At 48.3% G+C, this 71777-nt stretch overlaps 1 long non-coding RNA gene across 1 annotated transcript; it reads right to left on the reverse strand.

The window, feature by feature from the left end:
- Positions 1-1473: 1473 nt before the first annotated feature.
- LOC116654425 lies at positions 1474-10943 on the reverse strand. The gene is made up of 3 exons (XR_004309668.1): positions 10685-10943; positions 9561-9708; positions 1474-3714 (listed from the first exon to the last, which is right to left on the reverse strand). It is a non-coding gene; the product is annotated as an uncharacterized LOC116654425 (long non-coding RNA).
- Positions 10944-71777: the final 60834 nt, after the last annotated feature.

Here is a 71777-nt window from a genome sequence, read left to right on the forward strand (position 1 = left end):
TCCCTTCACGTGCATTCAGGCTGAGTATTAGAAGAGCAAATGCCCTCCAGATACTGCTAAATGGCTGCTTAAAAATGAAACAGCAAACATAAAAGCACAGATGACTGCAGAGCAGAGTTAAAAATCAAAGCACTACTGGCAAGCCTTGCACACCGGACGGCTGCACAGTTGATCTGCAGCCATTATTTATGCTGCCGTTAAAAATTGTTATTGGGACTCTAAAAAAGCCTCCTCCAAACACGCAGTGAAATCAGAGGGATGCTGGCTGCTATGGCATGCAGCCACACATGGGGTGAGCCCTGGGACCTCTGCTCCGTAGCGGCATTTCATTACGGGCACTGAGACTATTAAACCAATTTCCGAGCGCTCGGGTGTGAGATGTTTGTGGGATTTCCCCAGCTGAACAAATCAGCTTAGAAGTCTGCAATTCATTAAGCAAGATATCAGGAGAAAGCCGCGTATGCTCTCCTTTTGCTGTGCCTGCGGTCCCTAACTTCCATCTCCCTCAGCACAGCGGGTTACTTCTGCCAGTGTGATGCTCACACGAGCTGAGTTCAAAGCTTATTTTCATCCCTTATTGAACGGGGTATTGTGCCCTTTTTGTGGGGCAGCACCCAGGCAGGCCTAGGGGCAATGGCAGCACACCACCTTCTTCCAGCAACACCGGCTGTGACTGAAGGGATCACAAGTTCAGTGGCTTTTGAAATCACCACGGTCAATTCAGAGGGCTGTGTGAGGACTGCAGCATCATTTTAGGATGTATTCTCCCTCCCTCCCTCCCTCCTCCTTCCCTCCCTCCCTCCCTCCCTCCCTCCAGCCTTCCTTCCTTCCCTCCTTCCTTCCTTCCTTCCTTCCTTCCTTCCTTCCTTCCTTCCTTCCTCCTTCCTTCCTTCCTTCCTTCCTTCCTTCCTTCCTTCCTTCCTTTCCTTCCTTCCTTCCTTCCTTCCTTTCCTTCCTTCCTTCCTTCCTTCCTTCCTTCCTTCCTTCCTTCCTTCCTTCTTCCTTCTTCCTTCCTTCCTTCCTTCCTTCCTTCCTTCCTTCCTTCCTTCCTTCCTTCCTTCCTTCTTCCTTCCCTCCTCCTTCCTTCCTTTCCTTCCTTCCTTCCTTCCTTCCTTCCTTCCTTCCTTCCTTCCTTCCTTCCTTCCTTATTTCCTTCCTTATTTTCCTTCCTTATTTTCTCCCTCCCTCCTTTCCTTTCCTCCTTCCTTTCCTCCTCCCTCCCTCCAGAGGCAGGGGATGAGCCAGGCCTGCGGGTGCTGTTCTTAGTACTTGGTACACGGTGAGGCCTTTCCTTGCAGGGCAGCCTTCACATTTGCAATTTGAATTTAATCCCCTGGGCTAAAGAGAGCTCTGCTTGCCTATTGTTCCTCCAGCTGGCAACAGCTTTATTTCTTTGATGCTTTCAATCCTCAGTCGTTTCCAAGGCATTGGCAGAGATGCTTTCAACACAGAGTCTACCCAGGACCACGACACACTTGTCACAGCATCCCACCCTCTGGGTACTCAGCTCCCCCTGGGCCACGGGGCTCCCTCCTGCTTGGCTGAGTGTGCCTCTGACAGTGACCTCTGGTCCCTGGGCTGCTCTTCATGGCTCCCCCAGCTGTAGGACCGTCCTCAGGGGCAGCCTTGACACAAATGGCTTGCTCCAGTAATTGCTAATTAGTCTTACTACTCTTTCTCTGCCAGAAGAAGTAAGTGGTATGATGCTTTCCTATAGTCTTTGCTGTTAGGGTTCACCTGGGTGCCTCTCTAACCCACACTTCTCACGTGCCTAATCGACAACACTGTGCTCATCATTTATTTCAGGAGATGTCTATGTAGTGCCAGCCAAGGAACTGCGTATTCTGCAAGGTCACTGAATGCATGCTTGACTCTGAAGTAGTTTGGACAATGATTTGAAGCGGATTAATGTCAGTAAGCTCTTATCTGTGATAATGCTTAGCTTTGTATTTTGTACATGTGCATCGCGTAGTTACATTGCATGCATCAGACATATTGTGCCGTGTTTGTGATTTGCTATCTTTTAATCTCGGGGAAAAAAAAAATAGGTGAACTAGGTACTTTTCCAGAAATTGAATTTGGGATTGTTCCCTGCTAATTCATGTTGTTAATTAGCTACAGCAGGTAGCCAATAAAGCAGCATAAATGATTGCAGGTTCCTTAGGAAATGTGCCAATACGAACGCAAATACTGATTCAGATGTGGAATTTTCACAGTGCCTCCCGGTGAAACTCATTCATTAAGAAGTAAAAGCTAGGAGACATAAACGTGAGATGCTTGCAGCCTGCTGATGGACGTTTTGCAATAGGGAGAATGCTGGATCACTAATCATTCCCCTGGCAAATCAGCGATGCACATGCCACCCAATGGGAAGGGTGGGCAGATTTCTGCCTGGCTGAGTGCGGCAGTGCTGCTTGCAGCCCCCAAGCCCCAGCAGTGATTTCCCGACCCGCGGGAAGTGCTGCTAGCTTGTACCTCTGGTCTGCCACTGAATGGATTGCCAGCATGAGGCACGGAGCCTCTGGGAGCTGTGCGGGAGGTGAATGTGAAAGCAAGCAAAGAAGAAAGTGAGGCTCCTGCAGACTTCAACAGGCACGCTTCCCTTCCCACAGAAGAAAAATCTGTTACTACGTAGAGGCAACGTTAGAAAAATCACACAGAACACAAAGGGAAATCTGCCTCTGGATTTTTAGGCAAGCTGAGGGGAATTTCTGCAGCCTTTTCCCCTCCTTTACTTTTCCTTTCCTAATCCTAGTGCCGCAGAGGACTGTGTCTGTGTGCATGAAATCAGTGCTGCTCTTTAAACACTTTTCTCCCCTTAACACTGCTCCAGTTCCCGGTTCAGTTTTGAATGGAGATCTTAAGTGAAAGCAGCAAAACACCAACTGGCTGGAAAATTGGCCATGAAGGAGTGCAGTGATTAGGAACCAGATGCTTCAGCTGAGAGGAAGCAGGATATGGGAGGCCTTCCAAAAGTGGGTTACCAAGGGGCCTTAGAGACGGACAAGCACCAAAGCATCAGTTATCCACTTGAGCACTTGCATGTGTTTGCTTAGTGCTTTGAATGGCTTGTAACCACAAGACTAGGATTTGGGTTCCTATGCAGCCTCTGAGATATCCACACATTGCTCAGCTGCTTTTCTCCAGGTCTTGGGAGTGTCAAGACTAGAAGAGCAAGTTGTCAGTGGGTGATCTTTCACACCAGACACATCCCCCAGTGTGCTCAGGGGATGCATGTGCCTGTACTGCATCCATGGGTAATCATGGGACTTCATGTACAAGCAGATCCACCTGGCTCCCTTCAAAAGACAAATAGCACATCAAAGCAGATTTTTATCATCACTGTTAACGCTCTCTGGCCCCCCTGTGAGAGGATTTTAATGCCGTCATTTCAGGGATGGAATAAATTTTTTTGGGACAGCAAAATTTTGCCCTGCCTTTTATTTATATTTAGAGCAGTGCTGATGACTGTAACTATGTCCCCTTGGTAGAAGCAGTGAAAGCAACTCTGCTCTTTGGGCTTCAGTCTGGTCAATAATATCGTAGAATCATAGAATCATAGAATAGCTTGGTTTGGAAGGGACCACAGGGATCATGAAGTTCCAACCCCCATGCCACAGGCAGGGTCAACAACCTCCAGATCTGTCACTAGATCAGGTTGCTCTTCATCCTGGTCTTGAACACCTCCAGGGACAGAGTAGTAGACACAAAAAACTAGAAGAAAAGAACATATCTGTTAGGAAGAAAAAGAAGGATGCTCTCTCAATTTGCTAAAGCTCAGGGAAAGGTAAGGGCAGAGGCCACTGCTAGTGTGGGACCAAGGAAGAGATAACCTACAGCTTGAAGCATCCAGAAGTCACAGTTTCCCAAAGTCAAAAGGGGCCCAGGGAAACGTGTCTTATTCTCTTTGGGATTAGTTGTGGGAGATGGTAAAGTTACAGTGCCTCTCCCCATATGGCTGGGATGATAAAGAGGAGACATGGAAGCATATAGTTGGAAGGGGACAATATTTGAGACAACTGGCTATTCAACTAAGTGCCCACAGCCTGGCCATAACTAGCACCAACCAAGGGGTATTTCCATCAGGAATACTATCTGGATTGTTAGCAGGGACACCTTTAAATCTAAAAAGGAGTGAGTGATTTTATTGCTTGTGGGAGCTGCCCTAGTGGAAACTAGTCCACAATGTAATTTTAAGGCTGGGGCAATTAAATGAATACCAAGTCGAAAAGAAAGATGGGAGAATGTGCCCTGTGTATAAGATACAAAAGAAAAAGGATACCCAAAAGGAGATGCTTATAGCTTTGTTTTAGGTTGGAGTACAAAAAAACCCAACCAAACAACAACAACAAAAAAAAAAACCAAAAAACAAGCCTCCCAAAAAACTACCAGTGAATTGACAGAAAACTTACCCTCATTTATGGGAAAATTGCAAGCAACTGAGACAAAAATCGACTATGGAAGTAAATAATTACAATGATGGACAAAGTGATTGCATCCTCTGCTCCCCTCCTTTAGAGGAGAAAGAGTCTAAACCTGCAAACTAATCAAAACAAGAAAATTACCACAACAGTCCAAAGGAAGGATGGAGGAAAGACTGGCCTCGGGCCATACCTGGCAGATTGGACTATTCCTGAAAGTTAGTGTTTGCAATATGTGTTGGCAATGGTAGATATGAGCACTGATTATCTGGCTGTACTGCCTGCTGCCCAGGCTGACCAGAAAGCCACTCTAAAGGGCCTTGCTTGTCAAGCCAATGGTTAGGTATTCCCTCTTCTGTCCCATCAGATAATGATTCCCATTTCATATGACACATGGTCCAGCAGCGGGCTACTGAAAACAAGGTTACAGGGATTTATCATACACCTTGTTATCCTTGGGGAGCCGGTTTAGCAGAGCATACAACACCTTACTAAAAGGACAACTGTAAAGACTTTCTCCTGCTCACACATTGCAGAGTTGGCCAAGTGCTGACACACCAAGACGTGGATTTGAATAATAAGGCGAGGGTCCAGTCATACACCTCTTAGCAATTGTTGTTAGGGTATAGCCACAGAGAAATGCCAACCGGAGTTTTGACTGAAACTGAACAGCAATGAATTTTGGCACAAGATGGACAGTCTGTTTAATGCCAGCCTCCATCAAGCAAACTAGACCTTGCTAAGAACCTAGCCTGAGCATCAGGGGCTACATTTTTTAATTCTGGAGCTGTTTGTTTATGAAATAGAAATAGAAATGAAAAAATAGAATAGAATAGAATAGAATAGAATAGAATAGAATAGAATAGAATAGAATAGAATAGAATAGAATAGAATAGAATAGAATAGAATAGANTAGAATAGAATAGAATAGAATAGAATAGAATAGAATAGAATAGAATAGAATAGAATAGAATAGAATAGAATAGAATAGAATAGGACTCAACTCAAGCCTGCACTGTGAAGGTGATAGAGAACTGGGCTTTACAGAGAATAAAAGGTGGTACCATATAGCACTGAACAGATGATATCATAATGGTAACAGTATTCTCTGAGATGTGGTCAGTTATGATAGCATTAAACCACTCTTGCGGTAGCTGTAGTCCCTTAAATTATTTTTGTAATCCATGTACTAAACATGGACAATTTAATGATATGCAACACATCTTCACAGATCCAAACTAACAGCAGGTACAACTGGGAATGTGAACAATCTAATGCTACTAAACCCATGGTGTTTGATCATACAGTCATTTTTATATGGGAAAATGCCGAGAAAGAAAGAGTACCTTATCTTCTGGAACTGTAATATTAGAATGTACAAACCTATATGTATCCCTTAGCTGCTCTTTACCTTAAGCCATGTGTTTCTTGGAGTTTACTTGGAGTAAACTGTTGGGGTTTAAAGATACTTCTGGAGATCCAGTCCAACCCTCCTGCTAAAGCAGGTTCCACTTTAGGTCCATTGACCCTTGCCCTGTCACTGGGTACTACTGAAGAGAGCCTGGCCCCATTCTCTGGTCTCCCACCCCTTAGGTATTTATAAATGTTGATAAGATCCCCTCTCAGTCTTTTCTTCAGGCTGAACAGTCCCAGGTCTCTCATCCTCTAACCATCCCTGGATGTGTTTAAGAGCCGTTCAGATGTGGTGCTCAGAGATACGATTTAGCAGAGGGTTGTTAGAGTTAGGGTACTATGGTTAGGCTGCGGTTGGACTTGATGATCTTTGAGGTCTTTTCCAACCTGAGTAGTTCTATGATTCTATGACAGGCTGTGTACTGTGAGAGTCGCTGCACATGGGTGAGTTCACTGGCTTGATGCACCAACTGGACTTGCTATGAATGAGGTGTGGCTCATTCAGAAATTCTGGCTTGGTGATGAAGTAAGCCCAGGGCAAGACTAAAGAATGCATGTGTTGCTAGCATTGAAAGAAAAAGGGGCAATTCTTATAAACTGGGACAAATCCACATGTATTGCCTGTATAATTCCCCGCTGAATGGAGGCTGGGGAGTACAGCCCTCCTTGTCCTGCAGGAATGTAAACAGAGTGACAGCGGTTACACACAGTACTCAGATATAGCCAGTATGGATTTAATCAACCTTCCTTTTTTTTCCTATTTGGTATATTATAGTATTCTTGGATTTGAAGTAGGTGGGTTTATACAAAATGTTATCCAATTATGATTTATAATTAAATTTAGAATTGTTATTTGAGAGGAGTCGTGAACATGGTGAAACTGAACTATGCATGCTCCATCAGAATAAACAACTGACACAAATGACTAAATATTTAGATAGCATTGCAAAGGCTGGGTGGTAGTATATCTTTGAGGGAACAAGTCCCAGTGCTAATCCTGTTAAACACTTGACCATACACCCCAGCATTGTCCTTCTGACAGTTACTGTGTGCTTACTACCCTGCACATCTGTATGACTTGTACTAATAAACAGATTGCTAATATGCATAATAAAATGACCCTTCCATAGACAGAAAGCATGGTTGAGCTTAAGAGCGAAGGATGAGGTGAACAGGGACTCTTGCAGAGTAAATGGTGTTGAAGGAGTCATAGAATCACAGAATCACAGAGTGGTTTGAGTTGGAAGGGACCTCACAGCCCACCCACCCAACCCCCGCCATGGGCAGGGCTGCCCCCCCCCCCCAGCTCAGGCTGCCCAGGGCCCCATCCAACCTGACCTTGAGCACCTGCAGGGATGGGGCACCACAGCTTCTATGGGCAGCTGTGCCAGCGCCTCACTACCCTCTGGGGAAAGGATTTCTTCCCAACATCTAAACTAAATCTTCCTGCCCTGTTGGACCCCAGATCTCATTGAGAATCCCATGTGTTGGAATGAGCAGCTGCTGCATGTTCCATGTGCACAATGTGTTGAGACGCCTTGTGCCAATCAGCGTTGCACTCTGGTGGATGTCATTAAAGAGAGCACATCCACCCATACAACAGGGAGGATTTTGTTTGGTGCACGAAGCAAAAGGCACATGTTACAGGGGGAGACTGAGCATTGTGATGGCATCTGGGCAGCGTGTCCTGGATGTTTACCTGGGGTCTGTACAATGCTGCATGAAAACAGGGTTCTATCATCTGAAGGGACATAAGGATTACTCATTATCTGTGTTCCTCTTCTTATTTTCTTAGTAATTAGGTGTCTCTATAATTATGCTACCTGCTGTTGTGCTTTCTCATTGAGATCTGGAGGTTTCCCCCGTGCAGCACCCTTTGATTCCCCTTGAGGTCCCTCAGGATGATCCACGATGGGCTCGCAGCCCGAAGGAGACACGGGACTGTTACGACTCCGGATGGCAGCTCAGCCGTGTACGCAGCTCACTGCTGCTCCACGCGAGCGTGATGGGAGCGGAAAGCCGCGATGGGGCGGGGAGAGCTGGACAGCTGAATGCAGGCGAGGGGCCACTAATTCAGCCCTCCTACCTACAAGGAGAAACAGCTGCTGCTGCTGCAAGCAGCGTGCGTGGAGCCGTGCTGCTCGCTTCCAGCCGGAGGCTCTGCGCTCCAGCAGCGCTGTGCCAGCACGGCTCACGCTGGCTGCCGAGCCGGGCTTGGTCTCCTGCCAGCAGCACGCTCCAGAGGGAGACCGCAGTGAAACACAGAATCGTTTGCAAATCCATAAAACCCGTTGTGCGCAGCGGGGTCTGCTGGCAGGTGCCGGAGCACGGTTGTAGCAGGTGCCGCTCCGGGGCCACGGCCCCCTGCACAAGGTGAGGTGAAAGGCTGTGGGAGCAAAGCGTAGGGCACATGATATCCAGTGGCTGGCTCTGCCCGGGATGGTGGTGCATTGCTGCAGGACTTCCTAAGCAATGAGCCTGGGAGGGACAGCATGGCAGCGCTGTGCTGCGAGCTAGGAAAAACCCCACTAACCATAAAATGGCATCAGGACCCCCAGGAGTCTTGTAGAACAGAATGGCGGAGTGTAATGAATAGTCAGACATATGGTAAAAATGAATTAATGTCGAGTTGCCATCCACTCTGCCATTTTTTTTGCTTTCTGTTTCCCCGCTGTGCTTGTCTCCTGGCATCACTGAATCTTGATTCAGGGAGAGGCAGCCAAGTAGCTTCCCTGTGAAGCCAACATCATATCCTAAGTTGGCCAACAACTTCGCTGTGCTGTCTGCTGGATCCATCTGGCCGGGAATCTCTCGCCTGTCCTGGTGGAGAATGACCAGCCTCTGCTGTACATCTCTGCCTTTGCTCTCCTCTGTTGGGGAGCTGCTGCAGCCTCTTTCCTCAGAGACCACTCTTTTGCACTGCACGCAGAATGGACGGGTTACTGTAAAAAAGCTCACTGCTGCTTTGCCCTGGGCTGGAGTTGGTGTCATAATGAAAAATTGCTTCTCCAAAAGAGCAGCGATGCAGTGGCACAGGCTGCCCAGGGAGGTGGTGCAGTCACTGTCCCTGGAGGTGTTCAAGAGTGGATGTGGCACAGAGGGATGTGGGCACTGGGAATGGTGTGATGGGCTGCTGGTTGGGCTCAGTGATCTTAGGAGGTCTTTACTAATCTTAGTGATTCTGTGTCTCCATCCCGACTTGGAAAGGTCTGAGGAGGAAAGCAGAAGGGTGTCTTGGCATTGTACTGGCTGAAATCAGGTCTCTTTTTTTTTTTCTTTTTTTTTCTTTTTTTCCCAATCAAAACTCCTCCCTGACACAGAAACAGATGTTTTGGTACAGTTCCTTATTCTTGGATTTCTTGGGAAAAAAAAGGAGCACTTGGGGGCTAAAGGACAGGAAACAGAGGTCAGGGAACTTGCTTGGCCGCTGACTTCTCATGTGATTTCAGGCAAGCTGGAGTAGAGAAAGAGGGGAGGGAGACAGAGCCATTAAGCAATCCTTACGAAGGTTTGGTTTGGAGTGATTTGAGACCCTTGGTGGAAAAAGCAGCAAACTCCACACCATGCTCACTGCTGAGCCACATGTGGCTGCTCCAGTCACCGCTGGCTGGAAGCCTGAGCAGGCTGCTCTGAGCCGCAGGACACGTCCCTCCCAGCCCATCCCTGTGGCTGCACGGCTAGGAGGGGCCCCTGCCCCCTGACAGCGTTTTATTACCCGGTACTCACCCGCGACCCTGCCATGTATTTGATGCGTGTGTTTTCAGTGCTTATTTTCTCTGTGAGCGCGTTCCTCCTTTACCCAGCGCCCGTGCGCTTTCCCATTCGCAGACATTCTGCTCCTGCTGCTGACAGCGGTGATTAGATGAGGTGGCAGCTGGGGAAACAATTGGGTACCAAATTAAAGTGGCTCTTCGAGTAATTGACTGATGGATCAGCGCTCCTGCTTTAAAAAAAAATTAATAAAACAAAAGGTTGCGCTGCATGAGTCACCGGGGTGCTGCGCTCCTGCCTGTGCTCTGCACTGCTTAGCAGGCAGCACGCGGCTGAGGTCAGGGGAAGGAGGTGTTGGGCTCCTTGCCATCCTCCTTGGGGAAAAGCCCTTTGCTGGGCCATGTGGGGGCAGAGGAGCGTTATGCAACCTGGCTGTGCTGCTCTCAGCTCCCTCCCGGCAGGCACTCGCTGCTTCTGGGCTTTTGCAGCCGGGTAGCTCCCAAGCTAATGCTTATGACTGGACAGGGAGTTCCCCCAGGTCTGGGCTGACCCCACATCCTTTCCTGCTTCCCAGCTGGTGCTGGGCAAGCACCTCCAGTTGATGGGGACAGCACGTATGGCTTTAACGGCTCTTGGAATGCTGCACAGATGAGTTTTTCCTCCGTTTTTGCTCCGTCATTAGCATTTTAACAGCTTTCTTGCAAAAGGGAAAGGAAGGGAAGGGAAGGGAAGGGAAGGGAAGGGAAGGGAAGGGAAGGGAAGGGAAGGGAAGGGAAGGGAAAGGAAAGGAAAGGAAAGGAAGGGAAGGCGAGACAAGGAGAGGGGAGGGAAGGAAACATTGAAATCTCACATTTTCTGAGGATCCCAGGAGCTGAGGCTGTAACAAAAGCACCCGTTATCCCATGACACACTAGGAATATAAACAATATCCAAAGCTCACGTAGTTCTGTGATTGCAGTCAAAACCAGCTCATTTTCTTTCCCATCCTTTTTTACAGAAAGGAGAAAGATTTATTTGTGTTGCAGGTGGTGTGGCATGGAGGAGGTCTGGGTCTCTCCTTGCCTACTCTAACATGGATTCATCCCAGCAGAATTACAGGCATCCATCCCAAAATAGAAGCTCATAGCACATATGCAGACCTTGTCTGGCTCCCTTCGGTGGCAGCTTCACTGCGTCAGTGTCCCGTCACAGCTCCTGAGTGGATGGGATGTGTGTGCACATGTGTGTATGTGTGTATGTGTGTGGGAATGCTGCCTCATGCTACCCGCTCCCTCCCCTTGGGACCTGTCTAGTTCCCATTCTTTTTCCTGTTGCCGCTGCTCTAATAAAAAAAGTGGCTCAGCCAATTCTCCTGAACCTGAACGCAGAAAGGAGGAGACAGAGAGTGAAAAATGTGGAATTGAAAAGGAGTTTTTTCTTTCTTTCCCAACAGACACCGTCACTGGGGAGTGGGGTGGAGGGGAAATAGTTATTCGTGATGGAATTGAGAGCAGGGAGCTGCTGCTCCCATCCGAGAGAGCTCGTTACTGCCATGAGTTTGCTTAAAATACAGCTCTAATTACCTGTTTAAACAATAGCTCTGTCCCTTCCTTGGTCTATGAAGACTGCACACATTTTAATTATCGGGAAGACCTTGGCCATTCACCTTTCAGAGGTATTTAATGCTTCCAGTCAAATGCCTGCCCTGATGCACTCTGTTACCATGCCACCTCTCGAACTCTCACCAGCGGAGAACTGCAGGGTATCGCTGGTGAAATGACATTCTCAGGCAGGATTTTTTTCCTGCATAATCATGGCATTTGGGTTAATTTTGCTTTGCTGGGCACATTAGTCTTTGGCTTCTAAACGAGAATGCTCAGGCCCTCCTCCTGCCTTGCCTTTTCCCCTCTGCACACGTGAAACGCAGGACTTAGCCTGCGTCTCGATGTGCAGATCATGCGGTAATCCTATGAATGAATGGCAGCGTTCCTTGAGCAGGAGGGGCTCTCCTCTCCCTGTGCCCAGATGTCTGTCTGTCCATCCCAGTATCACATCTAGCACCAAAAGCTCCAGCCACTGTAAAACCTCATCCACAGAGCTTGAAGCAGCTGGTCAGAGGAAACTGGGTGATCTTGGCCTGTGGAGTAGTACATCTCAGCAGCCTCGGTGTGCAGAGCTCCCAAGGCTTCTCACAAGGCTGGGAGGAGGCCAACTGCATGTTCCTCCTGGCAGCACCAAGCAGCCGCTTGGGTTTGTTTTTCCCTTCCCTTTAGGAGTTTCCAAAGCATAACAGAGCCTTGTGGGAGCGGAGGACACCGCTCTGATTTAGGGTAATTGCCTGCATGTTGTGATTCAGCAAATCAGCCAACCCTGGACGTGATTAACTGGGCATGATTAACTATAACGACTGAAGGGATTTTCCATGGGACTTGGGCGTATGCTTCCCCACTGCGTAAAGCCAGACCCCAGCGCTGTTGCAGAGCTTGGTGGCTGTGCGGACAGAAGGATTCAGCCCTTCTCTATCAGATCTCCCTTTGTTTTCGCTGACCAATGAAACCGCCAGGCTGGGACATATCACAATGTTTGCTCAGCTGGCTGTGAAAGGCGGGGGGTTTCTGTGGGGGAAATGGCTCATTTCTCCTCCAGCAGACCAATCACCTCAGCTAACCCAGTGGTGAAGGTAACCAGGGGTGTGCTGGGCCCTCTCTGCCGAGGATGAGCAAAGGAAAAGGGGGGGGGGGGGAAACGCATCTTTGGCTGCCCTAGTTCTTTTTTTGTGCCTTTCTCTTTTTTAATACCTCGTAGTCTTACCAAAGCTAAGCAAAGGATCCCTTTCATCCGCTGGTCTGTTTCCTACCTTTGATGGCCGACCTTTCGTTTCACTTTGAGGCATCCCCCTCTGAAAGCTCGTTGCTGCCTAGCCAGCACATTTGTTCCTCCCTGGCCGGATGCAGATGTGACCAATTTGCTTCCCCGACACAAAGCACGCTGAAGCAGGGACGAGGAGGCGAGGAAGGGCTGTGAAGTCGATTTGCACAGCAGAACCAGTGAGAAGAGCGCTGCACTATTTATTCGCTTGCTTCCACCCGGGTCTTCAGTGTCCCAGCAATGGTAAATCTTAACTTTCATGCTATGGTGCACCGGGATGCAATTTACTTCAAAGACAGCATAAATCCCTGGCTGCCGCTTATATCACAGGACTGCTCCATAAAAAGGGCTTATGTGCTTTGGTCCCGGGGACAGGTTTGCACTTTTCTGCCTAGATCTAAGCTGACTGGACTGTGGTTGCCCTAAAAAACTCAGGGCCACCAGAAAACAGGCTGTCCTTCCTCTCCGGGCTGTCAGACAACTCATCCCTGCCCTGCCAGCACCAGGTGCATTCTCTGTATCTTGCCATCCTCCCCTTACAATTACAGAATCATTAATGTTGGAAAAGACCTCTAAGATCAAGTCCAACCACCAGCCCACCCCCACCATGCCCACTGACCGTGTCCTTCAGTGCCACATCTGCATGGTTCTTGAACACCTCCAGGGATGGAAGTGCCTGGAGATACCTCCCTGGGCAGCCTTGTGCCACTGCCCCACTGCTCTTTCTGAGAAGAAATTCTCCCTAATATCCAACCTGAACCTCTCCTATAGAATCATAGAATCATTAAGGTTGGAAAAGATCGCTGAGATCATTGAGCTTCTCGGCAATCCCAGACAAGCGCAATACCCAGGAAGGCTGCCCCGGTGCGCTGGCTGAGCAAAGATTGAGCTGGAAAACATCCAGTGAGATGCTGAATAATTTAATTTCTTGGCTAAACGTGCGAACCAAGATGTTTTATGAATATTGCTTTTGGAGTGAAGGAGGAAAAAAGAAATCCCTCCTGCTCTCTGTAGTTCAACCATATTAATAATGTCTTATTTGCAAAGCTGTTTATGCATCCCTTCTCCTCTGCCGGGGTGCTGCTGTTATCTTCCCTCATCAGCCTGCTGCTATTAGCTGGCTTCATCATGCGGCAATGCTTCATCGTTAGCCAAAGTTGCTTTATCTTAGTGAGGGAGAAACAAGCCATTCCTCATGGAACCACCCATATTTCATGGCCAACTAAGCAATATTGCAAAAACATCGAGATTCCTCAATTTCCTTGACCATCTATAACAGACGCTGATTTGATGCTGGGAAAACTGATTAGCACAACCCTTCCTGGCCAGTATGTCACAGCGCTGACAGCACTGATGCCTTGAGCTTGTCCAGCAATAGGAACACTATTACCGAGTGCATTTTTCATGTGGGGAGAGAGAGCGTTCTGAGCCGCTTCTATGCACTGAAAACAATTTCCAAATGCTGGCATGGCAAAGTGCCGGGGCTATAATCTGCTCTTGTACAACATTACCTTCAAACCTGTTATAGCCGGGAGTGTAAAATCCCATCTGCCCTCCTGCTCTCTTCATGGAGGGCTCTCAGTGGTGGAGGCTGTCTGTGTCCCAGGGGCATGGGAGGACACTGTCCCATGCTCAGCCCTTCTGGCAGGGTGGCTGGGAAGGCTGAAAGGCTGCCATGTATAATTTCAAGGAGACGGATAGACTAAAAATCGAGATCAAAAGTTCAGGGTTAAATTCAGCTGTCAGGTCTAGATAAGCTTATCTCCAAAAAGTGGCTTAGGAGAGATCCGCTCCAGGCTGAAATGCTTAACTGGTGACCCGCGGGATACTGCGCTGCCTTAGCTCCCAGCAGGGCTTACTCTGCATCTGCATGTCCCCTCTACCCCTGAGATGTTGATGCTGTGAAGGAGAGATGGGGGTTGTGGGGCTGCCTTTGCTGACACACATGCTGTCAGTGAGCCTCCATGTCCCAGAGAGAGTGGTGAGTGCTGTGTTTTGGTGATTACTCAGAGGCAAAAAGGCAAAAATTAGAGATTCTTTTCCAAGACTTTTCTTTTTTTTCTCCTACTCTATTAAAAAAAATAATAAAAAGACACGTTTATAATCAGCTGTGGGAGTGGAACAGCCCTCTTCATTTATCTTAAAGAGTCCTCTAGGAGCATCTTGCTGATAGCCTGGAGAACCCAGAGGGCTGTTTCCTTATGGGTATACCTGCTTCACCCTCAGGATGATGGGGAGCCTGCAGGTGGCAGGGGGGAGGACAGGGAGTGTCTATACCCATCCCCATGTGTTGGCTGAAGATATTAACTATGTCATTGCCTCACAGGCAGGGGATGGGTGTTCCAATCTGCTGGCAGCTTCTGTGGTGCACTGACACAACAGGGCTCCAGGAAGGGCAGTAAGTGGGAAAAAAGGTCATCTGATCAATCATTTTGCAGCCCAATGGCACGGTGGCCTTTCTAGGGAAAAAGAAATCAATCTCTTCAACCTGTCCCTATTTGTAAAGGCTGTGCAGGAGTTTGTGTGATGCAGCACGGAGACGTGGCTCCTCATTAAGGAGCGAGGTGCCTGCCCGCCCACTGGCCTGTTGCTGTGGGAAATTAATGACGAAGCAATTAAACAAGCCTGGCCAGCTGCCAGCACCATGAAGCTATGGCAGAGAGCGGGAAGCTGAGGATACTGTGGGCTCAGAAATGCTCGAATACCCCCAGGGCTGGCAGCACCCGCTCCTGCTCCCAGCCATCCCCAGCCCCATTAGATCTGCCCCTAAACTGCTGGGGTGCCCAGAAGGCCGGCAACTCCCATTGCCCAGCTGTTTCTGACAGTGTGCAGCTCTTGAGCAGAGAGTTAGAAATATGCAGCACGTACAAGGCTGTGAGAATGTCATATTTCAGCCAAAACGCGGAACGTGTCGTAATAGAGATGACAAAGAGACGCATCCAAATGCAATTATGTGAGCCATGCCACAGTGCTGCTGCTACCTTAAAAAGATTCAGAAATGTTTGAGAGACTGAAGAGTAGATGTTTCTTCTCCATAAGAAAAGAAATAAACAGCACTGTTTCAAAGATCTGGGAATATTTGTTTAAACCTGAACATTCTCTACACTCCTCCTTTCATTCCTCATTTAAAGGTAGACGATGAAATTTTGGCCCCCCAAATATTTTATTTTAAAGAGAGTACCTATGAATAATTTTAAATAGAGTATCTAAGAATAATAGGAGCATTATCATAGCTTTGCAAACCCAACAGGCCTTCGCTGATAGCTACGCTTAAAGAAATCCAGATGTTGCAGCAGTGAGACCCTGAAGTGAAGCTGCCTGCAGCACTGTATCCAGACCCACCACGTGCGAGCACTAAATGGAGACAATAAAAAGGGAACATACGAAATGAACAATTGTTTTGCTCCTCGAGCCCTGTAGCTTTTCAAATCTGTCAAATATTGCTGCGTGAAAAACTCATGAAAGGTATTCCCCCAGGTAGATTTACCCCACTGAAAATTCAGGTTAAACCAAGAAAGCTTAGGGAAGAACTTCCTCAAAGTCCACTTTACATTGTTTTCTTTGTGTTTTGAGGGTCAGAAAACTATTTTTCTTTCTGGGTGGAAACAAAAAGTTTGATAGACTGTTACAGAACAAAATGCCATTCGATGTCGCAGAACTCATCCTAAAAATGGAATATTTGGGAGCTCTGCTGGAAGGTGGTTCTGCTGAGCTTCTGCACCCTGATCTCTTGGTCAGGTCTCTGAGGCCTCAGAGAGGTGCTTCAGAGGGGACCTGGGAGCAATAGGTGGTGCAAAAGCCATAAGGGGCAGGAAGACCCAGTGAGGTCTGGTGTGCTGCTGCTGGCCGAGGCACTGGAGCAGCAGAGATCTCTTCATACCCTCCTGCCAAAAATAAATGGGGAGAGGGAGCTGAACTCTAGCTGGACCTGGTTAATCCCTGTTCAGATTATCTCAGTTGGATTAGGGGCCATGTTCTCACGGGCTGATCCTACCCGAGGTCTGGCTGACTTCCTCACCCATTCGCTGGGCTCCTAAGGTCCTGGTTCTCAGGGCAACTGGCCCCATGGGCATAATGCTGTGCTGGTGGAGGGTTCTGCATAGAGACACCCCACTATTCTCTTCTTGACGTCTTGAGAATGTAGAATACACAGTGCAAAGGGATAGCCAGGACAAGGCAGGGCTGCATGAATTACCCTGATTTTTTCAGGGGGAGAGGAAATAAAACAACCCACAAAAAATCATAAGAGGATTCTGCTAGTAAAAAAACTATGTTAAAAACAAACAAAAAGTATGCAAAAATTGGCAGAGTTTTGAACAGCTGAATCTGAGAAGAGAAGCAGAGGTCTGCAAGTATGACACACTGCCATGGCTGGCATCCAACGGCTCTCCTGCCAGGGAGGACAAGCACTGAACACAGATTGCGCAGCCGAGCTCCTGCTGTAAGCCTCCGGGGTTGAAAGCAACATCAGCCCTGCCTGCAAAACCCCACGGCACAGTGCCTGCCCTCCTAAGCATCCCATAGCCCCATGCACTTGGCTGCCTGAGCCTCTTCTGGCTGCATTCCAAAATCTTTGGCATTGCCCAAAATCTCTGCCCAGCTCTGCTCTGGTTCCAAGGGAAAACTGGGGAGGCTCCGAGATGAAGGCAAGCAGAGAAACAAAACGCCTACCCTGAACCTATACGCAAAGCAGCAGCAGCACAAACAAACCCCTGCACGGCACAAAAGAGACAATAAATAAAGCCAATTAGCCCACAGGCTTAGTGCTGGCTTACGTGCAGCGAGTCTGGCAGAAGGGCAAACCCAAGAGCCACTGGCTGCAAAAGCACTGCTTCTTTCTAGGCTCGCAAGAATAAATGCAGCCACTCTATAGGGGCAGCAAGGTTGATATGATGCCAGCAGTGGGAGGGAAGGTCCTTGTAGGTTGAGAGGGACACCCTTGCACCTGGCCAAAGCCTCCCCACAATGTGCCACATCCCTTCTGCATCCCTATCCCTATCCCCATTCCCATACCCACCCCTATCCCCTTCCTTATCCTTATCCCTGTGCATGTCTCCACCTCCATCTCCACTCAGCAGCTGCCAAAGGGGACGTGGAGAGAGCGAGACGATAGCTCCGGTACTTAAGGCCAAGGTGATGAAGGGATTAATGCAGCCGTTTGAGACCTTGAACTCTTCTCCTAATCCGGATTTACAGGCATGAACTGGCTGCTGAGGCTATTTGCTGTCCCTCCTCTGCCTTCCAACCTGTGTGCCACCTGCAAGAGATGGCCCTCTTGGCACCCAGAGGGCCCTCTTTCCTTGTGGGTACCTCTGCACAGCCCATCCTTAATAAAGAACTGCCTTAAATCCCCACACTTCGGGACCCAGATACACAATATGCTTCTGTGCTAAACATGCCACAGCGTCTCTTAACTCCTGACAGCCATTATCCAGATGCTGAATGAGCCTTATTATAAGCCATTTTTGTAAATCATATTGAGAGCATGAAGTCAAGAAGGGGGGGGGGGGGGGGGGGGGGAAGAAAGGGAAAAAGACAGATCTCAGGTCACAAACTGCAGCAGCACCTGGTGGGTTGCTTAAAACACAAGGAAGCAGAGCTGGGGCTGAAGACTTGTCCTCACCTCTCCACCTCGCTATTGCAAAGTGTGAGCAGGGAGCTCTGGGCCTGATAAATAATGCATCCCCTGCGCTGTGTGCTGCTGGATGAGGGCCATCGGGGCGGTGTGAACACGGTGTCTTGGCCGTTGCTGATCCAAAGCCCTCCGGCAGTGATCCCAGAGCACAGGGCTGGCAGCAGGCATGGGAAGAGCATGGGGTGGGTGGGTGTGTTCTCCTCAGGCTATGCAATGGGAAACGAAGTTCCAAAGGGAAAGCCCGGGGATGGGAGGGTGTGGGTTTGGGTTGAGACGAGGCAAGAGCTGTGAGAAGAGGAGGTTTTATTTTATCGGATGCGAGGCCATTTTGGCCAGCACAAAGTGTCTATCAAAATGAAGAGAGAAAACAGCTCTACTTGCAAGCGCTGGGGCTGAATTGGCTTTGAGACTCGTGTAGGCCTGAGCCAATTAAAATGTCATAATAAAGCAGCCTCAAAACAAAACAAAACAAAAAGAATCCAAGAACCCAACGCAGTGCCTGCTAGTCATGAGAGAGAGATACAGGAAAAGGAATCAGTCCCCGGCTAAGCACATTTATCCGCTGGCTCTCAGAGAGGAAATCAGTACGTGGAAAGAGAGAGGGGAAGCAGGCAGCTGTGCTCAGTCTGGGTCTGCAGTGTGCTCTGCACGCTGCTGGGGAGGGGTTGGGGGTCCTGGTGGGTCCATGCTGTTTGCTGGGACAGAAAGGGAGGAGCAGAATGCTGAAGACATTTCGCTTCATCAGCTGCTAAAATTCGTGGCAAACCACAGAACTGCCTGGCAGCAGCGTCCTCACATGCACACGGACAGGGTGACATGGGGATGACAGGAGGTGGGTGCCCAGGAGCTGCGTCCCCCCTCGCCTGGGGGCCGGCGGCTGCTGCAGCCGGCGCTGTGCAGGAGATAATTAGCCCTGCTGCCAGGGAAGTTAATTAGCTCGGGGAAAACACGGTGCTAATTTGCCTATGCGGCTCTGGGGACCGAGGTTAACCCCTGAGCAGGCTGAGGAGTGCTCCAGGCACGGGGAGGGAGCACTGCTCTCGGCTCTCCCGGTAGGGAGGGCTCAATCCTGAGAGCACCGAGGCCGAAGATCAGAGCATCGGGACCTGGCTGGGGACAGGCTGCAGGAGCGGCGGGGACACAAAGAGCCGCTCCCGCCCCGTGCAGCGCTGGAGCCGATGTTCTCGGTGCTTTTACAACCTCTGAGTGGTTTTGGCGTGCGAGCCTGTGGTTGTCCTCCGTTTCCCGACCCCGCTGGAAGCTGAGCTCAGTCCTGCACCGCTCACAATGTGCGAGAGAGGAAGAAAGAGAGAGAAAATCTTCAATGCGTGCTCGCAAGCCTGTCTAAAAATAGAGGGCAAAGCGCTCCCTAGCAATTAGCCGGGAGACGGGTTTATTTGCAGCAGCGCCATCTCAGCAGCAGCGCTCTTGGCAGCGAGAGCCAGCAGCGTCCCTGCAGTGCTGACCTTTGCGCGGTTCCCACGGGCAGCGGGCTAGCACAGGGGGAGGGCTCCAACCATTCTGTGATCCTGTGGTTTTATGGACTAGAGGGGGGACGGGGACAGCAGGCACACAGTGTCCCATTTCCCTGCTCCTTTCTGAGCTTCAGGCCATTTCCAGCCGGTAAGCAGACTGCTACGGACTGAGGATGCTTCCCTCTGCAAAAGCCTGAGATTGCTAACACCAGCTCAGGACTGCAAGCTCCTGTCCTTGCTCCCAAGGCAGGCACAGCAGCCCTGCACCACTCAGGGGCAGGCATCCACAAAGGCACAGCTGTCCGTGGCTGCAGGTGACCGCAGTGTGCCTGAGGTTGTTTCCCTTCCCTGCACACCCACACGCATGTGCATGTCCACGCACGCAGGCATGGGGCTGCATTAGCCTGCAGGAGAGAGGAGGAGAAACAAATGATCCTTGTGGCTGGCTTCGGGGCATGTCCTGGCACACGCTGGAGAGAAACACAAACACAGCCTGAGCGGAGAAGGGACAGGTTGTAGGGACACAATAGCGGAAGGCCAAACCACATTCCTGGGCCTGGGAACCAAAAGCCTGGCTGACCTGGGGGCTTCCAGCTCCATGCATCACTGGGATGACAGCAGAGTTATTATTTTTTCTGGTGAGATCCAGAAACCGGGTCACTCGACGTGAAAATCTGCAGCAAATCAATTTGGAAGGTGGCAACGTGTGATGCTCATCAGATGTATCACAGGAGATGTCCTTGCACCACGCAGGGATGCAGAGCACTGGCACCTTTGTGCATGCTACAGACAGGAGTGGGGCTGCCATGGCAGGAGCTGTGTCCTGTGTAGGAAGATTTCAGCCCTGACGGTCTGGGCAGGAATCAGTGCCGCATTCCTGAGCGGCTGCTCTCTGCCAGCAATTAAACCGTAATAACACGATAGCAGTGAGCAGATCAATCAGACTCTCTGTGAGCCAGGGGACCTGGTGGGAAGAGCGAGGCTTTCCCCACGGCACAGTAGGACTGGTTCTTCTCCAATAAATACAAATAATAATAATTACAAACCTCAGATCTCTGGCCAAACTGCACAAATGGCACCCCTGCAGCATGCGGGGAGCACATGGGTTGTACACCCGAGGCTGTGCATATGTGAGCACGCAGGAGGTGGAGGGAAGGGAAGCGCAGCAGAGGGCAGGACATGGAGCAACTCCCACAGCCCCTCGTTCCTCATAAAGGCTTACGGAGAGGAAGGAGTTGCACATTTCTGGCAGCCTGCCTCCTCTATGCCAGCTGACAAGGAGTTAAAGAACAGCAGCACTTGTCTTCATGGGCATGGAGAGACATATGAAGAGATCCTGACCCTCTTGGCTCTGTGCAGAGAGACGTTTCCAGCTGAAGCTGCCAGGGCTCTGGAAGCGATTAAAGCCCACAGACCTCTCTGGCTTCTATGCTGACCCAGACTGCGGCCATAGATCCCTGCTTTCCCCACAAGCTGCTGGGCAGTGATCCCCTCCACCCCCCTGCTCTGTGGTGCCCAGCTGCAGCCTCATCCCTGACTGCTGCATGCGTCAGTACAAACTTTGTCCCCCTGCTTATTTCCTGCCCGGAGGTCACCATCTCCCCTTTACATCTAAAGTAGGGTTTGTTGCTGGTTCAAATGACACCCCTCCCCCCACAGCCTCAATGCAAATGAATTACAAGTTCATTCGTTGGATTCTCAAATCCTGAGCGCTTTCTGTTTCGCTCCCTATTTAAATCACATGCTGTTTTGAACGAAACCTTTTATTTCCTCCCAATTATTATTTCTGGTGTGTTTTCCAGAGCCCTACAGCACGGCATCTGATTATACACAGAGCTCCAGGATGAAGCCCTGCTTTCTCCCGTCATTACGGACGCAAAGTGTGGCTGTGTGAGCTGAGTAGCACGAATCACAGCGTGGCACTGTGCACAGCAGGTCGGGGAGCATGTACTTCTCCTGCTGCCATGAATTAACATCCCGATGGACTCTGGATGGATTGTGACACAGAGTCATTTCCATCTAATCCTGACCCTGAGTGGGAGACCTGGGGATCTGTGTGAGCACAGAAGCTGTGGGGATGCTTGGCGTTCTGCAGAGCTCACAGCACTCATGGTCCTTGATGGTCGCTGTGCAGTCACTGAGCACAGGAGTGCTGTGGGCTAAGAGATCTGTGGTCTCTGATCTGGAGAACCTTCAAGAAGCCTGAATGGACGTAGGAGTACAGGAAGCCGCCCCCTCCTCAGCGTGTCCGTCATTCAGCATCATCATGCAGGCAGGAATAATGTGCTGTCCCGCTGTCACACTGTGCTCTCCTTTGGACCACAGGCAAACCAGGTTACCCCTTCTCTCTTGCAATCCCAACCTGTAGAACAGAGATAGTGCTGTCTGCAGTAAGTGTCTGCCAAGTGCTTCAACATAAGGGCTGTTACTGCAAAATACCATGCAGCTCTCACCTCGGTTGCCTGGGGCTGGCATATGGGGCAAAGCGGAACTACTGCACACCAGCATTGCTTTCCTGCACAAGATCCTGCTCCAAAACAAAACCTGAACAAAACAAAACAACAACAACAAAAAATCAAACTGAGCAAAAAAAGGATTTGAAATTCACCTAAATCCCACTTCCCTCTGAAAATTTAATTCCCACAATTGTTACAAGGAACACGTACGATTACCATGGCTGAAAGAAATGATAAAAAGCATTTCATTCTCTCAGCTCGTTTGCTTTCTACATCTGGCACTGTTTGCGTGCAGGCAGCTTTGCCGTTTTTCTGAGGTAGATCGCTTGGAAATGGAAGCTGAGGAGTAACAGCGCGAGATGCTTTCTTAAACTGTTTTGCAAATGCTTCTGCTTCTAACGACCAATAGACAAGCTAAGGCCCTTGGCAAAAATGATATGACAATAAATAACGCAGCAGTTTGCAGTGTTATTATAATGGTGAGAAAAACCTCTGCGCTCCTTATTTAATATCCAGACACTACCTTGCAGCACAGCAGCGTACAGAATGCTGGCAGTTACTTTCCCAATGCAAAACTGCACTGCCACCTATGATTGTCCCCAGATGTGCTGTCACTGAGGGGGATGGAGCTCCCTCAGACATTTCCAAGGGCCTTCCCTCTGCCTAAAGGAGATTTAAGTTGGATGTGATGAGAAAATCCTTTACCCAGAGGGTGGTGAGGTGCTGGCACAGCTGCTCAGAGAAGCTGTGGTGCCCCATCCCTGGAGGCGCTCAAGGCCAGGTTGGATGGGGCCCTGGGCAGCCTGAGCTGGTGGGGGGCAGCCCTGCCCTCAGCAGGGGTTGGGGCACTTCAAAGTCCCCTCCAACCCAAGCCATTCCATTGTTTTATGATTCTATGGCACAAATGGGCCCATCAAAGCTTGATGTCCTCCAAGGGAAGTGACAATATGCAGGCTGCAGGACCAGGATACTGTGGCTTGGAGAGCTCTGCAGGTTGCAGGTGACACAGAGAGTGGGGGAAGAGGCAGCACAAGGATGAGCTCAGCTGCTGGAGGGTACAGATCAGCCTAAGCCCTGACCCTCAGGTCGCTGGGTTCAGCTCAGTCCCCAGTGCCTGCAGACTACATCTCCTTCAGAGCACAGGGACAAAGCCTCTGTGCTGCCTGCGGCTCGGTTGGGAATTTGTGAGTAAAATGACTTTTCCATGAGACAACACAAGCTTGTCAGAGCTGATTTTTTTCCCCAGGAGCAAAGCAGATGCTGTGCAAAAAGATGGAATTTTTCCCGAAAGCCAGAGTTTGGAGGAGGATATAGTATCAGCCCTGCCTGGCCTCTCACCAAGTGATTAGGCTGAGGGAAAGCTGAGTACAAATCTTTCAGGTAAGCAGAGTGTGTACCTGAACCTCACAGTAAATGCAGTCAATGAGTGCTTTGGGGCACTGCAAAGCTGTCCCAAAGCATCCCATTCTTAAAGAGTCTGAGTGTGGGGCAAGGGAAGCCAAAAGAAAACAAAAGAAAAGAGCAGCAAGTAGGGTTGCAAACCCAAAATTAATAATAATAATAAACGCGTAACGGAAGAACTGGAGGCTGTCATTGGACGGGGAAGGTTTCCAGCTACAAGCCTGCCCTCAGCTTTCCTTGCTCTGCTCTGCTGGGCTAACCCTCCAGGGGATCTGCACAATTTCCTTTTCTTTTCCTCCTCCTTTGAATGCATACATTGTATTCAAGCGCAATACAAACGCCCATACATGGTAATGCATGCATTGTATTCAAAGCATTTTACATACAAACTGCATGTAAGCTCTCCTCCAAACCTTCTGGGCTTTGCGCAGCACGCACATGCACATCCACAGCAAAGCAGAGATTCTACAAGGAGCTCTTTGTATAAAAGTTTGCATCACGAAACCAAGCAGTGTTCCGCACAGAGGCTCAGGAATGGCAGAAGAATTAAGATTTTAATTTTAATGTGATCTTAAATGTTGGTCCCAATTAAGCATATGCCCAAGTCCCATTGGAGTTAAGCACATCATTTCTGTGCTGAGCAGGGAAGGCTGCTGAATCAGGACTCCAGACTGTAAAATTGCTCAATTGCCTTCAAATTTCTGGGTAAAAAAAAATAGTGCTCTCTGAAAGCAATCACAAAATGCATTTGGTATTCAAAGAGTATAAGTGAGTGCAGGGCTTATAATTAAATCCTTATCTACGAAGCTGCTACTGAGTGACTGTACATTCCGGGTAATTTTTAATGGCCTGAAACTCAAAAACCAGCATAACCAATTTTTTTTTCCTTTTTCCTTTTTTTTTTTTTTTTCCTTCCCCCCCAGAAGACACAGTTAGTTAGCTATAATTCTGCAACAAATCCATTTCTTCAAAACAAGCCCCTGATCCTGCCAGCATGGGTGTGCTTACTTTTAGCTGTGCAAGTGCAGCTGGGGAGGCCACAGCGGAAGCTCCAGGCATTGGCACAGAGCAGTGTGTCACAGTGGGAAAAGCAGGGTCAGGACCACCCAAATGAGACCCTATGTCTGAGAGCACTGTCCAGATGCTCTCTGAACTCCAGCACTGGGGGCCGTGCCCACAGCCCTGTGCATCCCGTTCCATGCCCACCGCCCTGTGGTGCAGCCCCTTTCCCTGACCCCCAGCTGCCCCTCCCCTGGCACAGCTCCATGCCGTTCCCTCGGGCCCTGTCGCTGTCACACAGAGCAGAGCTCAGCGCTGCCCCTCTGCTCCCTGTGAGGAGCTGCAGCCGCCATCAGGCCTCCATCAGCTCCTCTGCTCTGTGCTGAGCACACCGAGGGGCCTCAGCCGCTCCTCATAGTCTTGTCCTCCAGACCTTTCACACCTTTATAACCCTCCTTTGGGTGCTCTCTCATAGCGTTACATCCTTTTTGTACTGTGGTGCCAATTTAGATGCTCATTACATGTTTGTCTACAGTCCCACCTACACCATGGCAGGACATTGGGGATGCAATGCATGTGCTTGTCTTTCATTATCCTGGGCCTTTTTTTTTTTTTCCCTCATATTTAATTTTTTCCCCTGGATTTTCCCTATCTGTTCACTTTATTGGCTTTGCACGCTGGTTGCTAGGTAGCTCCCACTCCGGCTTCCTTCTGCTCGCCCTCAACTTGCTGCAGAGCTCTCCAGTAGCTCCCACATCTTTTAATTACATTAATATCTGTTACAGTCAAATGAAAAAAAAGACCAAAAAAAACCCCACCAAAAAAAAAAAAAGAAAAAAAAAAGCCAGGAACAAGCAGAGGCCACTCAGCACAGCAGGCCTCCATCTCTGGGCTTTATCTTAATCCCTCCTTCCTGCTTTTCCAAGCAGAGCCCTCCAGTCCTTTCCTTCTCTCGAGAAGAACCCAGGCATCTCTTGAACTCATTTGCGCACTTTGCCTCCACCATCCCCTCAGTAACTTATTCCATATGTTCGCTTGGCTTTGCCTTCTGCCAAGGTTCCCTGTTTGTTCCCAGCACCGGAGCCCTCGGAGCCCTCGGATCGCATCGCTGTGGCTCTTTGTTGACTTAATTGGATCATCAGCCGCCCCGTGCAGCTCCCCATCCGGCCTCGCTCCCTGTGCCTGCTCGGCCCTGCCCACAGCCCACAGTGAAATGCAGAAATCGATTCCGCCGGTGACATGAAAATAAATGAAAGCCGATAACCGCAGGTGTGCTGACTGTGGCCTCACGGCTTGCCAGGGCATAACCCAGGGTGCAGGGGGACTGCAGCCACACCAGGGAGGGGATGACGAACATCGTGCACAGTGTTGAAAGCAAAGCATTGCCGCTCTGGGGGATTTTAGTTCTTGCGAAAGGTATGGTGAGCCCTGCTGATGTTTATTGACACTTGAAATCTCAATTGCAGCATCACACTGCTCAGAAAGCTTGCTTACTGTCTCATTTTACTTTGTTACGTGAAGACTTTGGTTGGTGGATTACAAGATAGTATGTGGGGAGCTGGCTGTTAGCTGAAATTCCTGTCCCTTAGCCATGCATATCTTTGAGGCTCCAGCGGAGAAAGCTCTCGTCCTCCCCTCCGCTCAGACAAAACCCTCCTTGTAGACACAGCGACGTGTGTCCTCCAGCCCTGGCAGCAGGATGCCAGCTGTACACGCTGTGTGGTTCACACTGTGGCTTTGTTAAGATAGAAGCCGTGGTGTGCTATGCCAAGCTGTGCCATGCCATGCCGTGCCATCCTGTGCTGTGCCATGCTGTGCCTTGCTGTGCCATGCTGTAGACACAACAGTAAAGTGGTAGCCACTGTCATAGTAGTGCCGTATGCTTGTTGTCAGCTTTAGGTTGCAAAGAGCCTCCTTTTTTGTGCTCTCAGCTTCCTGCTGTGCACTGAAACAATAGGGGTAAGCTGGTGCCTCTGTGCTTTGTCACCTCCTTGAAAGCACCTCCTGCAGATGTACCTAGCCATCACTGTGTGCCACCCATATGCTAAAAGGTAAATGGTACTCGAACCCTGGGTGTGAGGAAGGTTGAGTGGTGGGATGAGAAATCAAGGAAGTTACATAATCAGGACAGAAATAATTGGATACATGGGACCCTGGGAGAAACAATCCATCTTTTACAATGAATGAGCAGCTTGAAAAATATAGAAATCTTCATCAAACTATTACAAGCCTGAAGCGTGCTTGTGCTTTGTTTTATGGGTTCTTCATACATACAGGACGTGCAAGAATAATTAAGAGTTTACAGTCTATCTTTTCAATATTGGAGTTGGACACTGGAGACCACGATAAATAGTCTGTAAATGATCTTTCAAAAATGAATTGTGTATCAGTTACATATATAAAAAAGGAAAGACTGGTGGAGCATTAATCAGATATCTCTTTCACGTTGTCTCTTTTTGGTGTTAGAGGTCTGGATTAAAAACAGAGAACAGAGAGTTAAGACATGCCTAGCATAAAAGTCTGAGCTAACTTCTATGAACCCGGTGTCCAATAGGAAAGCAGCAGGACTAGGAACAATACTGCCATGCCAAGAAAGAAATGCTCGAAGAAGTGCCACCATCTCACACCTTCCTGAGGAGAGGAAAATATGTTTTTCCTTATTTTTAAGCCTGTGGTTTGCCAAGCATTCTTCTAACTTCTTCTGCAATCCTTGCTGGCTGCGCTGGAGCACTGCAGCCTGCTTGCTGGTGTTGCTAGCTGCAGCCAGGCCTGCTTCGGTGTGTAGGCATATGCAAGGTGCAGGCAGTGCCACACTCTAACTGCACAGAGCTGGAAGGTGGCTCCCTGGTCTTGCCTGCAGCTCTCCATAGTTGCTAGAGGATCCCCAGCCTAGAACTTCCCATGTGGGTCATGGTGACATGTGCTGGCTGTCATGCGCATCTCCAGCAGATCATGATCCCTCCAGTCCTTCCCTTTCTGCTCCAGACTCCAAACACCCAGTTTTCCCACTTGGGCTCCCAGTGCTCCCATTCCAACTTCTCTTGTCCCAGATTTCTCCTTCTCATCCCCCTGAGCCTCTCTGGGCCCAAAGGCATACACATCCCTCCTGATGCCCAGCATTTCCAACCTGTAACCATCACTCCCCAGCTCCTGGCGTGCCTGGGGCTCCCAGGCCTTCCCTCCTTTTTGCTTTGACAGCTGACTCTCCTGCCCATCCAAACAGCTGCATGGACATATGAAGACATGCTCCAAAATGTTGGGCTGTGCTTCTCAAGTCTTATTCCCATGAGTGCTGTAGGGGGTCAGCTGCCGTGCTCCTCAAACTAACAGAGATGAGGTTAGGTTGGGTGAAACTTCTAGGGATTTCCATTTCTCTTAGCAGCTGTGTCCAGTCCCTCTAACATCTGTCCAGCTGGAAGAGACTGCAGGGCTTGCAAGGCTCGTTTTGACATCATCTACCCCCAGCAGGAGCACCCAGCCCCAGACCAAAGGCCAAATCATTTCCATCTGCAGTGACCTCCCACCTCTCGCATCTCATTCAAACAATCATCCATCTTTTCTGTTTTTTGTAATTTATGGGGAACTCTGCCACCATGGCAACAACTGTGTCAGACAGACTGACAACACCAGAAGGGCCTCCAACTTCTCAGCTATCGCTGCAAAGTTACACAGTTGAGGCTGATCCTGGATGAGGGATGAGAGGCTGAAACATGAGCTTTGAGGTGGGCAGCGTCTGGGTCAACACTGCTCAGTGCACAGGAGTCTGCAAAGAGTGCCTGTGCCTTTTGGTTCTGCCTCCAGGACTGCTCCTTATAGGGTTATTGAGTTTTTGCATCCAGGTGTCAGTGATGGGCTGGAATCACGATTTGACATTCCTTGTGGGTTGGGAAGTAGTTTCATTCCAGCTTCAGAGACCTGGAGGCCACGCTGGGCAAAGGAGGACCTCAGCCTTGGCGCTGTGGAACTGCTGCAGAGAAGTGGAGAAAGTGATATCAGGCTGCTGAGAATGTGCATCTTCCATGAGTGAGAGCAAGCACAGCACAGACAGTGATGCAGACCTTCAAAATGCAAATCTTTGGGCTATAAATCCACTACTCTACCCAAGGCAGTTGTTAGTTTTCCGTATTTATTTATGATTCATTACAATCTGGATTTTTATAGATCTCCTACTTTAAGTTTTATACGTAATTGAATGAGAGTCCTGGTATCTTTCTGCATGCGTTTATGTGGCTTTCATTAACTACTGTGCAATCTAAGAAAGATCTTTGTTAACCAAAAATAAGGAGCGTTTGTTAATGTTTAATAGAAACAATAACAATAAAATTACACAACGATAATTAAAACCACCCCAACCGTAAAAGCTCCTTCTTAATGAATCATATTAAGAGAGGGTTCAAACATGTATTTATGATCTGGGTTGTGATTTACCGGCTAGATCCTGCCCTCGTATGCCTGTGTGAGGCTTGCACTGATTTCCATGGGGGCAGCACGTGCAGCGGAAGAAGGAAAATTTGGGATGCGTGCTGATTCTGTGCTGCCAGAAGGGAACGTTGTTTCACCCCGACATTGTATATGCAGAACTAACACGGAGCCCCGCTTCCCCCATCACTGAAAATGGGGAGAGCACGAGGCGTGACGGCACGGCGTGTCCTCCCGCCCTGCTGGTGGTTGGCTGCTGGGAGCCTTCCAGCGGGCGGCCCGAGCTCCCAGCAGTGATTTATCACTAATTGTTGCAATGGACCCGAGCTGCGAGTGGTTTGCTGAGGAAACAATAACTGATGTTGGCAGGAACACTTTCTCAGGCAGCCTGCAGGACCCAGCCTATCACACAGCATGATGTGTTCAGGGGATGTGTGCTCTTTTACACCAACAGTTCTCCACAAGCAGGAAAGGTCTTGAAATGGGTGCAGTCCTAGCCTGAGTCTGATCTACTCCTCCTACTTGGGTTAAATGGGCTGTGGGGTGCGTGAGAATCAGACCTCACATGCTTTGCTCAGAAAGACTGAGAGAGAAGCATGTATGCACAAAACTAATAAGACATTATGAAGTTAATGATTTTTAATTAGCCAGATATAGATTTTGTTATCTGCTTAATTTTAGGACACACGGGGATGGATGAGCAAACAACCTCACCAGGCATGGCGTTTGCAAATAAAGGCCACCTCTAGCAACACAACTGTGCACCGTCTCTTCCACAGAGAGCAGGACTGCAGTCCTGTTTAACAGAACCCAATGGCTGCACGTCAACGCTACCAGCTCCAACTCGGGGGAGAATTTGATTATGAAAGTCCATGCACAGTGACGTGCTCTGAGATCCCATGTGCTTTCCTCATCACTTCTGCCTGTCTGTTCAGCCTCTCCCTCCCTCCCTCTCTCCCTCCCTCCCTCCCTCCCTCCCTCCCTCCCTCCCTCTTCCCTCCCTCCTCCTCACTCCCTCCTTTTCGTTGCGCTTTCGTGTGCCCCGTTGGTGGGCCCCCTGCCATCCTTCCCCCCGCAGGCGCTGGGTGCCTGTGTCTGTCGCCATGGTGTCCGCAGTCTTCTGTTAACGGCTGATGCGATGTCTCTATGCCCAAAGCATTTTGCAGAGGGAAAACCCAGACCCAGCTGCAAGCCAAGAGGGTGGGGGAAGCGCGGATTGCGCTGCTCACACTTATTTGTGTGTCACCAGCACAGAGCCTTATTTTTTAAAAAATGGAGCCCCCTAATGTCTATTTAAACCAGTAAAAATGCACATCTCTTCAGCTTTGCAGACTGAGCGCTGGCCCCTAGGAAAGCAGCTCGCAGCGTGTTCAATTAGCAAATAGGAAGCAAGCGCCCTCCTTTCCCAGCACAATGCAGGCTGTAGCTATTATCCCTGGCCTCCCAATTATCTCCGAGAATCTTTCGCTTAATGAAGTTTCTCTCCCTCCCCTTCCCAGCTCCCCAGACTGAGGGAAACCTGCAGAACCAATTTAGCGCAGCGTTAGGAGGAATGAAACGTAACTACTTCTTTATTTCTGCCTTTTGCCGTTCAGTCGGCAGCTCCCTGCTCTGTTCTCAGCTGTGTCCTTCAGAAGCGCGCAGATCAGAGCATGGAAATGCATATATTGTGGGTGCCGGGAGATGTGAATCATGAAAACGGAGACAATTCCTTCCCCTTGATCACAGTTTGCCCACTTTTTTATTAAAGGGAGCCTTAAATAAAATCCTCACATCTGAACACCTCCGAAATTGGGAATCAGATCTGGGTTTTGATTGTAATTCCTCCACCACCTATGACAGTAATGGGTCAAGCCAGACTTCGAAGGTGAGCCATTACCCAATAGCCGCCCTGTCAAAATCCGACGTAAATCAGCATCCCTGGAGCAGTTCCCAGCCTGACAGCATTTGCCTGGCCGCCTTTTCTTTCCCCCTTCCTAATTCATTTTTTCTGCTTTTTCCTCCCTTCCGTGGTCATCACTTTATACTGTATTTTCTTTCAGCTTCAATAGGATACCCAAATGTTCCTTCCACTGCCTTTCCTGCAGATTTTCCCTTTCCAGGGCATGCCTCTCTGTAACAGCTTTTACCTCTGCTCTCAACAGTTTTCCTGTAATTAAGAGAGAAGAAGGAAAAGAGAAATCCTTGCATATACATATTTTTAAATACATCTGTGTGGCACTGCTGCAGTTAATCTCCCATGATGACAACACCCCGTTTCCTATTGAACACCATTATTTTTCATGAAGAGAAGTAAAATTCTCCTTCACCTCTGCACCCCCATCTCATTCTCCTCAATAACCACGGCCAGGATCAGAGCACCTGCCAGAATTCAGGCTACTCTGATTTCACACTCCCTGCGATGTGGGGTCTGGGGCTCCATGAGCTACTCCTATGGAGCCTTTTGGGGTTACTCTGACAGACAGAAAATCCATTTGGGAAGGAAAGAAGAGAAAGTCGCATGAAAATATTGCAGCTGAGGGTCAGCTCTTTCCCTCTCATCCCCAAGGAAGCGCTGATATTTGTCAAACCAACACCTGGGGTATGAAGTGGAGTTTCACAGCCCAGCCCATCTTCCCTGCTGCTATTCCCATCACTGCAAAGGTGTGCTTAGTTGAGGGCATTAGGAATTACAGTTCTCAGAGCAGTTTCTCAAAGTGTACGGAACCCATTGCAGCCCAAATGCATTTATATTGCCGTTTATTCCAAATGTGCAGCACTTCTAGCTGCTCCCTTTCAGCATCGTGAGTGTGCCCATGCCTCTGGGACTGAAGCTCTGGGGAGCTGCCACACAGCAGCCCAACACCTGGGGTGTTCCTCTGCTCCCAAGCCTGGGGGCATGGATGCTGAGATGCTAGAGCAACATAGTGCTCCTAGTGGGGATTTTCACCCATCCTGGCTCCAGTTCAAGGGAAATTACATCAGTGCCTGAAAGCTGCAGTAAAGGGAGCGTAGGTGCTGGCTGCTGGCTGAGAGCCCCGGAAAGCACTGATACCAGGAAGCAGCCACCCCTGCCAGCCAAAGTGAGGTCCTCCTGGGGAGGTCTGTGCTGTGAAAATTCAGCAGTCACCCTAGATTGGGGGAAAGCAAGAGAAAAAGCAATTCATCATGGGCGTGCTTCTTGCTATGCTGGCCCAGCACCCCAAGGGGTTGAGCAGAGGCAGGGAAATCAATTTGGCTGCAGCCAACAGCAAGCTGTCCTGGCCAGGCATCTCCCTCCACATACTGCCAAGGGTATTTTCCTCCTTTTCCTGCCACGTTGCTGAGCGAGTCTCTTGATGTCAGCGCTCTGTGCTTCCTGTTTTGATTCCTTATCGTGCATCTCTCCAGCTTGCTCAGCCAGCACTCAGCTCTGTGCGTGGCCTTAAAGGAGCCTGTGCTCAGCTGCAGGAACGGCCAGGGGGATGCTCTCCCTGTGCACAGATCTTGAGGCACCTCTTATCCCATGGGGATAAACGTCTCTGTTCTGACTGGGCTGAGCCCAGCAGAGAAACCAGACGCACGGCAAATTTTATCTATAGCTTTGAGTGTCCAGTTTGAACATTTGTATTTTTCCTTCTATTTAGTACTTTCTTTCCAGATTATAACACGTATATATGTTACTTTTATTATGTTCTACTATCAATACATACATTTCCACTTTATTATCCAGCTTACAGCTCCTCATGCAACCTGCAGTGCCTCTGTGCGCAGATCTGGCCTCTCGTACTGCCAAGAAATGGAGGTGTCCAGGTCCTGGCAACCTGCACAAGCTTTGGGTTAAGCCACTTTCCTGGCATTCAATCTTGCTGAATACGGCAGTAGAGGGTACAAATCTGCGTTGGGACTTATGTCTTATTCCCATGATTTTGACGTCTTCTGTCATCCTCACTGATGCGCTCAAGAATGCAGCAATCCCAGTCTCATCAGTCAATTGCAGGCACAAATCCTCCTGCCCCTCAGCAGTGTCCCATTTGGCACTAGGGCTGATGTTCCCCAGCAACTTTTAAGTTTGGTTTCCTGCTGTTGTAGAATGACAGCAGCATTTTTTGAGAGCAGAAATGAACACGCGTCCAGTTCTCAACCAAAAACTGAGCTTTTGTTTTCTGGCAGTGCATTTTCCTCTTGTGGTTTGCCTGTTGACACAACAGAGGGGATTTGAACAATAATGTCCCAGCTCCCTTGATTGCCCTGCCTGCCACCTCTCCAAAGGATGCTGAGGAAGGAGGTGGACAGGGACCAGTCCTAAGCCCAGGCTGGGGTACCCTGCCTGGGCATTGGGGCTGCAAAGGTCTGGCTTCCTCTGTTGCTTTCACAGAATCACAGCACAGCTGAGGCCAGAAAGGCTCTCTGGCTCCATCTGACCCAACCCCTGCTCCAGCAGAAACTGCCAGAGCAGCGTGCCCAGGACCACATGCAGGTGGCTTTTAAAGCTCTCCAAGGAGGACACCCCACAGGCTCTCTGGGCATCCTTTGCTCTGTTACCCACACAACACAGAAGTGCTTCCTAATGTTCAGATGGAGCCTCCTGTCTTCTTGTTTGTACCCATTTCCTCTCATCCTGTTGCTGGGCACCTCTGAAAAGGGTCTGGCTCTGCCCTATTTGCACCTTCACTTGGAACATTTGTAATTACTGATGAGATCCCTTGGAGCCTCCTATTGTCCTGGCTGAGCAGTCCAAACTCTTTCAGCCTCTCCACGCAGAAGTGCTTCAATCCCATAATCATCTTTGTGGTCTAATGTTGGACCCCTTCTAGAGCGTCCATGTCTCTCTTAACAACTTTCCCAATGTCATAACCCAGGAATGCAGCCTAGATCAGTACTGTTAAATAAACCAGGTATAGGAAGCAGAGATTGCTTCCTATACCCAAGACAAGCAACACTAAATAGCACAATTGTCAGCATTTCTATTAAAACAGAGGCAGTGTGTCCTTAGATCTTCTCTGAGCACCAGAGAACTAACCCTCTGGTCCTAAAATGCAGGACCTAAATGTAACTATGCTCTCTTGCTCTTTTTTTTTTCTTTTTTTTTTTCTTTTTTTTCCCCCTTTTTCAGCTTAAATCAATTGAAGTAACAAGGAATTTGCTGCAGTCTACCAGAGCTGACTTTCATAGGATGAAAATTTATGGCATAGCATTTGGCACAGCTTAAAGGCTTAAGGAAGGGATGGCTGAATGTGCGAAGTTGGTTGGGGTAGCTGTACTTCCAGCAGCTTTTGCAAAGCCAGAAGGAGAAACCCCTCCACAAACAGAGACACAAGTAGCAGAAGGAGGGCTGCCAACCTTTAAATGGTGCTTTGGCCCAGCAGAGCTTTTGGCAGCAAGTTGATGGCATGCCTGGTAGCTGCACTCATCTTCCAATGAGTGGATAAGCTCCTGGAAAGAAAGGATGCCCACTGCCCATGTCCCTCAGTGCCACATCCACACGGCTCTTGAACACCTCCAGGTACAGTGACTGCACCACCTCCCTGGGCAGCCTGTGCCACTGCCTCACTGCTCTTCCTGAGAGGAAATTATTCCTAATATTCAACCTGAACCTTCCCTGGTGCAGCCTGAAGCCATCCCCTCTCATCCTATCACTGTTACGTGGGAGAAGAGGCCAACTCCCACCTCTCAACAACCTCCGTTCAGGTGGTTGCTTCTAAACCAGGTCTGGAACTGAAATTCAGCCTTTGCCCTTCAGTTTCTAAACATTGCAATCAAGTCTAAAACCAGATGAACTTGGGGAAATTTAAGCTTCTGATCACCTCAATATCTATACTTCAGGGTCCAGATTTAACTAATACTTCTCCTCCTTGCTTTTTGTCTGTGTAAGGGACTTCCTCCTTTGTTTTACAGGAACCAGGTGTGTATGCTTTTATACTGGAATTTCATGGCAATGTGTATCCTGGTTAACCTGCCTGACCTTCATCCCACAAAACAAAGACGGAAAAAAGAAGCTCAGGAGTACTAAAATGGCAACAGCGGATGGGAGCAGATTCAGCGCATTAGAAGGCAGATTAGATTAAGCAAACTGTTGAAAATTTATTCTTCTGGTTAATTTTATCTGTAAAATTGTCCTGAAGACTAATATTGTCAATTCTCATTTGGCTCCGTAGGACCCTGCGTGAATCCAAATCCATCCCTTTTTGGCAGGCCTTTTTATCACCAGTGGTACAGTGACATCTAAGTGTCAGGAAGATGGGCCAGTCGGAGCATAGCAAATTGATTTGAGCAGCACCATCCCCCCTTGGCTGGCTGCAGATAAACAGTGCAGCTAATGCTCTGCTCCCGACCTCATCGGGGCTCCATTTGAATATGATCTAATACGGCAGCTGCTTCACCGGCAGTGGTGGGAGTAAAACAGTCCCTGAGAAGTTTTGCTTTGCTCTGACACTATTACACGGTGGGGCAGAAGGTTTTTTAAAAAGAAACGAGTGCAACCACAAGGCCTATTTTTACATGAAGCGTAAGGATACCAATGTGCAATTAAGCTGTCTTTCCCTCAGCTTGCTCTCCAAAACACCCAAGCTCAACTGCTGGTGACATTATTTCAGAAGCCACTTGCCATCATCAGGGACTGGATTCTGCTCCCTGCTTGCTCCTGATGCACTGGTGGCTTAAGACAAGTGCCCGTGTCCCCTGTGCCTTGCTCTTGCCTTCTGTACAGTGAGTGCTTCCAACTGCTTGGGCTTGGCTCCTGAGGGTGCTTTACGATAAGGGTGGTTAAAGAAACCCTGGGGAAGTGTGCAGATCCCGAGTGCTTCCCAGCTGTGACTGGGATAACACTGTCAGTGGCCGAGCCACGCTTAAACCTGACCTCCTGCTCCTGCTGAAGGCAGTGATGTGCTCTCTTTCCCTGCCTTGGAGACAGAAAACAGGGCTTGAATTAAACATGAGAGCAGGGGTGCCCTCCCTGGCCACTGCGCTCAATGCCTTGCCATGGGTGGATGATGTGCCATATAATCCCTTTCACGAGCCTATGGGGTCGGAACTTAAAAACAGGGAGTTATTATCCCTCCCCCACAAAACAGCTGATGGTTCATAATGTAGATGTGGGAAAAAGGAATGTGAGGTGTTTTTTCTTTCTTTTCTTTTTGTTTTTTATTTTTTTTCCCCAACTGAAATTTTGGTCATAAAGGAGAAAATATAATGGAAATTTCCAGTGTTCTGCTCTCACTGAACAGTAAGAAATTGTGGATTTAAAGCGTGGTCATTTTCTTCATTAAAAAATAAAATAGGCAAATGGACATTCAGAGAATCACTTAGGTGTGGGTAATTGGTGCAGCTTTTCTGCAGTACCATCTTAGATGGACAAATAGTGTGAGAGACTATTTCCTGGCAAATGTTTTAACACGAGAATCGTGGTCTCATTTAGACAAGACATTTGGTTCTACACCTACCTGCTTGGCTTCCATCTACTACGCAGTGTCTGAGCGCTGGCTGTAATTGCTGCAGACTGAGGTTTACCCACTTCTGCTGACTTTATCCAATAGTCAGCCAGGAGAATATAGTTTGGAAAAATCAAAACATTTTACTGTTATAATATATATAATAATATATATGGTATATATTTTGTCTCATTGTTTTAACTGTTGTCTTACTTCAAACCTTGCTTACATTTCCTCCCCCAGAAGGAGCTGAGTGAGAAATACTGTTTGTTGGGCCGAATCTGATGGCTGAAAGGAGACCCAAGGGTAGCCTTTCAGTATCTAGGAAGGGTCTTTAGGAAAGAAGAGGACAGACTATTTAGCAGGGCCAGGGGAAATGGTTTCAAACTAAGAGATTTAGATTGGATATATGGAAGAAGTTTTTAACAATAAGGTTGCTGTGGTACTGAAAACGGGCTGCCCAGAGAGGTGGTGGATGCCCCATCCCTGGCGACACTCAAGGTCAGGCTGGATGGGGCTCTGAGCAGCCTGATGTAGCTGTAGTTGTCCCTGTTCATTGCAAGGGAATTGGACCAGATGGCCTTTAAGGGTCTCTTCCAGATCAAATGATTCTGTGATTCTGTGACATGTCCTCACTTCCCTCACCTTCCATTTTTTTCAAGTGGGCATCAGCAAAAAACTGAATATTTGTGCAGCTTAGTGCTCCTGCATCTCTAAGCTTAGTTTCTGAGTGCTATGTGCTTGAGTGCAGATGGCCTGTGCTCCCACATAAATAAGGACTGGTGGCATAGTGTCCGGTCTCCTTTCTCCAGTACAGACATCCTCCATCAGACACTGGGCTTATGCCAAGAAGCTGGCACCAGGACCAGAAGACAGGTTCAGGAGAACCTACTTCTGACCTAGCCAAATTTCCAGTGAACTCATGCCCGAGAGAATCACACTGCCGACACTTAGGACTGATGATAACATGACAGAGGTCACCTCCCACTGGGAAGCAGCAGCGTCCTCCAGCCACCTGGAAATGGTGGAAAGCAGCCCTGTGTCAGCTGCCCAAATTCAGAACATTGCAGGTGTCATCTGGCTGGCAAGGCTCCTTCCTTCTATATCACCTAAGAAATAAGGTTTGTATTTGTTGTCACTTGGTCATACCGATGGCAGCACGGGCTGGCTGCTGTGCTGTTGATTTCCCCTACAAGCATTCAGACTCACCAAGAGAAGGTGTCTGCATGGTGCTCTGGTGGGTCCATCACATGAGAACATTTGTAGAGCACAAAGAGGAGGAAGGGGTGTTTGGAGAGGAAATCAGGGTTAATCCAACCAGCCAGCTCAATGGCTGGCACGGGCGTGCTGCTATCCTTTGTACTGTCAGCTCGCGGCAATATCACGCTTGTGCAGAGGGTGTTGCTCTGGGGCACTGATGTAGAAAGAGCCAATCAAGCTCTGTTTATCGGCTTTGCCTCCTCAAAGGCCGAGCTGACACAGCACCAGGGTTTTATTTTACTGATTTAACACCAGGATTTATGGGTCGTATCCAACTGCACGTTGCAGGGCACCATCAAAATACGTATTTATCATGTCGGAAGGGAGGAGAGCAGTGTGCTGAGCGTCACGGCCCCTTGCCCTTAAGGCAGCTGAACGCAGCAGCCTCTCTGTCACATGGAGAGCTTGGCCCATCCACGCTGCTACAAACAGGCTGGGAGTGCTTTGCACTCCTGTGCCTTCAGGTGCTGGGACTTTTCTGGGTACCAAAGCCACTCGCATCTATGGCAGGGATATGAGCAGCTCAGGGAGGAAAAGCCGGTGGATGACGCTAACAAATGCGTGGTGTTTCCTAGGTTGCATAGGGACTATGGCTCGTGTGCGAGACACTGCTTCCCCCTGACTGCGCTCCAAGGAAGCGCTTAACCACCCTCGGCAGCAAGCCAGGGAGCAGCTAGGTATGGTGTGGATGGACTGCTAATCCATGGGCCTGTGAGGGGGTGTTCTGTGCCTGATGCTACCAATGCATTTGTTCAGCTATTCAGCATTATCTGCTATGCTTCCCAGCCTCCCCACTGCTGACATATCTCCCCAGGCCACCATGCAAGCAAAGGACAAAAACTGTTTTATTGCTTTCGATACATCCTTGAGATAGGATTCAGTGGAGCCTTTGCTGGGAAAGAACTGGTGGTTTACGTGTTCCTGCTCTCCTATTTGTTTGATTGTGTCAGGAACAGCTGCATTTTTCTCCCTCTCCCCATGTTCCTTGCTCAACTTCCATGAGACCAGTTGCAGAGTTTGCCCCATGCACAGGATAAAGTGAAAAGGGAAAACAGATGAGGCAAGCAGGCATGCTGGATCTCCAGCAGCCAGCAGCAGGGCTGCAGCCCTCAGCACTCATGAGTCACAGCTCTGGGAAAGGGCAGCAGTGATTCACCACAGAACACTGCGTTTACCTGCACACCATTCTGATTGAATGTCACCGTTTTCGTTATAGGAAAAGAGAGACCAAAGAGGGAACGTGACAAAATACATCTCGTGTTGCTGTTGATCTTTAAGCAACAGCGTGATTAGCGGTGTCTTCTCTTTACATTTCAAAGAGTTGGAGCACAATGGCAGAGAGATAAACATCCAGAGGTGCTGCTGCTGAAAGGCATCCTTCTGACAGCACATTATGCCCGGTGCCTTCTGCGCCAGAGAAAACATGGGGGTTTTACATAATGATGAAAGAGAAGCCCCACACTTTATCAGCCAGAAATTGTTGCCTGTTTGCATTTATTTTTCCCCTAGTGAGTCCAGTCTTTGACACTGTGCTCCCCTGCCATCCCTGCACAGCCTGAAGCCACTTTCCTCTGCAACTTAAGGGTATGGCTCCTTCTCTACTGGCAAGAACCAAATATCCCTCATTCCTCTCTTCATCGGCTGTGGTACCTCACATTTCTCCATCCTGTTCCCCAGGAGTGTGCCAGCAGCCCTCTGCTCTCCAGAGGCCATGCTACTGAGAGCTAGAAAGGAAACCTACATCCTTACTGCATCCTCACCCAGGGAACGTGGCACAGCTCCCTCACTCAAGGGTTATTGGCTATGACAGCTGTATCAGCTTAGACGGGATTAAAAAAAAAAAAAAAAAAAAAAAAAGCAGGAAAATGAGAAAAACCCTCTCCCCTTCTGAAATGACTCACAAAGTCACCTTTTTAATGCTAACACACACAAAACGCACTCAGCCACCGATTGCAGCAGACCATATGCTGCCACTGCTACTGGCCAGGTCCTGAGGGATGAATTTTTTTCCCCTTCAGCAAGCCTCCAGAAATGTCATAGAAATTTATATGCTTATTCACAGAGCCAATAAAGCAGAAAACCGGTGTTTCAGCTATTTTTGTTTTGCTTTGCAGATGGACAGTAAGAGACATAAATCTCCTTCTCGCTGCCGGAGCACCCAGCTTGGATCCCCCCTTGGCGCAGCTCCCAGCCCTGCCCAACTCAAAGGCTTTGTGAGCCCAAAGGCTGTGCATGCTCTTACGCTCCCACACTGCATCCCAGCCCTGAGCTTCACGTAGGAAGTGCTGCGCTGTTGCAGCCTGCCATCCTGGCTAATAGCGGCAGGCCAAATATTTAGCTAAGATGTGACGATAGCGAGGGGCTCTGCAGAAGGAGGTGCACAGAAAGCAGACGCTTTCCCTCCAAAGTCTGTTTTCTCCTTATTTAAAAGGGAGGAAATAGGTCAGCTGCTGTATCTGCCAAGGTCAGAAGCTCAATTTGTATTTCGGAGCCCAAGAAAGGTGAATGCACCAGAGCTACATCCGTGATGGAAACAATCACTCATTCTAATAAGGCTGGCAGAGGCTGGAGCCTGCCTTGTTCAGATACAATTATTACAGCCCGGGTGTCAGATTACTGAATCTATTAGCCTGGAATCAGCTGTTATTGCAGAGCGTGACAGCTATCCTACAGGCAGCCGAGATGTGCATCATGCGTGACGCTGGGTTCAGCCTGCCCCAGAGGTGCTGGGGGCTGCTCGGGGCAGGACCACCTGCGCTGTGGGGAGAGAGCCCATGGCAGTGACCCGCAGGTGCATCCATCATGTGGTGACAGCAGCACTGCGAAGGCTTGGGAGTGCTGCTAACAGATGGCTTGGTTTAGGAAGAGAGATTTGAAATTGGTAACTGTGTGGTGCTTGCTGAGAGCATGCCTGGAGGGGCCTGGGGTGAGGGCCTGGTGCCACTGATGGTCCCCTGCCACAGGTGGATCTGGGGGAGTCCAGATGGAGAGCAGGGCAGTGGTGCTCTGGGCAGTGTACAGCTCCTCATGTGGGAGTGGAAAAAAGAGCAGTTGGTATCATGAGGAAATATAAATTACTGGTTACTGGAACGTTTTCACTCCAAAACACCACTTAAAAATATATTTGTGTTGCTTTAGCAGGAATAAGAGGCCTTCTGCACTGCACTGGTGGATCCTTGGTATGCATCTAGCCAATTTCAGACTTTGATTCTAGCTGTTCCTTACTTCTACTAGCACATCAAATGCAAACCCTGGCTGAGGGGCAGGTTTCCCATAAGGCCAGAATAGCAGCAGTGTGTTGGACGTGTTTCTGTGAGCTATATAGCATACAGGAACCATAGGTGCCCATGAAGGACCACCACAGTCTGGTTATGAAATTCCCCAGGACTAAGGGGAACAGGTCCTCTGTTTGGGTTAATGATGAGAAGTCAGCCTGTGAGTAAGGAAATTGCCTCCACCTGTGGCCATCCTAACACAGGATCACGGAATCATTAAGGTTGGAAAAGACCTCTAAGACCATCATGCAGTCCAACCAGCAGCCCATCCCATCATGTCCACTGCCTGTTTCCCTTAGTGCCACATCCACACGGCTCTTGAACACCTCCAGGGATGGTGACTGCACCACCTTCCTGGGCAGCCTGTGCCACTGCAGCACTGCTCTTACTGAGAAGAAATGTTTCCTGACGTCCAACTTGAATCTCTCCTGGAACAGCCTGAAGTAATTACCTCTTGTCCTTTAGGTGTTGTATGGGGGGAGAGGCTGACATTCACCTCACCACATCCTCCTTTCAGGTGGTTTCAGAGAGCAGTAAGGTCTCCCCTGAGCCTCCTTTTCTCCAGACTGAACAATCTCAGTTCCCTCAATTGCTTCCCATCAGACTTGTCAGGCCAGCTCCAGAGGTCATTTCACTGACTGCAGTGTTCCTTAGAATGACTTGTTTGGGCGGCACATGGGAGAGGACAACTGCACCGGTGAGATGAGCAAGTATTAATGGAGGACCTGCACCATGCTCTTACACTTGCAAAGCGGGACCACACAGGTATGGGACCTTGTGTACTGCCACAGAGGTAATCTCCACTTGGAAACTGGCTTATTTAAACTTCATCAGCACAACAGAGAACTAACTCCAGGCTGATTTCTAAAGGTGGCTAGAACAAGCAGTGACAGGAGATCAGACAGCTTTGACACCTTCCTGAAAATCCTGGCATCTCTAAGAAGAAGTGAATCAGTTCAGATTGCCCAGAGCTGTGTCTTCTGGGCCAGGCCTGCCAGTCCACCATGTATTGCTCAGGATGCAAATCCTGCACTGCTCACAGCACTTCTGGACACCAGCATTGCCTGGGGGAAGCTGTGCTAGATATGAGCTCCAAGAGAAAGAAATCCTGCCCAGAGGACATGTACAGCCTTGAGCCATCTGACATCACAGCAGTGCCATGCAGTATCTTTTAGCATTTTCCTCAGAGGACAGAGCAGGCAGAGGTGAAGAGGACAAAGAAGAAGATGCGGGTCATGAGGAGATGGGACAGGGAAGATCCTAGCACAGTCTTCTGCCTTGAGCTCCAGCAGATAACACTGAATGACACCGCCTTTCCTCACAGCTGCTGGCAGGCTTTCCTCCAACCCAGAGAAAAAGTGAATGAGGCATCTGAGCTTGCATGCAGAAAGGGAAATGCCAGAAATATGTGGGACTGGGAGCTGCAGCAGCTTTGCCTTGTTACAGCAATAGTGGGCTGCAGAGTGCCATACTGTGAGCACCACATTCATCCATGGGTCCCCATCCCAGCCGGGGAGAGATTCTTGGGAGATAACTGACCATTACATATCACTGTGCCCACAGGGGAAAAGTTTCCTCTCAATCCCCAGCACTTAGCTGCTGGCTCGTGTCCTGACGCACGGGGGTTAACATCCCTCGCGCATCTCTACCTCGGAAATGAAAGAGAGAGCGTATTTTCTGATTCAATGGGAAACAAGTGAATAATAATTCTGCAGAGCCATGTAGTGGAAAGAGAGGCTTTGAGCGCAACAAGAAACGGGATTTTAAAATTTCATCTGCACAGCAGAAGGTCCTGCCAATTGAACCGTTTCCAGTAAACAATCTGCTAAGTCTGACAGTTTGAAGGAATACCAGGCTGCCAGGAGTGAATAGGCTGGGATTTTTAAGAGGTTTATTTTTCATCTGAGCACTTTTGTTCGTGAGCAACAGCTTCAAGCCTCAGACGCATGTGCAGCAGCGTTAGCAGTCAGGCACAGGGCTTCCCCGCAGCCACGCTCTGGGAGTGATGGAGAAAAGGGACTGTGCTTCTTCATCCCTCCACTGCTCCTACTGGGAGGGTGCTCTGAGCACCTTCTGCTTCCCTACCTGCTCTCTGTTGTAGAGGGGTGGCTAATTGGATAAACGAGTTCCCTAATCCTATTGCTCCCTCTGCGCTAACCCCACCACATGCCCCTTGAACCAGAGCAGAAAATCACCAGGTCACAAGAATTGTCACCGTATTTCCCCAGTGCAGTTTAATAACTATTCCACTTTGAACTGGGGATTGGCAATCATTTCTTTTACATTTCAGAGATAAACTGCTGTTGGAGTAGCTCAAAGAAGAGTAGGTGTGCGGTCATCTTGAGCTGCCTTGCCACGTCAGTGCTTGCATAATCTCAGTGGTAACACTAAAGAGCCCTCCTCCTATCTGCAAGGCCAGCAACTGTCCCTGTTTCCCAGAGCTAACATAAATTGAAATCACATTTTTCTAATTTACTTTCAGAGTTTGCCTTCATTATGTTTGTAATGCGAATAAACACGGCTTTCTGTCAGGTGTATTAGGCAGTATATCCTTGTAATGTCACCAGATCTGTCCCAGAGCTCAGGAGTCATACATCAGTGTTCCAAATCTCAAATCAGTGAACTCATCAGGAAACTTCTTTGAAAAGATTCTTTCTACACCTTTCTCTCTCTACAGCGACCTGAAAGGAAGTTGTAGCGAGGTGGAAGTTGGCTTCTTCTCTCAAGTAACGGTGATAGGATGAGAGGCAATGGCCACAAGTTGTACCAGGAGACGTTCATATTGGATATTAGGAAGAACTGTCATTGGAACAGGCTGCCTAGGGAGATGAAGTCACTGTCAATGAAGGTGTTCAAGAATGGTGTGGATGTGGCACTGAAGGACATGGGCAGTGGGCATGGTGGTGGTTGGACTAGGTGGTCTCAAGAGGTCTTTTCCAACCTCAGTTATTCTATGATTTCTGTGACTGCTGTTTGTTTGGCATCCTTTGGGTGATGCAACTCTTAAAAGGTTTTCTTTGTAACAGTGAAGGTAAAGAAGATTTCTCTTCCAGAAAAGGAAAGCTGGAGTTCTTACTTGCATGTGCTCATGTTTTTGAAGAAAACCACTGTGAAGTGCAAGGCAAGTGATTAAATCACTGGAGCTGGTGACGGCAATTGATAAATGGTGCATGGTGCACTGGAGGAAATGCTCTGAGCTGTTCCCTTGAAAGTGCACCAATGCTGCAGCTCTGCATGACCCAAAGCATGAGGAGCAGCAGAGTCAACAGATGGGGAGTGAGCCTCCAGTGGGAGCCTCCTCTCCCCTTCAGTTTCCCTCCGTCACTGAGGCAGGACCCTGGCCCTGCAAATGCTTGCTCACACACAGCGCACTGCGTATGTGATTAGCTCCCCTGCACTCTGGGGAAGCGCGTGCACTGAAGGATGCAGAGGGCTGGAGATGATAAAGGCAAACAAAGGAGCGGAGAACTAATGGATTGCCTTCTCCCTCCTGCTGCTCCGTGGAAAGCTTTTATCAGCTGGGCTCTCCCCTCTCCTTCCTTTGCAAACAAGCCTGGGGCCAGAGAGCATCTCTACGCAAGGAAAAGTGCTTCGCCAGCAGAGGTGCATCAGCACTACTTCTATAGCAAAGAGCTTTGATGCAGCCTCTGCCAGCAGCACTGTGCTCTGAGCAAAGCAGCCTTGCACTCAGGCCATCACCTAGCACAGCACAGGGCACTGCTCCCTCCTCCCCATCCCCACTGGGTGTGCTGCACAGCATTGCAGCTCTCCAAAGCAGCAGGGCTAACCGTGCAGAGGAGCTGATTCTGCCCTTCTGAATGCATAACTTCCCGCATCCTAGATGGCTTTTCCAGCACGTGTTCCCTGCCTGGGTTTCCCTTGCCTCCCAGAGCCAGTGTCACCACTACGCCGAGACGCATAGCTCAACAAAATTTATACCTAGAAGCAGCCAGAACAGAGCCTCAGACCTCTCCAGCTCTCTCATTATTTACTGCATTCTGCTTGCTGACTTAATAGTGTTTTGTCCTGTCCTTGAATCCTGCATGGATGGAGGCAGAAAAAAAAAATCAATGTGCCCCAACCAGCAGGCCTTCCTCCTGCAGCACAGGGAATTTCCTGACTGCCACAGCTGCTAATATTTATTTGTTTCCTTTAAGTTATTAGCATGATGGGGCTAATTGTAAAGTTTCAGGTGCATTAAATCTCGCTTTACACACTCTTAAACCAGTCAGGGAAGAAAAAAAGCAGTAGTTATAAAAACAGAGCACAAATAAATACTAGCCTCCAAAATGAAAGATAATGATGGCACAAATAAAAGGCACACTAATCTGTGCCTACCTCGCCTGTTTATAAAGTGCTACCGTTGCGCTAACAAGGTACTAATGCAAAATGAAGGAGTGGGAGCAGAGAAGCTGAAGGGTTATCCACTGTGGCTTAATTAGGCAGCAATGGCTGACTCACTGCCACTGTAATTAGTGGGCACTGGAGCACCAGTGTGAGGGGGTGCTGGGGCAGCCAGGGCTTATCCCGTGCAATAGTGCCTGCCCGCTGCCCGTGGCCCTGCTGCTCGCCATGCGCCCTCACTTGCTGGTGTTGCACCTGGGACACTGAGTGTTAAAGCATTTAAAGGTGACATTTAGCAATAAATGGGCTCATCTAGTATTCACAGCTCTTTTATTCCAAGCACAATATTTATAGTCGCTAAATTGTCTTAAATCTAGGGTATAAAGGCTACCCCTTGACAAGGTCTGCAGGCTTGGGAGATATGAGGGAGCAGCACATTGCCAGAGAATGGGATGCAAGTGCTGAGTTAAGGGATTGGCTTCTTTCTCCTGGTTATCCTCAGGGCACTGCATGCTCCACATGTGCCCCCAGGAGGGACAGCTCTGCAGGTGGCATGATAGCAGAGCTAAGTTCCCTCTGCTCAGGGAGGATGTGCAGCTCTGCTGCTGTGCTGACACGTTGCCAGCAGGCAAGATCTGGAGAGCATTTTTCCAGAGAGCCCTCCTCTGCATCCAGGGAAGCCCTTTGAATGTCAAGACTCTGTGCTGATATGTCACAGAGCTGCCTGCAGCTGAGCTAAGGCTGGTGGCCACCATCAGAATCCTGCCTTGTAGCTCATCCTCAGGCCCCTTCAAGCCCTGAGGTCCATGATCCCATGGCAGGGAGCATGTGTAAGCTGATGGCAGGCATGTGACAAAATCCCACCATGGCCTGGAAGTAGGGAACAGCTGGTTGTCCCCTTGTTTAGTGGAGGATTCTCATGCTTTCAGCTCTGGCAAATGTGGGATGTCCAACATCAGATCCTGTAACATAGGACACTGTAAATCTGGTGGACCCCTCCCACCAGAATAAAAAAAAGGAAAGAAAAAGATTCTTTTAGGATGTTTGTGTTCTTTTCTGGGTTGTGATGGAGCAACCAGAAAGCAGGGAAAGCCAGGATATTCCTCCACCACCAGCTGCATCCAGGGTCCCTGGTTGTGCCTCTCAGCTGCAGATGTGCTGCAGAATAAGCTGTCTGCTTCATGTAGTGAGAAGCAGACTGAAATCTCTGCTGCCTTCCCTGCACGCTACTGAGGTGCTGGCATTGCAGTGCAGGCAAGGCACAGCCTTGCAATGGGGTAGCTCAGACGTGAGAGCAGACCAAGGAAAAGGATTTTTCTGTTTCTCATTTGCAGTGGAAGGAACAACCAGCTGATGCAGAGATAAATTCCCCAGCCCTGGACCTTTATAGGAAATGCAGGATTTCTAGCACTGGCAGGGTCTTACTTCAGCAAAAGGCTTTGGCTATTTGAGTGCATAGTAGATAAAAGGCAGTAGCTGGGATCTGCGCTGAGCCAGCCTCCGTGCCGAGCCAATCAATCTCCATTAGAGTTCACAGCCTCTTTGATCAATCTCATCTTTAAAAACACCACTGCTTCGAAAGACTCGGGAACTGCTTAATGTTCCTTCATTATTTTTCAAGCCATTAAAAACAGCGGTATTAGCCACCAAATACTTTTTGTCTTGTTTTGAAGTAAAATGGATAAGGAATAGGATGCTAAAAAAGCAGATTAAAAATGATTAAAAATATCAGGGCAATGAAACTAAAACTGTTTGCTCTAAAAATGCTGATGTGTTGTGCTGCTGTGGGCATTATATTCATATGAATGAGAGCGAAGTGCCCTGCTACCTGCGCCTGTGATGGACTGTGTGTGTCATTGCACGTGGCTGCCGCATTAAATCTGGAAGGATTGCCTTGTGCTTGCGTGGAAATGAGGGTTTCTTCTTTTGTTGTGCAGTGCAAGTTGATTATTGTACAAAGTGGACTCATCTGGGATCAGTTTTGGCACTTGTAGATGTCCGTGCAGCTCAGTGCTGGTGAGGCCTGGACAGCGTGCAGGACCTCCGCTTTCCTTTCTGCTAAGGTCTGTGCCCCAGCAGCACACTGCACGTCAGCAGTAGGCCTATAGCTAATGGTTCCAAAGCCTGATTCTCATCCAAGCCACAAGAACCACAGGATCATAGAATCAAAGAGTTGGAAGGGGCCCACAAGGTCACCAAGCCCAGCTCTGGGCTTCACACAGGACCACCAAAGATCAAACCCTATGTTCAAGAGCACTTCCCAAACTCTCCTTGAATTCCAGCACTGGGGGCCGTGCCCACAGCCCTGTGCATCCCGTTCCATGCCCACCGCCCTGTGGTGCAGCCCCTTTCCCTGACCCCCAGCTGCCCCTCCCCTGGCACAGCTCCATACCTATGGAGCTGCAGCTGCCATGAGGCCTCCCCTCAGCTCCCCAGCTCTAGGCTGGACACACTGAGGGGCCTCAGCCTCTCCTCATGCCTTGTCCTCCAGACCCTTCACCATTTTTGTAGCCCTCCTTTGGATGATCTCTCATTGTTTTACATCTTTTTTGTACTGCCGTGATCTTTCCTATGAGATGACCGCGTGTCTTTAGTTTGCTTCTTGATGAATAAGTCTTACTTGCAAGCCAGCTCAGTGTTCAGCACTGCTATGGGTAGGCCTGCTCAGCACTGGGTAGACCTGAAGGCTAGGTGCTTTCCCCATGTATCTGATGAACAGACATCTAGTCACCACCAAAGGCCACTTCTCCTCCTTTACTCCACCTGTGATCAACTCTCTGGGGCACTCAGTTTCCCCGGGTGCTTTGGTGCGGTCCTACCCTAGTGCTGGATTGGGAAGCAAATGCTGATCAGCCCTTCCCTTTCCACATCTTGACTCCCCACCAGTTTCTGAAAGTAAACCGACCATCTTTTTTTTCTGGTTAGACAAGAAAAGATCTGTCCCTATGTATTTTCTGGGTATTGTTTCCTGGCTTGTTTCGCAGTGGAGCCTGAGACTGGAGCAAAAATCATTTCAGCATGTGTCAAGGTGTAAGGTTTCTCTTCAGCAGGCATACTCAGGCTTTCTTTTCCATTCCCTTTGCTGTACACCTTGCCAGGTTGGTGAAGAGCCAAAAGGGAGAAAAGGCTGAAATTAAGTGAGAATCGGAATGCTTCATCAAAGCTTACCTCTACCCCTCTGCTGAGTCTCACTTGGGTGAGGACTGACAAGGGTGCCTGTCCCAGGAGCCTTTCCTGAAAGCACAGTTTTCTTGGCTTGCTGGCTGATCATGGACAAGAATGCTCTGATGCAGGATGCTTCCAGCATCAGGAGCACACTGGAGAGGTCTGTCTGAGATCAGCACATGACAATTGAAAAGCAGAGCCTGGAAAATCTTGGGAACAAGAACTTCTGCATTTTGGGGCAGCTGGAGGCAGTGCTGAATCTGGTCATTGTGGACATAACAGCAGTATGTGTGGCATACCAGGTAGATCATAGAAACATAGAATGGCCTGGGTTAAAAAGGACCACAATGATCATCTAGTTGCAGCCCCCCTGCTATGTGCAGGGTCACCAACCACCAGACCAGGCTGCCCAGAGCCACATCCAGCCTGGCCTTTAATGCCTCCAGGGATGGGGCATCCACAACCTCCTTGGGCAATATGTTCCAACATGTAGATGTAGTAGACGTTTCTATCTGAATGTCTAGCTTCTGCCTATTCACTGGTAAAAGCGTATTCCTAACATCTCCTAAACATTCCCTCTGGAACAGCTTCACGGCTATACCCAGCTTTCTCTGTGGAAGCCCAGATATACAGCAACAGCTCTCAGAATTACTGATCTACCTTGTTCTTCCTTTAATTAACTCACTGCTTAGCAAAAAATAAAATAAAATAAAATAAAATAAAATAAAATAAAATAAAATTAAATTAAATTAAATTAAATTAAATTAAATTAAATTAAATTAAATTAAAAACAAATGGCCCACTTTTCTTGCAAGTGGAGATTAAGTAGAAATTCAACTCCAGCTCTAAACTGTGCTTCCAGCTTTGATTTTAAACAACTTTAGAAACCCTAAAGCCTAAAGCCAACAACCTTAGACTATGTGGAATTTCCCCATTTCACTGGTGTCCAAAGGTGATGAGCCACAGAAGGACTCCTGACCCTTGCATGAATTATCTGCACTGGAATTTAAAAGAGAAAAAAAGAAAAGAGAAACATGTGGAAAGGACACAGGACCTCAAGCCTTGGCTTCTGCTGCAACTGAGCAATGAGTGGATCTCAATGGCAGTTAGCATGTTGGGTAGGTGCTGAATTCATGAGCAGCTGCAGCCACAGCCAGGTTTGCTGGCTGGATGCTGGGAGCTGGCTCAGGCACCTCTGTAGCAGCCAGATTCCCTGTGAGCCTGGAGCAGGGCCTGAGCTGGCTTGTGGCTTTCTGGCTGGTGGGATGGACATGGCTCACATCTAGCTGGCCCCTGGGGCAAGCACATGTCTGTCTGTGGTGCCAGGAGGTGCTGCAAACATTCATAAGGATTTATCCACCCATCAGGTAGGGAATCCAGACCTGGATTCACAAAGGAACTAAAGACACATCCATACTGCAGCCACCAGAGTGGTGCAAAGGACCTCAGATACCCCAGGAGCTATAAGCTGGGAGACAAGGGCATACAAAAACAAATATGAGAAACTGGAGTTCAGTGGTGGTTTTGCTGTAGAAAGAGATGAGCACATCGTAGTATTCCATCTTCCTGGATGGTGCTCAGCTTTAAGCCCATCTGTGCTGCGTTCCCTCACCAGCTTCTATACAACTAGCAGCATCCTTGCAGAGCCAGGGACAGAGTACAAGTTCCCAAGGGGAGGACATCCACGAGGGAAGGTGGAGTTCCCCCAGCAATTAATAATTAATATGCTAATATTATTTAATCATCACTTTATATTTAAACATTTGGAGGGCATATTATGTATGCACACGTGTGCTTCTTCACTTGGAAAATGGTGCTTGAGTCCCCTAGTGAACAGTGTGTGAATTTCTCTTCCCCATAGAAATATTTCCTCTTGGAAGTGACGATATGAAACAGTTAGATATTAATGAATTTTTAGAAACTGTTTTTCATGCTTTTTTTCCCTGCCAAATCTGTGTTCCAGCTTGAACTTCAGCCGCACTGAGTAATCTTGGCTTCCCGCACGTCACATTTCACAAGGCATAAATAGTTTTCCAGTTCTCCCTCCGTCAGGTCTGATGCCCCATGGTATGCTTGGAGTTCACCTGCCTCAAAGCACAGCACCATTTTCTCAGTGGGTCTGCACTCTGTACCTCTTCAGCTTGAAACAAATGGTTGCACAAAAGCAGTGTCTTAGCAGCTTCCAGGGGCTTTGCAGTCCCACAGCTGAGCCACCAGCTTCTCACCATGAAGATGTCACTGGCTCTAGGCCATGCAGGCAGAGGCCACCTCCTTCACCCACTGTCACAGTACCCCCTCCTCCTCCCGATGGGAGCTGCCATCCGCACAGCAGTGCTAGCCTCTGACAGTGTGGGAAATACCGCTGCAGAGGTGGGAAGCACGCACACAGATGTTCTGCTCTAACCCAGCCTCACACTTGGCAGCACCGCGCACCGTGCTCCATCCCAGACGTGCCGCTGGGCCAAAACACACACGCTCCGTTTTATTTTTAATACAGCGCTTTTCATAGCAGCCTCAGTTTTCTAATTCCTGCTCTTTCCTTTCCCCTTTCCTCCTCCTCTTTCTCTGATGGTAGTGCACGGTCAGGTTACATCCAGCGAGGGCACTTCTTGCTGTGCATCTCTATTTTTACACCTCCTCCCTGCTCAGCTGCTGGCACACTGGGTTTTGATGCCGTAGGCAAGCTACAAAAAAGCTGCACCCGCTGCAGCTTGGAGTTTCACATGTTCAGCAGCTCCTACACCTCTCTGCATGTCCCCTCCATGCATGCTTCCATGCTTTTTATCCCCAGGTATTTAAGTGTTCAGTGCCTCGTGGGACAGCCAGGACAGCATCCTCCCTTGCCTCCTCTAGCAGGATTTCTGCCCTCGTCTGTGCAGAGCTGCAGTTTCTGGCTGCACAGGCGAGAGGCAGCCTGCCCTCGCAAGCCAGCAGCAGGCATGCAGGCAGCCCTCAGCAGAGGCCATAGGAATGGAGCCGAGCTTAGCACGGGCAGAAGCCCTTTTCCAAGACTCCAGATCTGCCGCTGTTTAGCCCATGACTCTAAAGTGCTCTGAGCAGAGCGGGAGGGGGAAAAAGGCAACCGCAATGTAATTAATGCTGTAACAACTTGTTTCCCCCTTGGAGAATTATACCATTAGCTGCTTCAATTGTGCATGAAATATAAATTACATTACTCAGAGGCATCATGTCTAAGCAGACACAATCCTAAGTGACATGGCTTGCCACAGTGTATCATGCTCCTTGGTCAAAATTAACAGAAGCCCAGTTGCCTGAGGCTAGCAGATACTCATTCAGATATCAAAGTTATAACCACAGTAGTTCAGCTGCCCTCCCGCCTCGGGGAATTTCTCAGGGGAAGGCGCTGCAACCAGGCACTATTGTTCGATTACAGCTGCTTGCAGGTCTGAGAAGTGCTGCTGTACTCCTGGAAGCTTTGTGCTTCTGAGCCTGGTGTTTGGAGATGCTGTAACATCACCATCCTCATGCCTACCTCTGAGTTTCACACATCTGATCTCTATTTACCAGCAGAATCACAGAATCCTAGAATCACAGAATCACAGAATGGTTTGGATGGAAGGGACCCTAAGGGTCATCTTGGCCGAGCCCCTGCCATGGGCAGGGCTAACCCCCCCACCAGCTCAGCTGCCCAGGGCCCCATCCAACCTGGCTTTGAGCACCTTCAGGGATGGAGCACCACAGCGTCTATAGGCAGCTGTGCCAGCGCCTCACTGCCTTCTCTGCAAAATTATTTCCCAGAGCTAAACTTCAAAGCTGTTGATAGTAAGAGCTTGGCAGGAGGGTTTCTGGACTGTACAGTGGAGTTGGTCTCATCCTCTGTCATGGCAAAAGCTGGGAATTTTCCCTTTCCATTGCACCCTTTTCTGAGTGACGAGTACTGCTTGTGCTTTCCTGGCTCCTTTAATTTTGGAGTTAGAAGTTGGGTAGAGGAAACATTTTATTCTCCTTCATTCCCCATCTGTAATGAATGATTGCAACCTTGCAGCCTCGATTAGCTTTGTTTGTGAAGAATAATTTGCTCCGCTGCTAGAAAGATGTTCCTTTCTCTTTTTTTTCTGGTCACTTAATATGGACCCTTAGAGCTACAAACGCTGCAAACACAGATGGGAAGGGAATTGCAGTTTCTCTTCTCTGTCTCCAGAAGAATAGCTTTAGCTTTAGTTGCCTTCATTTGCCTTTGCAAAGTTGAAAACATAGACAAATCCCTCTCTTGAAAAAAAAAAACAAAGAAAAAAAAGAGGACAGTTGTGACAGCCAGTCAGGGAAGATCAGCCAATATCTGCTGATACAGGGCCAAATCCTGGAAGGTGCTGTGTGCCCTCATCTCCCATTTAAATCAGAAGGAAATGAGGATGCTCAGCACTTTCAAGAACGGGACCTCTTGGTAAAGCAGGGAGAATAGAGATCGTAGAGGACTTTTCCAACCATAATGATTCTATGATTCTAATATACGCATACACAAAACACTTTGCTCTAAGCCAGGAAACCTCTCTGTCAGCAGAAAGAAAACGATCTAGGTCCAAAAAGACCTTTGACTGAAAGGTTGTTTTCTCCATCCCTCATCTTGCTCTAAACCCATGCAGCCAAAGTTTCTATGCTCTGGAGAAACCGACACCAAATTCAGGCACTGAGTGAAATGTGAAAGTAGGATAATGTCAGTAGGAATGCTTCCAGCCTCCTTTTTGCTTCTGATTCTTGAAGGTGCAAGAGGTCTGGTTTCAATAGAAGGGAGGAAGTATTTAATTCAGAGGCACAGTCAACCCCGAGCACTTTCTCTGCTGAAACACGAACACCCTCTCTCCACTCACGGAAATGCACGCAGCAGCTGGTATATTCTGTGCAACCACAGCATGAAGGTGGTGATCCTGCACACAGCTGGAAGTCATTCATGTGAATATGCACTTGCATGGAGCTGAAGGCTTTAGTTTAATGGTGGGGCAATCCCATGGGGACAAATATGACACAAAGTATGCTAAGAGCACACTGTGCAGAGAGGCCTGGGCCACGGCAGCCTGTCTGATAAACAGAGACCTCTCCAAGTCTTGAAATAACATCGCACCTCTTCCTTCTCACACTTACTGACTCCTGCAAAGCAGCCAGAAGGGCAACAAGGATAGGTGAAGAAAGAGCAGGGAGGAGGTGGAGGAAAGGAGACTTTCAGCAGTGTTTCTGTTATGAGAGCCAAGCACCTGACTTGAGAAGCTTTCCCTGCCCCCACAGCTACAGCTGATGCAAATGCACTGAAACATGTCAATATTCGCAATGCAGCACTTAAAAAAAAATAGCTGGAGGAAATCAAACATGTTGCTTCCTGGGAAGAGTGGGGAATACACATTCCCAAGCACTGAGCAAGATCATCCATTACACCTTTCCATCTATTTTGCTGCTTGCCTGTGAATCCCCCTCCCGCCTGCGCAGAACATATCCCCTTGTTCTGTGTACAGCAGAGAAGGATAACATCCACCAGAGAGGCACACCTCTAGCTTTGGGTTTGCTCTTCCAAAATATGGAGGTGCAGGCGCTCTTTCAGGGACAATTTTCTTGGCAGCGGAAGATCCTGACTGTCAATTGCACTTCAGCAGAAGCCAATATAGGAAGTAGTGGTATAAATTCTCATTCTCATTAAATGTGTCTGTCTGACTGATGGACGCCGGTAGAATTACACAGCGGATCCAGATTTGTGGATCTGACAGTAATAAACCAAATTTTCATATAGAATACATGTCTCGGAGGGGTGTCGGACGTGTTTTATTTCCATGAATTATAGGTGCTGCGTAACACAGGAACAGTGTGGCCACCGCAGAGGGGAGCGATCACTGCGATGAACCCAGCTGTGACAAGTGCAACAGTGACCTCGGAGCCTGCGTTCACTCCCTGAGAGGTGGCTCACCCACCTCTGCTGCATTCTATTCATTGTGGAATGATAGAATCACAGAAACGTTTGGATTGAAAGGGATCTCAAAGTCTACCCACCCCAACCCAGAAGGGCTGCCCCCACCAGCTCAGGCTGCCCAGGGCACCATCCAGCCTGGCCTTGAGTGCCTCCAGGGATGTGCCCACTACTTCTCTGGGCAGCCCAGAGTCTTTTTCCTCTGAATAGCTACCCTTTATTTCACAAGCCACTGCTGTGTCAGCCTCGGTGGGATCAGGAAGAAAGGGAGAATGTAAGCATGGGAGACTCCAGCTTCTCTCCTAAATGTACCACCTAAGATACTGTCACTGGGAACCACTGCAATAGCCACTGCAACCAGGGGAGTGCTGCTATGACCTGGCTGATGATCCCTTTTCCTTCTAATACCAGAGCAAACTAAAGGCATGTGTGCTGTGTCCAGGATGCTGTGGATCACGGCACCTCTGCAATTCAGCCAGGACACATGGAGCTTTGTTTTCTACAGCAAGGGCTGCAGTTAGATACCAATGCCATTAATTCATCTGCATGACTGCCACAGGTGAAACTGTGCCAGAAGGAAAAGTCTGCAGATTTTCCCAATGTGGCTATTTCTCAATAATGTTCTCTATCCTGCTGTTTCAAGTGGGTTAATAAAAGATAAAAATATTTCCTTGTCTTTTGCACTTTGAGCTATTGTTTTGCACATAACGCTCCTTTCTCCTCTCCCACCTTGAAAACTTCTATCTTCTCAGAGACAAAAAGAAGGGAGATTTAGTTTAGATATTGGGCAGAAATCCTTCAGCCAGAGGGCGATGAGGCGCTGGCCCAGCTGCCCAGAGAAGCTGTGGTGCCCCATCCCTGGAGGTGCTCAAGGCCAGGTTGAATGGGGCCCTGGGCAGCCTGAGCTGGTGGGGGGCGGCCCTGCCCATGGCAGGGGCTGGGTGGCGTGAGCTTTGAGGTCACTTCCAATGAAAGCCATTCTATGATTTTATGATTTTCAGCATGGCTCTGGCCATGTAGCCCTATTTCTTTAAAAAGCCTACTCCCACTCACTGTCCCTCCTTGCCATGGTGCAGTTTTGTGTCCTCCCCTGGCAGCATGTGAATCTCAAACCTGCCCTAGGAGAGCATCCCTAGCTCAGCAGCTTACTTGCTCCAGCAGCCATGTGGCGTCCCACTCACCTGGATTTCTGCCATATATCAGACAACAGCGCTTTTGCTTTTAAAGCCCTCTTGACAGCACTTTATTCCCTGGTGAAAGTGTCAAAGGAAGACGTAGCTGGCCACGGAAAATCAGTCTGGATAATGCTAAGTGAAGGATGCTGGAGGAGCTCATGCTGCAGGACTAATTCTGCACCCAACCTGTTGCAGAGCCTGGGTGGGGGGTCCAGGCTGTGGCATCCCTGTGATAGGATGATGTCAATACACTGAACAAATGCATGATGAATAGAAGGCTCAGTCCTTTCAGGATTGCTCATTGCAGCTGCAGGCTAACAGCTGAAAGGAGAGACTTAATATTTTGTTTTGAAAGCTGGTTGGGCTTCAGAAAAGCAGTATGTTCTGAACTGGAATGTGGCACCATTTTTTCCAGCTTGCCCATGGTTCAGATGTCCTGAAAGTTCTCCTGAGACTTCACTGCTCCTCACGTACCAGCTTTTCTCAGTTTTGAGGCAGAATCAAGTTTTGTTTTGTCTTTTGAGGTGCTGGAACAGTCTGCCCAGAGAAGCCGTGGATGCTCCATCTGTGGAGATGGTCAAGGCCCTGGGCAGCCTGAGCTAATGGGGGTGGCAGCCCTGCCCATGGCAAGAGCTGGAACTGGGTCGGCTTTGAGTTCTCTTCCAACCCAAACCATTCTGTGAATCTGTGTTTTAGCCTTTGCAGTTATTTTACTATGCGTTTCACTCAACAGTCATTCTCTAGATCAGATTTCTAATGCCTCAGAGGAGGAAGGTTCCTCAGTCTACCTTCTCCATGTCCTTGTTAAATTCCGTGAAGTGAAATGGTATACCTTTATGCTTGAAGCTAGAAGCGCGGGAGCTGCTATGCAGATCTGGTGAAGCTGAGGAGCTGAAAGCTTTATAATGGATGGGCATAGGAGCATTGCAAGTAATGGTGGGTGGCTTCTAAACTCTTTTAGAAAATCAAATTGGAGAGACCTTTTAAAGGGGCAAAACCTCTGGATAAGAACAAAGTAAACAAAGAACCTTTTCTGCATCCAACAGAGGGTAATGAGACTGCATGCATTTACCCTTGAGGTAGATTATGTCCTGGGCTGAGAGAGACAGAACGTTTTTACTGATATTTGCTCTTCCTCCCCACACTTTGCAAGAGTCAGATGGCAGTGACTGGGACTGTCAGATATTAAAGGACTTGGCAAAGTTATCACAGAATGTGACATATTTATCAGGAGCTGTGCTTTTCTGAAAACCCTGACTGCACCAACTGTATCTGTTACTTGATTAAAAATACTCACAATAATTCATACCCTCCTGCAGCTTTTGCACTGAGCTAAGTGCTGAGCTGTTCTGTGGGAACTCTCCTTGACCGATATGTTTCACAATGCTCTATGCAATAGATAAATATTCTTTTAACATCAACTGCCAGTTTCATTTTTGAGAAGCTAGGCAGAATTGTACCATGCCACCATGAAGCTGTTACATGGTCCAAACAGGCTGGTTTGTTACCTTTAGTAGCATCTGACTGTGTCAGCATTTAATTTGGGAATCACAGAATGGTTTGGGTTGGAAGAGACCTCAAAGCCCACGCTGTCCCAACCCCCTCCCATGGGCAGGGCTGCCCCCCACCAGCTCAGGCTGCCCAGGACCCATCCAATCTGGCCTTGAGCGCCTCCAGGGATGGGGTACCCACAGATCTCTGGGCAGCCTGTCAATGCAAACTGTACATTATTTGAAACAGTCCATATCTGAGATGGGGTCAGTATCCTCAATGCCTCAGTTGCCTGCTTGCAGGGTTGGCAGCAGGCAATAGTGCAGAGTGCAAGTGGGCTGCAAGAGTGTAATGTGTTGGGACCACATGCAAGGATGTGTGGCAACAGGGTTCCAGGCACTGTGCTCTAGGTGTCCCTACTAGAGTAGGGGCTGGACCAGATGACCTACAGAGGTCCTTTCCCACCTCTGCCATTCAATGCTTCTGTGGGTAGGAGAGGGTGGCTCCAAGCAGCTGCAACCACGGTCTGGAAGAACAGGGACTGCCTCAGATGTTGTGCGGCACCTGATGGAAGTGGAAGAGCTGCAGAGGTGGCCCAGGAGGAAAAGGCACTCACTGCCTCTCTGTGGAGTGTCATTTTTGGACCAAGTCCAGACTTGAGCACTTTGCAGCTCAGAACCACCTACACAGTGTTAGCTAAGCTTGTATAAAGTTAGAAACAAAAAACCACTGAAAAATCAGGTGGCTTATGCGGAGAGCTAAATATAGCAGCTGGCATCTAACTTTGGGGCACCTTGCTGCAGAGCTCATGCTTTGCGCACCGACAACAGTGTGCGCTCTGTTTATGCTCATCTTACAAAGGAGAACTCAACTTGTATTGCAAATCCCAGATTTTGGGAGCACAACAGGGAACATAAGGAGGAGCAAGAACAGGAGAAGTATGCTTGGTAAGGAAGAATTGTGCTGATGTTCCACGCTGGCCTCCTGCTCTCAGCTGACCCAGCTAGCTCTGGGAAGAATGCAGCTGCACTTAATTAGTGCTCTCTTGCAAGTGCAGTTCCTTTCCTTGAACTGCAAAGAGGTGGTGGTGGGGCACAGTACCCTGTAGGGGAGCTGGGCAGAAGACTGGTGTTCATGGCAGGCAGCCCAGCCTCTGCCCCAGCTCTGCTGTGAGCCTGGGGGAGGCACTGCCTGCCCAGCTCCCACAGCCCGACAGGGTGGATTTATAGCTCTGACCTTCCTGAGGCTGTCAAAGCAGCTGATGAAAAAGTGCTGTCTAGGAACTGATTAGGGACCGGTCCAGATCACAACCATAAATCTAAGTGCCCCCAGTCCGAAGTTTCAATATAAAGTCAGATTTCTACATCAGCCCTTCTATCTATAACAGGACAAATCTGGTTTCTGAAACGTCTCCTCCGCAATGGTTTAACTAAACTTTTCCAATTCTAGCTCCTAAATACATTAATAACATTAGTGAATTAGTGATCTCCAGCATTTCTGGAGTTAATCAAGAATAAATTGGCATTTTCAAATAGATTCAGATGCGGCAGGTCTGGCTATAAATCGTTTGTGTGTCTCTATGATAAAAAGCAAATATAAATTTTAAAAAAAATTTAACCTTGCGTGGTGTATAAAGAGAATACATAATATTCTTGAGCATAAATACATCCCAAATCAAACCCATTGTGTATACACAGAATACATAATGGGTTTGCTTGAGACATTTACCTCAAGCTGAGGCCAAACTGGCTATCTTTTTATTACCAATATAGATCTTTGCAACACCAGCTTGCTCTACGCTTGTGTATATAAAATTTTGCAGGCTTTAGTACACACAGTCCACAAATACATGTAGAGATGCAAAGGATATACTACACATACCAAACACTGTAAGCTCCAGAATGTGCTGCAGGTGCTGGGCAGAAATCTCCAGGCCCTGAGAGGCTACGGGGAAGTAAGTCTGGGCTTTCAAGCACATGGTGCTGGATTTCAGATGTGCTGAAAGGCACAAAGAGAAATAAGCTGTGTTTTAACTAACAGCAGCAGTAGGCTGTGTCACTTCACACCTTCGCATGGATAGGGGTGGGTTCCATCAGGGGCATCGCTCTCTTGAACTACCTACAGCAAAACCTTCCTGAAAGTCTGTTCTTCAGTACTGGTCTCCTGCTTGAGGTCTGCAGTTTCTTTAATGTTTGCCAAATCCGTCTCACCTCTATGCTAACATGCTGAAAATGAAACTGCAGTTTGCAGGAAACTGGTGTATGCCAGAACAACTGTGCTGCATGCTGGAGACTGACTACAGCAGTGATATTTATTCTCTGGTTCCAGTCACAGGCCAGAGAGCAGGTTTATGAAAGGTTAATACCCCCTTATATGGCTGCTGTCAGTCCTCACCTTTCCCAGCTGCTGCTTTTAGTCTTTCCTTCTCTGCCCCTTCCTTCGCTGCTTCTAAGAAAGGCAGCTCCAGAACTGCAAGGGGGGAGGCATGAGGAAATGGTACCAGGATTCCCAGCCACCAGCACGGTAACTTGGAGGCACTAGGAGGGAGTTGGCCTTGTTGTCCTTTCCATCTGAACCCAACAGTGGCAACCCTGTTGGCAACCCAACTGAAATCCAAGCAAACATTCCAGTTCGTTTTTTTTCCTCTGGGTCAGCAGCTTTGTGCTTCTTCAGTGACATCAACCAAGTGCGGAGGGACATCCCAGCAGAGCCCCACATGGTGCCATCTACCACCTGAGGAGGTCTGGAGCCAGCACCCTGTGCACAGCTGCATGTTCCTAGGGAAGAAGCACTTCTACAAACATCCTCCCTTAACCCTTGCCTTACTCACCTGTCTCACTTGTGTGACATTAATAGAATTTGACATTGTGGCATAACCCGTTAGTCATTCTGCCAGACTAGTAATTTGGTCAAATGACAAACTTTCAATCATTCAAACAAATGGCTGCTTCGCTAGGGCATTTGATCAGATGATTAAAACTGGAGGGCATTTGGCCACATGACTGAAGATGTGATCATGGCTCTGGACAGGTGCCGGAACAGATTTTTATAAAACAATCAGACTGGAGCGTGATCCTTCATGTGCTGGGGCTCCAGCATGAGCAGGCCCTGCCTGAGGCCTATGGCACAGAGGAACACAGCTGTCTCTACTTTCACCCCTGAGAAACCTCTGTTGTACCTGGAGTCTGACCTCAAAGATACAGGAGAGCTGCTGCCCACACATCCTGACCCTTTGGGCCATGGAGAGACAAGCTGGGGAAAAGTAAAGGATAGTGAGTTGTGAGACAGGAGGCAGGAGGTGCAGTGCTGGGTGTGGGCACACAGACTCCCTATTGCTATGTCTCTGCCTCCATTGAGGCTGTGTTAGGGGAATCTGGATTGGGGACATTGCTGTGACCTAGAGTGTGGACAGGGGCTGTGATGCTCTATGTGAGCAGTGGAGGTGGATCATAGAATCATAGAATATTTAAGGTTGAAGATCACCTAGTCCAACCAGCAGCCCATCCCCACCATGCCCACTGCCCACATCCCTCAGTGTCACATCCACACGACTCTTGAACACCTCCAGGGACGGTGACTGCACCACCTCCCTGGGCAGCCTGTGCCACTGCATCACTGCTCTTACTGAGAATAACTTTTTTCCTAATATCCAACCTGAAGGAGCAGAGGAGCCTTGTCTGTCCTCTATGAAGTCCAGGTTTGAAGTGAAACATGGCCATCCTTCTCCTGTGCAGCAGAAAGGCCCTGGGGACATCAGCATTCAGAGGGGTGACTGGGGTTTCATCTGGCTCCCAGGCACCTTACCCATTCCTGGTCCGTCCTCTTTATTTATGACAGCAGGATAACTATTTTCTAGGTAGAGAGGAGACTGCATTCTCTCTTCTGTGGAGCTGACAAGCAATGTCTGAAGAGAGATACTCTGTTTATGGTGAAGAGCTTCCTAAGTTACAGAGAGATCAACAGGATGCTTCCCAAAAATAAAGTTCAATTCACCGAATTAATAAAGTTCAAGAAGGGATTGAATATTTGATGGAACAAAGGAATAAAGCTTCTAAGCAACAACTGCTAAGATTCATTTAGATGGTACACCCAAATCATAACATTTGATATTTGTGCCAAAAGAAAACAGAAAAAAGACCATTTTCTGACCAGATTGGCAGCCACTGGCTCTTCTTAGGTTCACATGCACAAGAAATGTGACCTTTATATGCTGTTGCTGGAGTTAGGCCTGGCTCCTCAGAGGGATGTGAAAATACGTGATTGCTGGATGAAAACAAAAAGGAAGCAGCTCAGCCAGCAGCAACCCTGGAGGCGTTTCCAGCATCTACCATGGTTGCAAGACCCAGTAAAGACATTATGGAGGCTGTTTTCAGCCTTCCCTTTTAACATGAGAACACAAAAGCTTCCCAACTGGGTCAGATGAACAGTCCCTCATGCCCAGTGCTCTGTCTTAAAAGCAGCAATTTAAGGAGAGCATGAGTCGGGCCACTCTCTGTGACCCCATTCTCTTCATCCATCCCCTGACATCCACACCTGTAGGTGTGTTAAGGATGCTGAAAGGCACATCCCTGTCTGTTCCTTCCTTTTAATAACTGTTTATGGGCCTGTCAGCATATGCATGTCTTATACTCCCTATAGGTGTTTCTAAGAATAGGGGAGGAGAGACCTCATCCTCAGTTATGTCATATTATGTCCAAAAACCCTTGTTTCAAAACAGCTACTCAAAATATGCAGGAAGACAAATTCAAGATGTGTCATCTGCGACACAGGAAGAATGATACGCTTTTATCGACTCATTTGGCCACATTACAGAAAATTTGTCAGTTCAACACAGCACCTTTCCTTCCCTTTCTGAACACATGGCTGGTGGCACCGAGTGCTCTAGGCTGAGGACCACCTTCACCCTGTGACCATACCACATGGACTGGTGGGATCTTCATCTTGGCCAGGAGCTCTCAGGACTTTCCATCTCTGTATGTACTTCTGTCTGGCCTTTTTGGAAAGCCTGTTTTTTTATAACTGTTCCTCAGCAGAATTCCATGATAAGAGGCTTTTAACTAAATGCTTGGAAGTTTGTATTTGGCCAGGGGACTGTGAGATTATCATTTGGTTAAATGACTGAAAGTTTCAACCACTTGACAGACAGAGTGTTTGGGGAGAACGAGTGCTCTATCTGCTGGAAGGATTTGATGAATTCACCATCAGGATGACTAAGACACAGATATGCACATATGGGAGCTCCTTTCCTCCTAATAAATAATGCTCACTTACTCGCCCCACCAGGGCGTAGGGAAGACTCATTAATTACTGACTCGGCATAGCCTGGAAGTCAGAAGATGTTATGCAAATTCTAACTGCTCTTATCTTGTAAGGCAAAAAAAAAGCTGTGTTTAGATTCAAGGTTTTTATTTTGGTGAAGACACAGCCAGTAAGTTTGTTCTGTGGTAAGGCTATTCGCACAGCTGCTTGAGGCAAGGATAAATCACATGGACCGTATGCAGTATGGGAGAGAGCTACTCTATGCAGAATTAATGTTGGACCGGCCTAGCAGAGGTAGTGCACGTAGCAAAGGTGAAGTCTTAGGGGGAAGCTGTGCGTCTGCCCACCTGGCAAATTTATGTCTTTCACCTCTAGAACTTCAATTCATGCACTGTGTGAGGTTGTGAGCGAAATGAATTTATTGGTGTCAGTTCGTTCCCTAATGGGTAACAGTTCATGTCACAAAATCAGCACAGATAATTTGTCATGATTGGAAGTCTCTTCCTAAGAGTGGCTCCGTTGCACAGGGGTGTGGAGGAATTAGTGCTGGCCCCTGGAAGAAGTGGCAGAGCTCAGAGAAACCCACCAGCTGGCAGAGAAATGGAGGCCATAGCCAGCTCCCTTATGAACTACACAAGGGAAAGTTCCTGAGCTGCAAGTTCACTGCTAATGGAAAACAGTCCTGCACTGGGTTGTATGTCATCTCGAAATGGGAATAAGGGGTAACAGCTATGTTAGGTCAACACTGAAGTCACTGGGAAAACAATGCTAGCAGAGCACAACAGGGGCAGCAGACCATGTTTGCAGCTGTGCCAAGAAAGAAACATCACCTAATGACCTCTCAGGGCTGATCAAAGGGGAGATCTTGCTGGCATCTCCAGGGGTCTTGACACTGTTCCATGAGGCTCCATCTTTCAGCTTAGCCTTTAATTCCCTGTTTTGGCTTCCCTTTCTGCCCTGTGGGGCAGAGAAGCCAGGACACGTGCTTTAGAGCCTTGAACTGGGTTCAAGTCTGAAATGAGAATACCTCAGAACTGCCTTTTTGTATTGCACCACATCTGAAATCCTCAAAACCCACTAACTGAGCCATAACAAATAACTTTGGATTACCTGTGAGCGGCAATTTGGAGTCTGCAGTAGGGTGCTCATTCTGGCTAAGAGTCAGTGGTCAGATCTTCACAAGGAAATGCAGGGATGATGGTGAGGGCAGAGGAGGAAAAGCATCCCAGGAGGCCAAAACACCTGAAAGATGTCCATTCTTCTCTCACAAGAGATTAATTCTTAGGGGATGACTTAGAAACTACTCTTGCTGTGCCCTGGGAAATTCTCAGTTAAAGAAAGCAGACAATAAGATGCAAACAAAACAAAACAAAAACCTAACCAAGCAAATGAGACTCAGTCAGGACTGATTCCAAAAGAGAAGGAAAAATATATGTATAAAGACAGGCAGCTGTCTCTCTCACCAAGCTGTAATGTCCAGGATAGAAGCCTGGCCATCTACCACCATCTCCCAAGCACTCCCTAAGCTCAGTAGCTGGCCAGGAAGCTCGGCAGAAGGGAAGCCCTAGGAGCTGCTGGTGCCAGGGAACTGGAGCTTGGCAGCCTCCATCCCCAGCTTGCCAGGTGGGCTGCAGGGCACAAGGTAGGCAGGCTTTCACACCAAGCTCGGCAGGCGGCATGCCATCCTAAATCTGCCTAGTTTCTGGGAGGATCTCATGAGAACTGACATGTTTCCAGCATGTTTCAGTGCCGATGTGTTAGCTTTTTCTACACTAGACAATCATGCCAGCACATTTCTGACCAGCTGCATTCCAAACACTAAAGCACCAGAAGCCAAATGAGCAGCCAGAGAAGCACAGGGAGCAAATCTTTGCACTGCGATAGCTACATCCCTGCTGCAACCAGCTCTGAGTTCTTTGAGGTGGGCAGTGCAACAATGGGAAGCTGCCTCCAAGCCAAGGTGTGCAGGGGGGATGTGCCCTGCCAGCCTCTGCTTTGTGCTTGCTCTTCCAGAGAGGCCTTAGACTTGGCTGCTGACCCAGGTTCACTTCCAAGCTCTCCCCTATCAATCAGACATGCATGCACACTGTTCCAGTAATGAATCAAGCTGGCTTGTTATCGGCTTTCATCAATCAATCCTGCGTGCTCCACAAACTTTCATCTGGGTTGGAAAACGCAGGTGAAAACAGCCCCAGGCTCAGCCTGTGAAGGGCAGCTCCTCATTGCTGCAGTTTGCCAGAGGAGGGTGGAAATCTTTTGGTGTTTACAGGTGTCTCAGAGACACCCGTCAACGGTTAAGGCTGGCAGGTAAGAAGTTGCAAACTGGAAGACTTTGTACTAAAAATGCATGAAGAGAGATGTAATGCTGCTGACACAGAAAATTCAGAAGGTATCAAAGCTTGAATTCTCGGAAAATCTTCCTATTTAAAATACGAAAATGAGGAAATCTTGCACTCTGCTTTTAAACCTGCTTGGGAAAATAAGTTAAATGGGGTGTCTTCGAGCTGGGAATGGGCTTCGTGGCCAACATGTGTGATAGAAGTTTCTGCTGAGGCCTCATGAAGATATTGGGATGAAGAGCCCCACAACAAGAGTAGAGGTGTTCTCTGGTGCTGCAGTGTGTCAGGGCAGTAAGGCTTCCTGCAGCATGGCAAAGGCTGATCTACAAGATACTGCAGAAAATCCTTATTAGCCACCAGTCTACAATCAGCCTGCTTATCAGCAGCTCTCCTGGATCGCAACATGAAAAGTGACCAATAATGCATCTTTGTGAATGTCATTTTTCTCTCCTGGCCACACTGAGCTGACCGTTCAAGATAAAAAAAAACCCAACAAACCAACAAGCAAGCTGCCCTGGACACATGCTTCATACCCAACCAAACGCATGTTTATCAGCCTCTTCCAGATGTTCCCACAGCTGTATTGCCTCCCCATCATGGCAATTGGATGTGGCACCCAGACGAATTAAGGGCGGCATTTCCATAGGCCTGCCTGGCGCTCTGTGCTATGAGCGCTCCGGCTTGTTTCTCAGCACATTTTTTACACACTCGAGTCCTCAATTACTTTTCTAAATGAAAGGGAGTCATGCCACTTTAATTAAACATTTAATTGAAGGGAGGGAAAAAAAAGAAAAAGAAAGAGAAAAACAAGAAAAGAGGGAGGGAGCTGATGTTTGCCAACGAGGAACGGATAACAGTGAGATATTGCTGCTGCTGCTAAATGAATCCTCACAATGATGCTTTCTGCAGTGAGAGGCACCCCAGGCCGGGGCTCGTGTATCAAAGTGTAGCACAGCTCCCATTCAATTAATGTCTCTGTGTCGATGGGAAGGTTTTGTAAGCATTGTTGGAAATGGTTTCTAATTTTCCCTTCAGTTTTTGGCTGTTTTAATTAAACTTACACCCACTGAATCCTTGCATCTCTCTAAAGGCAAGTGGGTTATTGACCTAAGGGATTTTTTTAATCATTTCTATGTTTCCCTGGCCACCTTCAGTGAATTAGCAAATCCAGCTTCTCTTTTATTTTTTTCCCTGAGGTTGAACTAGCACAGAGGTGTTTTTGCTCTTTCCCCTTTGCAGCGCAGGCAGGGATGTGCCTAAGCCCTTTCTTTCCACAGCAGCCCAGAGTTCTATCATAGAATCATAGAATTATTAAGGTTGGAAAGGGCCACTAAGATCAACTGGCCCAATCAGCAGCCCATCCCCACCATGCCCACTGCCCCTGTCCCTCAGTGCCACATCCACACAGCTCTTGAACACCTCCAGGACTGGTGACTGCACCACCTCCCTGGGCAGCCTGTGCCACTGCAGCACTGCTCTTGCTGAGAAGAAACTGTTTATAATATCCAACCTGAACCTCCCCTGGGGAAAGTAAGGTCGTTACCTCTTGTCCTATTGCTGTTACCTAGGAGAACAGGCTGACCCCCACCTTGCTACAACCTCTTTTGAGGCAGTTGTAGAGAGTGATAATGTCTCCCCTGAGCATCCATTTTGCAGACTTCAGCCTGGAGAATCCCAGTTTCCTCAGCTGCTCCCCATAAGACTGATACTCCAGATCCTTGATAGTTTTTTGCCTTCCTCTGGATATGCCCCACAGCCTCAGTGTTTTCCTTGTAGTGAGGAGCCCAGCTGCTCAACCCTTGAGGCTCAAATAAATCCTCTGAGCAGCACCATGATACCTGGGCACTTCTTGCCCCTTGCCCGTGGGTGGAATTACCCCTGAGAACATACTCACCTGCATATATAAAATGTCATGGGGGTGGATCTGTGTAAGTTGAGGTCCAAGTTTGTGTTGTGTGTAAGCTGGCCGATGAGGTTTGGTTTGCTGTCAGGTTGGGTCTCAGTAGTGAGAAAATCTCAGTTGGATTTGCTGGTGTCCATGACAGACTGAGTCACAGGGTGGCCTTACTCCTGCTGGGCAATTAGTAGGGTCCCTGCTTATCCAGCCTGGAAAGACTTAGCTCTTACTGTATTTAAGGCATTGCCTCATGCTCCTAAGTCTCGCAGAATTTTGCTGGTGGCCTCAAAAGTCATGGGAAAAAAGAGTGAATAAACACATGGCTGTAGAAGCCCCCCCTTCAAAAAGCATTCTGTGGCAGATGAGCATTGCTGTTATGCAGTCACTTGAGTTGCCACTGTGTTCAAGAACTGTGTGTGGATGTGGCACTGAGGAACGTGGTTAGTGGGCATGGTGGGGATGGTGGTTGGACTAGATGGTCTTAGTGGTCTTTTTCAACCTTAATGATTCTGTGATTCTATAATAAAGCAGAGGCTGACGGAGGGCACGCTGGGCCACCTTCACAGCGGAGACTCACTGCAAAAGGAACAACAAGCTCGAGATCAGAAAAGAGTGAGAACATCGTGTGAGTAGGGCTGCCTACCTTGTTATCTTTTGCAAATAAAAATGGTTTCTTTGGTAGAGCTGACTAGAAATTCAAAAAGAAAACGTTCCTGTGTATCCACAAAGTGCTGTGTGGCCTTGCCCCTGCCTAGGGACAGAGATCATCCCCTTCAGACCTGCCACTGTGCTGTCACGCTCTCTGTAGCGGAAAAGCCTGGCTGCCTGCCCCAGCAGGCAGGAGAGCCGCTCACAGCAGGAGCCAAACGTGCTTTCTGTGCAGTGTTGTGACTGTGCTGCAGATTAGATGCAGATTAACCCAGCGACCTGCCATCCGCTCTCCCTTCTACCTAAGAATACAAGCAAAGGCAAGCTCATTAGGGAGGACAACAGGTGAAGTTCAACTCAAAGTTCAGTGTCAGTGAAAAACGAACATCAAAAGCACAGTGAGTCTGTTCATACTGCCCATAAGAATGTGGTGAACCCTTGGGGCTGGAGCATTCTGCTAAGGGTCCAACAAAGAGAGCAACAAAGGAGGGCTTATCTGCATCAAGGGACTCCTGTGATCTGGCCTTGGTCTTGTCTCTCTCTGGCCAGCGTATGGGCAAGCTACGTCACTTCTTGATATATCTCACTACAGTTGCTTCTGAGCTGGTGATACTGAAAGCATCTTGCCACACAAGCATCTTCAGAGCATTGTGGGTGTTTGCTCAGAGTGCTTGGTGACTTAGAAATTCAAGGTGCAGCAGGACTGCAAAATAAATTAAGAACAAGCATCAACCAACACCTCCAGAACTTCCACCCTGCTCTCTAAACAGAAAGAGGAGACAGATTAGAGACAGCCTTGCTTTTAACTAGGCAGCAGTAAACATTATTTTTCGGGCTATTTCTAATAAAATAAAGACAACACCCTCTGGCTTATAACGCCTTACTAATGGCTGTAGCTTTGATACATAATAATTCATACATTTATTCTGTACTTCTTTTCTAACTTAGTCAGTCCACACAACTCTCAGAGTGGAAACTCACAATGTTTTTTGTTGTATTTTCACAACATACTGGGGCTTCATTATGTATTATAGGGAGAATCGCACACACACAGCATGCTCACATGTGCCTTTAAAAATCCTGCTCCTGCAATGCTGATTACCATGGATTGTCCCCTTAGCTGAAAAATGAGTCATAATTGTAGAAAACAGTGCAGAATTTGAACTTAAGCCATTAATGCTAATGTAATATATGGTGAGAAAATACTATGAACATTTGGATGGGTGATTTACAATACTCCGATTACCACACATTTGCATTCCCTAGCTTCTGTGTGATTACAACTTCAGCTTTGGAGTTGTGTTACTGCAAAGATCTCCTTTATTGTTTCGATTTGTTTTCACGGTGTTTGCATATTCAGAGCCAGGGTCAGTTTGTCTGTACTACTAATAATTTAATATTAGTTAATACAGTTAATATTGATTGCACAATGATTCCTGCAATGCTCAGCGAAGACCTCAAAGAGCAGGGACAGGTGATCACAAGAGGCTGAATTCCCAGACATTTTGCATACTAAGTTTATATAGATCAAGAGAGGAATAAAGTGTGAATATTGCCTACTTAAAGGCCCAGGTCCAGGCTGGTTGCCCAAGCTTCCAGCACACTAAGCAGAGAGAGAAATGCACCTCTAGGGGGCAATTCATCCCACGCATTGAGGATATCTCTCTGGCAGAGAGTAGAGGCTGAGGCTGGGTGTCTGCCTCCTTCCAGGTGCCTCTTTGCCTCCCCAAGGTGACTGAAAGTGATTGGGCTGCACAGAGGGTGCTGCATCAGCAGATGGACAGCCAGCAAAATGTTTCCTGCTGACTCACTTATTGGTGGCTTCCTCCAAGGTTTTGTCCTCTGGAGAATTTTCTTAGGTCTTTTTCTGGATAACAACTTAAGTCCCCTGTTGGCCTTGTCTGGCCTTGCTGTGCTGCATGTGTTCTACCAGATCCAGACTGAGAATGTGGCTCCCTGGGTCTGAGGAAGAACACGCAGCAAGACAGACCTACATGATGGAATAACAGAACACAGAGTGTCCCAGGTAGAAAGGGACTCACAAGAATCACTGAGTCCAACTTCTGGTTCCACATAGGACCATCCAAGATTGCAACGTTCATGGTGCCCTTACTTTAGGAGGGAAATAGAAACAAATTTTCTTGCAGTGCTCATGAATCTATGTACAAAGCACGTTTTTTAAGTCTATGCTATGCTGACAAGGTAGAAGTCTTTGTGGTATCTGTGGAGGGAGAGCAGCTGCTGGGGTCACCCAGTTCCTCTTTCTCCAGACATCAAGAGGGAACTGGGAGAAGAACCATCTTGAAGCAAAGCTGGGTTTGACATTGCAGAGTAGGGAGCTTTCTATGGGCACAGGGCAAAGTGCGTGGTCTCCAAGCCTCATCCAGAGAAGGCTGAAGACAGCACCTTGATGCTGCTCTGTCCCAGCCCTGGCTCTGGCCAGGAAAAAACACTGACTGCTGGGTGGTATATGGCAGCATGTGTGAGGGGCTGGCTTTTGCAGCCAGCATCTATATTGCAGTTTGAAATTGATGGCAAGTTGTCTTAATCTTGGGACAGGTGTTCTTTTTTATTCTCGTCCCTGTAGCAGAATAAATGAATGAAATAAAAAATGAATAAGAACTTGAGCCTTCACATAATGAATATTGTGGATACAACCTCCTATAAATTACATTCCAGGCTCCCAACGGGTAATGTCTCTTATATTTTACTGGGATACTTGCACGCTTTTTTCAAAGGCTCTCTTAAAGAAAACGCCTGAAAAGTTAGCATGGCTCCTGCAGGTTAGAGAGATGGAGGAGGAAGAGCAGTAAGGTCATTAGGGAACATCATTAGAGGCTTAAGAGCTAATGATCCAAAGCACATTGACATTAATGTGACTCTTTTTTTTTGGACTTCAGGCACCTGGGCACATCAGTCCTTGCTTGTGATATTTAACATGTCTGGGTTTTATGTGTGATTATCTATTTTGAAGCAAAAAGTTGTGATTTTTTTTATCCTCCGTGAAGGGCAAAAAGCAAACAAACCAACCACTTGTGCAGGACAAATCAACCCCTAATACTGAAGATGGGTTTTCCTAAAAGCAATCCCATTGTTACATCTGCTGTTTTTTTTTTTTTTNTTTTTTTTTTTTTGTTGTTGTTTTTTTCCTATGTTTGTAAAGTTTCTGTTGAAAGGGCTTAAGGTTTTAATGAAACTAGAAGCCAGAAGTTAAACTCACTAAACCCCATTTTGTATTTGACTGTTGCTGCTATCACAAATGGCCATTGCTACTTCCTACAGTTACTGTAGGAAATGGGGAGAAGTCTCTGGGCTTTGACAGAAGGGATGGTTTTGTGGGTACAGCACTAGAGAAACTAGGAGTACCAGCTGGATGGCAAGGAGCATGCCTGCTCACCTTAAGCACTGTGGTACTGTGTCACTCGCCTACGGTGTGGGTGGGAGGGCAGGGAGCTGCAAGTGTCCATTAGCAATAGGGAACAGGGGCATTTTCTTCTCCCACAAGTCCTTGTCCAGCCCTCAGAAGGGAGACGGTTTGGCCAAAATCTGGGCTCTGGATAAAGGGACCATGCAGGGGTCTCTATCTATTGTGTAACTATGTGTGAAGCGTTACCCCCTACTTGAAGCAGCAATTCCCACGTGTGCATTTTGACCTAATAGTGGCTGTGCGACAAGCAGGGATCCCACTTATTTACATTACTCTCCAGTAGTTTAAAAATCAGTTAATGGCTCAGCGATAAATTCTCAGCGGACTTCCCCAAAGAGATGAAAACCCTTTGACATCGGCTCATGAATTATCCCAGAAATGCTCTGAGAGGGGGCTGCTCTCCTGTTCCTCACTGATTCTGCAACTTAACAGAAAGGGGCCTGTTTTTTTACATCCCATTTCTGATTTCTGTTTTTTTTTTTTTTCTCTCTCTTTTTTTTTTCCTGCAGAAAGAGGGTAGCGGAGACGACTTCCCCATCTGCTACACGCAGCACATATGGCAGCCATACGGTCTCCTCCCTGCTGCCACAGTGACCTCTGAGCTGGGAGAGCAGCGAGGCACTGGGCCTCCTCCAATTCCCGGTCTCCATCTCTCCCAGCAACTTATTCAACTGCGACAATTTACATACGGTGGTTTTACAGCATGGACTAGGATGCCCCAGGGACTGATTTGAGACTCACAAATCCATTTCAGAGTCTTTTCAGCAAGGAGACAGCGGGACGGATTCAAATACGCAGCTCTGCTCATCTAAATCCAGGGAAACAAAACCCTCCAGAAATACGTTGGTGCAGCAGGGCCAAGAAAAGGCACCTGCCTGGATGCATAACTACTGCCTGCTGATGAAAAGTACCCTGCATGCACAATTCACAGTGCTTTCCAGCTAGAGATATATGACAAGTGTGCCACTATATATGCAAATATTGCAGAATGCAGAGGGAGAGCAAACAATAAACTGATCTACTGCAAAGTTTCCGTTCCTTCCCTTCTCAAAAATGTGAGAGATTTAGAAAGAGATAAATGCTGGGCTACATTTTCTCCTTGTTATTTCTGTAATGAAGTTATGCCCAAAGTGTTTGGGCTTTGTTTTGTTTTTTCCAAATAATTCTTTGCAATAGGTTGCTTGGATGAATGACCCACATGTAAGCTACATTAATTTTTAAATTCACTAAGAGCAAAGGGGAAACCCAGCTCAGAAGCACTGTCAAAACAAAAGATCTGACTGAAGGAACACAGTTGTAGTCACGCAGAGACGGTGGAAATGTGTACTGGGCTTTTGCCAGGAAAGACCTTGAGCACCACGCCGTGTGAAACAGCTCAGAGGGGAGGAATGAGAGGCAGGATTCCTTGGTCCCTGCTGCTT

This window comes from Coturnix japonica, chromosome 1 (assembly GCF_001577835.2).
Source record: "Coturnix japonica isolate 7356 chromosome 1, Coturnix japonica 2.1, whole genome shotgun sequence".
NCBI lineage: Eukaryota > Metazoa > Chordata > Aves > Galliformes > Phasianidae > Coturnix > Coturnix japonica.